At 31.1% G+C, this 71,729-nt stretch overlaps 8 protein-coding genes and 1 non-coding gene across 14 annotated transcripts in view; 3 read left to right on the forward strand and 6 right to left on the reverse strand.

The window, feature by feature from the left end:
• Window positions 1-12,993: 12,993 nt before the first annotated feature.
• On the reverse strand, window positions 12,994-18,707 carry LOC109817671 (Protein kinase superfamily protein). 5 transcript variants are annotated; one of them, XM_029268679.2, is made up of 6 exons: window positions 18,107-18,374; window positions 17,841-17,967; window positions 16,952-17,319; window positions 16,761-16,852; window positions 16,170-16,643; window positions 12,994-14,133 (listed from the first exon to the last, which is right to left on the reverse strand). In XM_029268679.2, the coding sequence occupies exons 3-6, from the start codon at window positions 17,309-17,311 to the stop codon at window positions 13,188-13,190; spliced, it is 1,872 nt and encodes a 623-aa protein (XP_029124512.1). In that variant the 5' UTR covers window positions 17,312-17,319; window positions 17,841-17,967; window positions 18,107-18,374; the 3' UTR covers window positions 12,994-13,187. The 5 variants fall into 5 exon arrangements, with proteins under 5 accessions (XP_029124512.1, XP_029124513.1, XP_020238587.1 ...); XM_029268680.2 differs by having other exon boundaries at window positions 17,829-17,967; XM_020382998.3 differs by lacking the exons at window positions 17,841-17,967; window positions 18,107-18,374 and adding an exon at window positions 18,442-18,707.
• Window positions 18,708-20,187: 1,480 nt separating this feature from the next.
• On the reverse strand, window positions 20,188-21,188 carry PDE334 (ATPase, F0 complex, subunit B/B', bacterial/chloroplast). The gene has a single exon (XM_020383006.3). It carries the CDS (start codon window positions 21,047-21,049, stop codon window positions 20,405-20,407), a length of 645 nt encoding a protein of 214 aa, XP_020238595.1. The 5' UTR covers window positions 21,050-21,188; the 3' UTR covers window positions 20,188-20,404.
• A 181-nt stretch (window positions 21,189-21,369) lies between these two features.
• Window positions 21,370-24,243, reverse strand: LOC109817677 (Ubiquitin-like superfamily protein). Its single transcript, XM_020383005.3, has 5 exons — window positions 23,800-24,243; window positions 23,614-23,713; window positions 23,103-23,202; window positions 22,717-22,805; window positions 21,370-22,190 (listed from the first exon to the last, which is right to left on the reverse strand). The coding sequence occupies exons 1-5, from the start codon at window positions 23,960-23,962 to the stop codon at window positions 21,863-21,865; spliced, it is 780 nt and encodes a 259-aa protein (XP_020238594.1). The 5' UTR covers window positions 23,963-24,243; the 3' UTR covers window positions 21,370-21,862.
• A 1,468-nt stretch (window positions 24,244-25,711) lies between these two features.
• On the reverse strand, window positions 25,712-31,089 carry LOC109817657 (Nucleotide/sugar transporter family protein). The gene is made up of 10 exons (XM_020382975.3): window positions 30,799-31,089; window positions 30,605-30,681; window positions 28,725-28,886; window positions 28,499-28,632; window positions 27,958-28,088; window positions 27,792-27,836; window positions 27,575-27,672; window positions 27,350-27,457; window positions 26,283-26,339; window positions 25,712-26,197 (listed from the first exon to the last, which is right to left on the reverse strand). Exons 1-10 carry the CDS (start codon window positions 30,950-30,952, stop codon window positions 26,123-26,125), a joined length of 1,041 nt encoding a protein of 346 aa, XP_020238564.2. The 5' UTR covers window positions 30,953-31,089; the 3' UTR covers window positions 25,712-26,122.
• A 7,898-nt stretch (window positions 31,090-38,987) lies between these two features.
• IAA29 (indole-3-acetic acid inducible 29) lies at window positions 38,988-41,079 on the forward strand. Its single transcript, XM_020383004.3, has 4 exons — window positions 38,988-39,609; window positions 39,817-40,076; window positions 40,169-40,259; window positions 40,406-41,079. The coding sequence occupies exons 1-4, from the start codon at window positions 39,347-39,349 to the stop codon at window positions 40,464-40,466; spliced, it is 675 nt and encodes a 224-aa protein (XP_020238593.1). The 5' UTR covers window positions 38,988-39,346; the 3' UTR covers window positions 40,467-41,079.
• Window positions 41,080-46,068: 4,989 nt separating this feature from the next.
• On the reverse strand, window positions 46,069-46,141 carry TRNAR-CCG (transfer RNA arginine (anticodon CCG)). The gene has a single exon. It is a non-coding gene; the product is annotated as a tRNA-Arg (tRNA).
• A 2,575-nt stretch (window positions 46,142-48,716) lies between these two features.
• Window positions 48,717-51,502, forward strand: LOC109817664 (ENTH/ANTH/VHS superfamily protein). Its single transcript, XM_083077505.1, has 2 exons — window positions 48,717-48,983; window positions 49,090-51,502. Exon 2 carries the CDS (start codon window positions 49,119-49,121, stop codon window positions 51,102-51,104), a length of 1,986 nt encoding a protein of 661 aa, XP_082933631.1. The 5' UTR covers window positions 48,717-48,983; window positions 49,090-49,118; the 3' UTR covers window positions 51,105-51,502.
• Window positions 51,503-59,265: 7,763 nt separating this feature from the next.
• LOC109817679 (histone acetyltransferase) lies at window positions 59,266-64,635 on the forward strand. 2 transcript variants are annotated; one of them, XM_083077506.1, is made up of 5 exons: window positions 59,266-59,575; window positions 62,587-62,714; window positions 62,908-63,022; window positions 63,153-63,267; window positions 63,862-64,635. In XM_083077506.1, exons 2-5 carry the CDS (start codon window positions 62,614-62,616, stop codon window positions 64,455-64,457), a joined length of 927 nt encoding a protein of 308 aa, XP_082933632.1. In that variant the 5' UTR covers window positions 59,266-59,575; window positions 62,587-62,613; the 3' UTR covers window positions 64,458-64,635. The 2 variants fall into 2 exon arrangements, with proteins under 2 accessions (XP_082933632.1, XP_020238596.1); XM_020383007.3 differs by lacking the exon at window positions 59,266-59,575 and having other exon boundaries at window positions 62,540-62,714.
• Window positions 64,636-69,225: 4,590 nt separating this feature from the next.
• Window positions 69,226-71,729, reverse strand: part of LOC109817681 (uncharacterized) — a 3,621-nt gene continuing 1,117 nt past the window's right edge. Inside the window, exons 3-4 of the mRNA XM_020383011.3 lie at window positions 70,760-71,194; window positions 69,226-70,547 (exon numbers count right to left, since the gene is read on the reverse strand). Of these exons, the coding sequence (XP_020238600.1) occupies window positions 69,648-70,547; window positions 70,760-71,194 (1,335 nt within the window). The 3' untranslated portion in view covers window positions 69,226-69,647. The remainder of the gene's footprint in view (window positions 70,548-70,759; window positions 71,195-71,729) is intronic.

Raw genomic sequence — 71,729 nt, forward strand, 5'->3', positions numbered from 1 at the left:
AACCTTGATAAAATTGCTCATAAGAACTTGTATGTCTCAAAAATGCTCTAAGAAGTTCATCAACAACATCAAAGAAAATTTGAGAATAGTAATTTTTTTATTTTGGTTATTTGTTTGTATTATGATTTAGATTAATTATTATTATAAAGACAAATATTTTTATTATTATTCTTGCTTTATTTGCTACAAGGATGAATGATACCTCCACAAGAAACTACTACGTCGATGATTAACATATACTTAAAATTTTGATTAATCTTTACATGATATTATATGTAATAGAAAATTAATTTTAAAAAATAATATAATTCAATTATTTATCATGTAAAAATTATTTAAGGTTATGAAATAGTTTTTTAATTTCACACATCTACAAATTGAGAAAGTTAAACTTAAACTTGATGAGTCAACATAATGGTTAGGTACATTGCACTCATATATTATAGAGATAGTTTATTTCTACATTCAGTTCATACCATGTTTAAAAATCTCTTAGATCAACAACAATCACAATATCATGAGCGAGATTAATCTATGTCAAGTGAATTAAGAGATACATAAAGAAATATGTATTCAATTCACACCATGTATAAAATTGTCATAGATCAGGAAAAGTTACAATATCACAAACAAGATTAATTTATAGTCAAGTGAATTGATATATATATATATATATATATATTGTGGTAGAAAAAAAAATTAAATTTAAAAATTAATAGAACTTTTTGTAGTATAACAATAATAACAAAATATAAATATAAATCTTTATAAGTTATTTCAACCATCCAAGATTAGACTCATTCTATTAGTTAAAAATTTAATAAAAAAAATACTCGCAAACATCAATATCTATATTCTAGATCATGAAAGAGATACAAAAAATAATTAATATAACAAAAAAAAAATAAAATTTTTAAAGATCTAAATATGTTTAACGAAAATTCAATATTAGTGATATAGAGAAAAAAGGAGGGAAATTGTTAATAATTATGTAATGATATATGTGCTTATATATTATTTATTAGGATAATTATGTAATGATTGTGTTACAGAGGAGATATAAATATAAAGAGATTAGATCTTCTTAGGATCGGAGAGGCCACATAGTGTGAATGCATGATTTTATATGAAGGAGGGGACCTCTCACCTCGTACCATGGCATGGGGCTATCATCACCTTTTCTCCCCTTATCTGGAAAGAAGGGTACAATCCAATATTCCTATTCCTATTCCTATTACACCTAACCTAACCCAAACCAAATCTTTTAATTTTACACTTTATCACTAATCATAACCTGACACATGCTTGATTACTCTTTGTTTAACAATAACAATTATGCACACATCCTATCGTAATCTGAACATTCCTTTAATTATTTTTAGCTGCTCCCTCTTTTGAGGTTTAGTCATTGCATCTCCATTTTTTTAAATCAAAAGAACGTGGATCCGATCCTAAACGGAGATCCTGTACTTCCATCAACAACATATTTTTCTCATTTCATAATACCGTAATCAACCTTTCTACTCTCTACAATCTCCCACCAAATCAACTTTCTCTCCCACATTGTACCAATTTTAATATTTTACCCACAAACATGTTTGTTTGTTTGCTTTTATATTATTCAAATTACTAATAAATACACCTTTACTACATTATATTAAATCTCGAAGGATTAGTTCAGCAGAACAACATAAGATAGCTCTCGCATTTAACATGTTTCAAGATTTAGTCTTTGGTTGATTATTTTGGAATAAGTATAAATGTAAGGGTTCTTTAAAATAAGAGACTTCCTTATCTCAAATATAAAAAAAAATATTATAATAAAAACATTACAAATAAGTAATTTTAAATACATAAATTATTTTAAATTATGAAAAAAGATAATTTATAATTATTAAAAAAATTATTTTAAAAATATTTATATTCAATTTAAAGATAAATAAAAGGTACACTAAAAGGGATAACAAATTAAGAAAATTACTGAAATACAATTTATGATGCAATGATTTATTATTATAATATCAAAAGTTTTGGATTAGGAGAACTTGAATGACATCTCATGCTTACTCATACTTTTCTTGGAATTGTCCAAAAGATTATAAAAATTCAGTAGAACTTGTACCTTTCGAGTTCAAAGCTAATTAGAATAAATAGTTCTAATTGGGCATATGCAGACCATGGTATCAATTACCTATTGACTTAATCAAGATTAAAGATCAATAGCTTGACCTTAAAAATTATAGGTATTTACGGTAAATCATGCTGAAATTTTTGAAAATTATTTGGTACATCCATTTACAAGTATATAACATCCTTCTAAGGTTAAGAAGTAGTGGATTTTACTTTTTAAGTATGCTGGTATGGATGAGTACTAGACTTTTCTAAGTGTTTTTCATATCCAAATAGAACCAAAGTTTGAATTGGAAGATGAGGTCAGCAAAAACAAAACTTTGACAACTACACTCAACACTCTTTTAACATATATAAATAATCCACCAAAAGAGATGAAGCTCATCATTGATGACAACCCTTTCCCATGAATAGAGAAAAAAATGTTTGAAAAAGAAAAAAAAACTCTTAAAGCATTAATAATGACAACAAATGTAGAGAAAGACAAAAGAAAGCCGCACAATAGCAAAGATTAAAATTTTCAAATGAGAAAAAAGTTGCAAAGGAAACAAGCTACTTATAATTGTGTAGCCAAAATTTTGAAAAGAATACTTGGCCAATCTATTTGAGGCTAAAAGCCACCTTTAAAGTCAGCAAAAGATAAATTTTCTTTTAGCTCATTTCTAGATTAGCCTTGACCTAATAATAATATGTCTTAACAAAGTAAATACATTACAAAAGAATTATCAAGATTAATCGTGTTGTATTTATTATCTATCTTTATGATTATTCACAATACGATCCATCTCTAATTCACAAACTTTTATAATTACAAACATTATTAACTTTGAAAGGTATAATACCACTGCTTTTAAGAATTTATTTATGTGACACACATATTGTCCATTTTCACCTAAGTTAATTTAAAATATTTTTTAAAAGTTAATTAAATAAGTATATTAGCCTTTTAGAGTATCACTCAAATTATACAATAAATTATTCATTATTTCAACTTCATCCTACATTTCTTAGTATTAGAATTTTTTTTAACAATACATGACAACTTTTATATATATATATATATATATATATATATATATATATATTTTTTTTTTTTTTCATTTTTATGATTTACAAAGTGATTCAAAATTGGCAATTAAAAATTAATAAAAAAATTACAAGATATAATTTTCGTCGATCAAATATTATTTTATTATAAACTACCAAATCCATCTCATATTTCAAAATATTCTTACAACTATTAAAACTTGAGTACCACAATTTATATGAAGATAAATAACTAAATTATGATTATTATCCAAAATCGTGTTCAATGAACACTATAAATCAGAATCAATTCAATAATAGGAATAACATTCACATATCGTCACATAAGATACCGCCTTGACTCGATGAAAATATATAAATAAGCCTAACAAGGTCAAGCTACCCACAGACTAATTTTAGCATCTTGTAAATAACAACTTATAAGTGTCAAAATCTTTACCCGTGACCCCACTAAAGTTTAAATAAATAAATAAAAAATGATCACAATAGATTCCTAATTCTACCCTAAATATTATTCCTCATCTTAGGCTAATGTTTTGAACATAACGTGCATGTCTTTTATGCCATCTTAATTACATATAATTTTTTTTACAGCTGCCATCTTATATTTATTAGTTAATTCAACTACTAATTTTACCAAACATTTTAATTGAATTCACTAGCTTAACGGATATCAGCTATGAACTACCCATTATGTATCAGAAAATTTTTGCCAAACAAAACCTTAGCATGAAAAAAGTTAACTCCTAATAATGTTCCTTTTTAAAGAGTGGGAATTAATGTTATGATATAATATTAAATTCGTACTGTGATTAGGTAACATTAATTCACGCAACAACAAAGTTGTTTCATGGTAATTATTCTCTTTGCTCTTTCTATCGATTAGCTTTTAAAATTTGTTAATTTTTATAGTTTTGATGCCAAAACTTAAGATATATTTATCGCGATCATTTTATTTGTTAAAAATAAAAGCACCCGATGATATAAATATAATTATGACATATTTAATTTTGAAAAATTCATGAAACAACATAAATTAAGAGAAGATATAAAAATAAAAATGATTTATTTTACTTAATAGCCACATACTTTTTATTCTCAATATATACTCTATAATATTCAAAAGACAAAAATATTTATATTTATTTTTTATTTAATAATTATATTTTCTCTCTTATCTCTTTTTTTATTGTTATGATTACTATTGTTACAATATCAACTTGTTCTAACTCTCATCTTCGCTTTTTGAAGTTTGTAATATTGTGTGTTTACATGTTGTAATTTAATTACATATAATATATGGTTATATGTTGTTATGTTGTTACTTGGTTGTTTTCAAGTTTTGGGGTCCAAAGAACCTTGAAGAATTAAGTTGTTTGTGAGAAAGTCTTAGACAAAGTTAAGTTGGTTCAACTTTAAGAAGAATATATAAGTTTTTTCTTAAGACAATAATCTTATAAGTTCTAATTTTAAGAAAATCTAGAGAGAAATTTCTTTGAAACCCAAATTTTCTTCTTCATCTTTCTAATTGAAACCCTTCTTCAATCTTTCCTACAATTGAATTAAGGCGACAAAGTTGGTGATTCGAAGCTTGCAGAGTTAAGAATCTCTAGTTAAAGTCGTATGAAGTTCTCTTATTCTTTTCTTCTTCTCAATTGATTGATTAAAGGTAAGAGAAGCTTTTGTAATTTGATTTTCTATGTTGAGTGCTTACTATTGTTGTTTGAATTTGTCACTTGTATGACTAAATTAGTGAAAGTTGCAATTCAAAGGTGTTGTTAAAAATGTTGTTTAGATGGTGTTCTTAAGTAACTTGAGTGATTTTTGATTTTTTTAATGCTTGCATATGTTGTTTTGCATTGGTTTGGTGTTGATTATGGTGCATATATGTTGTATGTTTCTTTGCATGTTGTCTTGGCTGGTTGGAACTTTTGGTGATTGTGTTATGTGCAAAATGAGCATCGTACCGGGCACACCTTTGTTGCACAAAAAATGGCTCAGGTAGGGGCATTCTGCCCTGATCACATCATGTGCAAGATTGGTAGTGCCAGATGTGGATCAGTGAGGAGTCCTTTGACTTAGTCACACTAGATGTAGAATGAGTGGCGTCAAATATGATAACTCAAAATTCTCTGACTAGGTGACGCTGAGTCCTAAAGGTGTGGCGCCAAGCGTGATCTAGTTAGTGGATCTCTGCATCGTAGGTCGAGTGACATTGTACATGAGTTAGGTAGAAACCATTTGCCTAAGTGAGGTTCGGCATGGATTTTCCACGCCAAGCGCAAGAGACTCAGAGGTTCTCTGTGACATCCACGTTGGTTGTAGGTGGATCGACACTGGGTGTGGGTGGAACAAAAAACCCTCCTGTTTCGATAGCGCCGGGCGTGATATGTTGAAATGAAATATGATATTCTAAGTTGTTTACATGTTGAAGTATGATGAATTACTTGTGTGAATGATGATATATGGTGATGTTTAAAGTTGTTTATGATGAGTATTGATGAAACTAATTAAGTTGTAAGATGTTGATGTTTTAAGTTGTATGTTGATAGCTGATAAAGTTGTAAAGTTGTATTGATGCTATAATTGATTAAGTTGTTAAGCTTTTAAGAATGTAGTAGAAATATACATCTTTGCTAAGTACATAAAAACTATAGGAGTGTAAAAAATGTTTTAGAAATTAAAATATCTTATTGTATGAATATAAGTTGTGGTGCTTTGAGAACTCAATTGATAATCCTTCAGTAAGTAAGATGACTTATAAATAGATAATTTTTTCAAGTTGTCTCCTCTAGATTTTCTATGGAATTTGTATGTGGACAAGGTCAATACATACATGTAAAAAGTGACCAATCGAGTAAAATACATGGTTAGGAGCTTAGTCCCTAACTAAGTACTAGAAGGTCATAATATTTGGAAGATAGTCGATAGACTAATTTCATAGAGAGCTTAATGTTGTAAGCTAATGTCATGTTTTTGGTTTTAAATTTTTGTACCCATTACTTATATTTGTTGCATAAGTATTTAGATGACTGTTGGATAGTAACCCTAGGTTAGTTATATGCTGTTTAAATCTTTTTGCTACATTTTTAACTATACTATATTAAATTTAGTGACCCATTGGATTGTTACAAAGTACAAATGAAAAGTCTATCATTTATTTTGGTATTTTAATTTATATATTAAGGGGATGAAGTTATATATTATGCTATGAAACTTGGCTTGGGAACTTTGGCATGGTCGATGACCATGACGTCCCCTTCATGGAGACCCCATTCCAACTTGTCGTTTGTCTAAAGAACATATGCCATTGGTATCCCCTTTGAGAAGTCACTTGCCAATGCACTCACCGCTCCACTTAGACCAACTGTGTCATCATCTCTTGTCCTTTGTTTTCAACCCAAAATATAGGAACTCACAATTGTAAATTTGACAAAATCTTTATTCTCTGTATTTAACCATCTTAGGTAATTTTAAGCTCTCATTTGTGTGTCATACACAATTTTATGAAGTGTACCCTATCACTCATCACGCACTTATCATTAAATCGGCTTTTTTTCTAGAAGTCTGTGAACATTAAGCAAAAGTTATATTCAAGAGTTGGTCTAATATAGCCCAGTGTCCATATTTTAGTTTTTATTGCTTAGAGCTGTCGAGTTATTAATTAAAATTTTATATTTTTTTGAGATGAAATGAAATTTTATGATTAAGTAACTCGATTACTTTATTCTCATTAGATAGATAGTTTGTTACGTTTATATTTAAACGCAATTTATTTCAAATAGTCATGTTTATTTTTTAAATACACGTCTTTTGGATTTTCATGTCCAATCAAATATAATTTTTAATTAATAATATGTATTCAACGAGGGTATTATTGTCTTTCTATTAAAATTTGATAATTAAAAATCTAAAATTTCAATTGATATAATGAAACATTTTCAAATCGTCGCTAAAATACTTGTTACTCAATTACTTTTTTAAAAAAAATAAATTAAACATATGCACTTTTTAAAATTTAACTTTTATTAAGTAAATTAATATTCTCTTAATTTAAAACTAATTCTTTAATATATTATGTAACGACCCGCCATGGTCCCTACACTTGGTGGAATCGCACTACTGCTAGCGAATTAAGAGAAATATTAAAACTGGATAACTCATACATACAAATATTATATATATATATATATATATATATGTATATATATAATAAAACTATATTTTTATGTACAAAATATAATACTAAATATGTACAGTCATCCAAATAATATCACCCTAGTGCTGGTCAATCACGACTAGTCAACACTCCAACTGACTCCGACACTGGGATAAATGCCTGATCTCGTCAGCAACAGTCCCACCAACTCCAACCTAACCCTGACCTGCTCCCATGCATAGTATGATCATCGCAGTCCATCCACATGAAAAAAAAGGATAAACTAGAGTTCAATAAATAATTTAAATTTTATTAAGTAAATTAATATTCTCTTAATTTAAAATTAATTCTTTAATATATTATGTAACGACCCGCCACCCTACACTTAATGGAATCGCATTACTACTAGCGAATTAAGAGAAATATTAAAACTGGATAACTTATACATACAAATAATATATATATATATATATATATATATATATATATATATATAATAAAACTATGTTTTTATGTACAAAATATAACACTAAATATGTACAGTCATCCAAATAATATCACCATAGTGTCGGTCAATCACGACTATTCAACACTCCAACTGACACCGACACTGGGACAAACACCTGATCTCGTGAGCAGCAGTCCCACCAACTCCAACCTAACCCTGACCTGCTCCATACATAGTATGATCATCGCAGTCCATCCACATGAAAACAAAAGGATAAGCTAGAGTTCAATAAACAACCACACAAGCATAATAATAATTATCTATGCTACTCAACTATCAAATCATCAAATCATGAAGTCAAACACCATACACTTCATCATAACAATATCATGCAATTAAGCAACACATGAAAGATATCAATGCATATATATCATCTAATACGTCGTCACGCATACACCTAGGAGATCTCCCTAACAGTAGAGCAGTATAAGTGACATCCCAATCCTACCGAAACCACCCCAACTATTTTCACGCCCAATACGCCCGCTCGGTCACAGCTAATCAGGATATAAATCCTTCCTCAGGTTTACTCGGATGATGTCACTTACACACTTGGAAGTCCGGTTCCACCGTTAGGTATAGTACAACTGGATACAAGCTTACCACGACCTTGGCATGCATTACCAAGTCACTTGTGGAGTTCGCTCACCGACTATCCGCAAGGAACCACGTACCTTCCCTAGTACTTGGTTAAGGAAATAACCCTCGACGTCATATCCCACTCCAACACTAGCTAAGGACTTAGAGGAAACTCACCCAAACCAGTGGCCTATCTAAGCACCACTCTCACCCAAAAACAGTGGCCTACCTAAGCACCACTCTCATTTATATCAGTGGCCTATCCAAACACCACTCTCAAGAGACTCTATGTGAGCTCTTCCAGTTCGAAAATATTTCCATCTCCTCAAGTCCTAGGCTAGACACATGCCATAAGGCATCACATGCAATAATGCATCATACATCATACATGGACAATCTACCATCATGATCAATATCATCTTCATATGAACATATACACATGTCATATCATATCTAAACATTCATACTTATCATCACCAAACATACATATGGATCATACACCACCATACATCATATATCATACATACATGATCAATTCTTCAATGCTAAACATGCATAAGCATCATTCCCAAATTAACAACATTAAACATACTCATGCCCGGCACAACCAGCTCGCGCTCGGCCTAATCCCAATATGAGTTCTAAAAATCATCCATGCCTGGCATGAGATTCCCACGCCCGGCGTCCTTGAGATAGAAACTCATAGGAGTCTCCATGCCCGGTGCACCCACCCTATGCTTGGCGCCATCCAGACAGAGACCTCTAGAGGTCTCCACGCCCGACGCACTCATCCTGCGCTTGGCGCCATATTAGTAAAACACCCACCAAGCCACTATCTGATATCACGTCCGACGTGGTTCTTCTCACGTCCGGCGTGAATTCATCCAGAAACTCCTATTTACAATCTTGCCTGGCACGATTAACCTCGCTCTCGGCGTGATTAATAAATGGTAGCTCTGATGAATGCATGCCCGGTGCCCGACGCAAATTCATACAACAACCCTAAAAACTCGAAATTTTGCCTCAAAACTTGAAAATTAGAAGATTTTAGCCACATGCAAATCCATGAAAAAAATACATAGACTTCACACAATTAAAAAACATTCTCAGATTTAACATGCACCCACCCGATGCATCAAAATCACCAAAAACCCTATTTTGCCCAAAACCCCAAAATGAGCAATTCAACCCTTGATCCTTAAACTTCATGCATCAATCGAGTTTCTAAACTCACATGCAACCAAATTCCTACATTCTAGCTTCCCTCACCTGAAAATTGGCTCAGACTCGTCAAGAACAGAGAAGAAGAAGAAATTCTCTCGAAGCTCGACCTGTGGACTTCAATCCTCCAAAAGCAAGCTTCCTAGCTTGAATTCCAAGAGAAGTAGAAGAGATTAATAATCTAGAAAAGAAAAGGAATCAAACAGAGAAATTTGGGAGAGAAATGGACCCAGAGTCCTTCTCTCTAAAACTTCTCTCTAAGTTTTTTTGAGAATGAATTTATGAAGTTCCCTTCTCAGAGAAACCCTTATATACTCTTCTCTTTAGAGTCAACTAAACTCAAAACCAACTTACTACGTTATAACAATGTTTTTTTTAAAATTTTTTAATTTTATGTATATATTACCAACCTTTAAGAATATCCATAAAATACATGAGATTATTTCAATTCCTATCATTTCACATATAAAAACATACTTTCATTATTTAATTACAATCTATTTTTTTAAGGGTGGTAAAACGGATTAGTCTGACCTGTTTTAGGTTTGCCTCTGTTTGCCCACAAAAACAAGTTAGATTGAGTTGATCTATCGAGTGAAAATGAGCTAAATGTCTTGACTTGTCTTTATTAAGGGTGTGATAGTGAATCAACCTGTAAAAATATAATTTTTCTTGCATATTTTATTTTGAATATCTCTTTTAACATATTTATTTTTCAATATCTAAAGAATCTACATAAATTAGTATACCTAAATAATAAAATAAATATTAAATTACAATATATTTGGTTTGATTTGCTACATAACAAATATCAAAATTTGTTACATAATAAAATAAATATGTAATTGTAATAATAATAATTCTTTCAATAAATTTACTGCATAAAAAATCTCAAATTATATAATAAAATAAATCAAATATATAACATATTTATTAAATAACAAATTATAAGTTATTCACGTAATAAATGTCATGTGATTTATTTAAATTTAATATTAAAAATAAAATAATAATAAAAAATTAGAAGAAACGGCATGCCAACTTGCACCAACTAACCATTTTGTCCATCAGAATTCAGAACGACGGATTAGATAGATTAAGATGTCCCGCTAATTTTTAACAAATGAACGAGTCAGTCAAACTTGTTTTGCTATCCTTTTTTTTTTTTTTTTTTTTTTACACAAACACTTTACTTCTACTAGTTAGCAAATATGGGGCTGTGTAATTTGTATATAAAAAGAATAATGTTTATTAACCATTTCTTTTTGTGATAAAAAAAATGGATTCCAAATAACCTTTGAATACAATATTGTTTGATGCAGGAACTCTCAATCATAAGGTTATTTCTTTCGGCGATAGCTTTCATGATAGACTTATGAGGAGCTTGTTTTGTGTACCCAATATAATATAATCCAATAACGCAGGCCGCATCAGACAATGTTCGTTGTTTTTTATTGAACAAACATGTAGAGTTTCTTAGCCTTGTTTGTTCTATTTTATAATCAGAATTACACATACATCTTAATTTGCATAATAAATATTTGAATCAAAGAATTATATAAATTATCAAAATAAGAATTTAATTGTGACCGAAAATAAAGTAGAAAACACATCAAATTATATTTAAATTTTATCCCTTTTTATTTGTGTTGCACGTTATAAAGACAGATATTTTAAAAGATTTGAATGTCAGATTGATTAGAATTGCTTGAAAATTATGTTTATATACTAAGTTATGTGTAATACATTTTACCGAGATAAGCAATGATACATGAATCGAGGATGAACTTCATGGACTTGTCGGAGTGTAAATTTGTTGACAAACTTAAATATTTTTTTCACTCATTTTAGTAGCCATAACATTAAATATCACCCAATACAGAATTTTAAATTTTTATAATTTAAAACCTAATTTCACGACCACCATTTTTAGAATTTCCACTAAATTTTTACTTTTGAGCTTTTAAAATTTTGTATTTCAAAATCCTTATAAACTCTTTAACATTTGAATTGAAAATAATAAACTGAGACTTTTAAATAGATAAATAAAAATCAATGACAAAACTATATTTACTTAATTTAGAAAAAAAAAGGCTTAATGAGTTAAAAAAAAAAACTTAAAAAAGCCAAAACCATATGCAGTTAAAAACTTAAAACTAAAAGGACAAAATAATACAATAAGACCCAACCAAAGTGATACAAGTTGATGCTAGAAAGGTAGCCAACTGGGACACTAAACAACATACATGTGTGTTGTATATTAATTTCTAACAAATATTTGATAACTTTGGAGCATTAGCAGATCTTGCCCTGGCCCATTCTTAATTTGTTTTATATTTCCCATTCTTGGTTTCTACGGTTCTACCTCCATAGCAATATAAAAAAAATAATTTTCGTATGGTGGACAAAAGAATCAAGATTTGAAGCCGATAAAGAGTGTTAGTATCTTAATTAAACAAATATGTGAAGCCACGAATGATCCTATGGATATCTATAAAATCTGCAGGTATGTGCTAATTGGGTACGCAAGAAAGAGTTCAACTTGATTCTTCAAAGCAACTTGTCATTGATAACGAAAGAGACGTCCTAGCTTTCACATTAGTATGGTCCGTGCTACTAATTATGGTGTTTGAGAAAATATTACAAAGGAGGCATTGCTATTGTTAAATTGCGTGCTTAAGTCGGTATTAGAAATGGGAACAAAAGTGGACCTACCTTTATTTCTTTAGGCCCTTCAAACACAAGAAGTGTTGCACTTTAGGGCGGTGCATAGCCCATACAAAAGTCCACCTTCAAGCTTAATTCGACAAGGGCTGCTGTTTATTATTGCTGTCAGTGCATTAAAGAATGGTTTGAAGGGTACGGTTTTACTTATTTCGTGTCCTAAAGGCCCAAAACCCAAATTGCGTGCTGATCGTGGCTACATTAATCAATTAATGACCATAGCTAAATTTATCACTGACCTCAAAAAACAATTTTAATTGTTACCTTAAGAAATAGCTATCCAAGGAACAGATGGCTGGTGTGAGGATACAATACATTCATATTAATACAGGAAACGAGTAGATTAGTGGCCACAACTCAACTCTAGATTCTGGTTCAATAAAACTGCTATATGTACCCCAGCTTTGCATCAAATTAATATTAACATATTTAATCCAGAACTACAACAAACATTATCGAGCACAGGGATCAATCCAGTAAAACAAAGAATGCTCCAAGAAAATGCATAAAATATATTTAGATTCATTGCTTATTTCACTCATTATTTTCATTTTTTTTAATCTCAACAAGTATATTATGAACTTTCTATACTTTTCATTGTGCATGGCATTGAGTGGAAACTGAGTATGAACAAAGCTAGGTAGCTAATTTCGTTTGTAAATATGTACAATTTTTACATTCAGAGTTGGTCCCGTTGGCTTTTATGTATAATTACAATTCCCAAGTGAAATGTTTGCCAATCAACATCATGGCAGAACATAGCTGATGAACTCCTTCACTAGTTAGTGATCCAACAGTATCGAGATAAGATTGGTAAAACTACCGGCCAGTGGGTAAGTTAACACCTTCTCTGAAAAGGATGTTAGCTACTGAAGATGTCCATGTAGGGCTGCTAGCACTCTGGCTATCTGTATAATGACTTTCATTCTCCATTGCATTAACATTCATGTTTCTCCCAACTTTCTTTCCAATTGACATCCCTAGTTTCACAGCAGTGAGAAGGCCAAATGCAATTAGAACAGGTCTAACAGCCCAGTGGTGATCCTCTACATGTTGATACTTCTCTATCATCCTTGGACAATTCTTAAAATTAATCACATCAACCTCTGAGGGATCAGCCAAGAAAGTGCTTGGTTCACCCCCAAAGTTCAACATGCCTGGAAACTTGACAACTAGGCATCCATTTGGTAGGATCCAAGAAATCTTACCAGTAGACCAGGCACCTCCCCTTTTATGTGGCCATTCGAATCGAGGACTCAAAACATTGGCTTTCAGCCTAATAAACTGGCCTACACAGTAAGATTCTGCCATTTCAAGCTCTGAAGAGTTTCCTTTCCAAAGAGTTTGCAGGCCAATAAACCCAACACTCACTCTGCCATCACGATCGACAGAATGAAGAATACCCACAGGCGAGTGCTTCTCATCTTCTTCCTTCAAGCGTACCCAATCCCCAGCTGCCAGACCATTAGTGACACGTTCAAGAGTCGATGCATGAATCCTTACAGGGTCATGAACACCATGGATCCTCACTAAAACAAATCCGTGACCAGCATTACGTTCTAAACCAACAACATTTCCTTCTGGGACGTCCATGTTTTGAGGTTTGCATGAATTGGAAGGCTTTCTAGAGCGCACTGTGTCACCCACCTGAAGATGATCCTTTGAGAGGAACCACTGTGTGTAGTCAGTGCCACTTGATTTTGCTAAAGATTTGTGAGTTCCAAGATATCTCCATCCTCCATCATTGGCTACTGCACTCAGTGAACTGCAAGTTATGCAGAACAATTAAGAATTAAGTAATATTTAATAGCCGGACTTCTCTTCATGAAGATAAATAAAAATTCACTGAAAAGATAACCATGCTTAGTCAAAAACAGTGGCAGGCTTTTCTCAAACATTATTGTTTTAATACTTTCTGTAACAAAAATTATCCCGAGATTATTTGGAAGCACAAGTGTAAAATCTAATTAATTTTCAGCTAATTGCCAGCCCATTAAATGTTCAAAGTTCATAATCAAGCCTTTCAATATTCAAGCTACAATGCATGAACTTGCTAACTAAAGTGAGTGGCAAATGTTAAACAAGGAATCTTTCATTATTCTGTTTTCTATTATATGGGCTGAATATTAGAAATAATATCAACAATTATTATTCTTTCCAAATAATTGTATCATGAATTTAAGAATCAGCCTTAATTAGCAATTAAGGACTATGAATCATCTTGTAATATTTATAGAACATAATATATTGAGATTGGGCAAGGATGTTGTTTATGTTCATGTTGATACTCCTCTCAAGGATGTTGATAATCCATTGTTGTATCATCAATTAGTGGGTAGCCTTAATTATTTGACCATCACACATCCTGATATTTCCTTTGCAATCCAACAAGTTAATCGGTTCATGCACAATCCTTGTCATCTTCACATGGTTGTTGTATGTCGCATCATTAGATACTTGAAAGGTACTTCTCAACGAGGATTATTTTTTCCCGCTAGCACATCTCTTACCTTGCTTGCTTATAGTGATGCTGATTGGGTGGGTTGTCCCAATACTTGGATTGGCTGTGTGGCTTGTTGGCAGAACTTGAAATTCCTCAAACCACTACAACGCCCCTTTATGTTGACAACACTAGTGCCATTGAGATTGCTGCAAATCCGATGTTTCATGAATGCACCAAATATATTGAGGTGGACTGTCACTCCATTCGTGAAGCTCACTCTTGATGATCATATCATCACTCTTCCTCACGTCACTTCGTAGCTCAGCTCGCTAATATTCTTTTACCAAAGTTGTTCCTAGACCTTGTCACCAATTTCTACTTAGCAAATTGATGCTTCTTGTTCAACCGCATCAATTTGAGGGGATGTTAAACAAGGAATCTTTTATTATTCTATTTTTTATTATATGGGTTGAATATTAGAAATAATATCATCAGTTATTATTCTTTCCAAATAACTGTATCATGAATTTAAGAATCAGCCTTAATTAGTAATTAAGGGCTGTGAATCATTTTGTAATATTTATAGAACAAAATATATCAAGATCAAGCAACAAGCAAAAAATCCTTGACAAAAAAATCACCAGTTAGCTACTATATATATATATATAAATAAAAGAAGGGATTCGTTTACTCCACGAGTAAATTTACCTAAACTTAATCTGTCCAATAACTCATGTTCATGCATAGGTCAAGTCTGCAAATTTTTTAAAAATCTGAAAATCATTTGATATTTCGTTTCATTAATTCAAATTGACGGATGATCATAAAATCATTTTATACGTTGATTTGAATTAATGAAACAAAGTATCAAATAGTTTTCAATTTTTTAAAAAATTTGTAAACTTGATAGAATTTTAAATTAAACGACTAGATCGTTGAAATTAAAGTTTTTAATGCGTAGATCAAGTCTGCAAATTTTTAAAAATTTAAAAATTATTTGATACTTCATTTTATTAATCATAAAATTATTTTATTATTTGATGGATAATCATAAAATTATTTTATACATTGATTTGAATTAATGAAATGAAGTATCAAATAGTTTTCAAATTTTTTAAAAATTTGCAGATTTGATCTATGCATTAAGAACTTTAATTTCAACGGTTGGATCGTTAAAATTTGATGTAGAACATAAATAATTGAACGAAGTCTAGGTAGACTTACTCCTGAAGTAAACGAATCTCTCTCTCTCTCTCTCTCTCTCTCTATATATATATATATATATAGACACACACACACACTGAAGAAAAAGCCACCTAATTACATAAACCTCCTGGAAGCATTAAAAACTTACAAACCTTCTAAAGACGGTCAAAATATCTACCATTGAAGGGCGATTTCTCAAATCATATTCAAAACATCCGCTGAGGATATTTTCAACTGAAGAAGGAAGGCCACTAGGAATCTGGGGCTTTTCATGCTTTTCAACAACCGATCTGTATATCTCACTAACAGGACACCCATACCAAGGTTGATTACCAGTCAAAATTTCAACAATAGTGCACCCAAATCCCCATGAATCTGTTTCAAAGGATATAGGGCCTCTGACATCTGGTTGCCATTGTTCTGGAGCCATGTAATTTGGAGTACCAAGCCTGTTGGCCATATCTGAGCTTAGGAATAAGGAACCAAAAAGTAGATTCGGAATACCTACATCTCCCAGTATTGCTTGATCACTATCGTTGAGAAGCACATTAGATGGTTTAAGGTTGAGAACTAGGATCCCTTTCGAGTGAAGTTCATGAATACCTTGAGCCATATTGATACCATACCTGCAGCCCATAACATAACACCCCTTAGTTTAGACCAGTTTTGCTTTTTCCCCTCCACCCTGTGTATAAAGATAAACATGTAAACATATTTAAATGAACACGTCAGAATCACATTACCTCAGAACATCAGGCAACGAAATCCTTCCTTCTCTAAGTCTAGCCATCTTGTCACCAATTGAACCCTCGTAAAAATTCATAATGATGCATATCTGTGAGCATAAACAAATATATTAGCTATACATCAAAGTCTCACAAAGAAAGTTAAAGATCTCCCATATACTGAATAAAATGCATAATCCATGTCTAACCCTTCCATTTAAAATGGAAATTCCAAGTAGCCAGCACACCCTATCCGCTCCTTGGCACTGAAAATATAATTGACAAAATTTCTCTAATGCGGTCTTCATATGTTCCTCTCTGATTGAAGGTAACATCTTGGCAGCAACTTCATGATACTCATCATAATCTTCAGTGGATTGATGATGAGTTGCTAACCAAACATCACCAAAGGGTCCCCGACCAATCCTGTGTCTGAGTTTCAACCTTTCAGGTTCAATCCATGGGTCTGTGCTGCCCGATGAGGCTGTGACAGTTCTAAGGTTCTCAGTATCACTAAGCAAGAGTTCAAAATCAAAAGGAGCTGGTTGAGTAGCAATATCTTGTGCCATTCTTCAATCTGAAGTTGTAACATCCATAAAAAAATTCAGCAAAATGTAGAAAACAGAAACACAATAAAAGAAGAGCAATCTAATAAATCATCATGAATAGATGATCGTCAAGAATTCCCAATTTTTTTTCATCACCAGAGCAAAAACTTAAAAGTTGACTAAAAAACTAATATAATACATACCCAAAATTATCCCTGATAAAAGATAAATTTAGGGTGAGAGAGGTTAATCCATGCAAATATAAAAAGAGACAGGTCCATGAAAAATATATAAAAAAAAACCCACATTAATCCCTAAAAATTTCAAAAGGGTCATGTATCTTCTTTCCCTTTTCAGCAGGAAGAAAACAAGTATGACATGCATGTGTGAATCTAGGATTAAAGATGAAATTTTTATAGTTTTGACAAATATATTTTCCTCCAATTTTTTCAGGAATCAAACTGAGTCATTACTCAATAATATAACTTAGTATTCATTTGGATCATTTCCCTTTGCAGAACCTCAATTTGAATCTTACGGCAACTAATACCCGAGTCAATCCCTCAAAAGCTCTTTTTGAAGGGAACAGAGGGAGCCTCCAAAACACAACTTTAACATAGAATAGAAACGTAATAGTTCAGTCACTGAAACACACCCAAGCATGCCAACACGTGCAACTAAAGAACAACAAACAAAAAACATGTAAATTCCATATGAAAAATACAGAGTTAAAAAATATATATATTAAAAAAACCATAATTAAAAAAATACGAAAATCAGATAGAATAACGAGTAACAAATTCAGTGTGCACGTACTCAGAAGAAGGAACTATCTTTAGCATGAGAACCGAGAAACCAACGGCTTGGTGAGCAGAGAAAATTGCTAGGTTTACACGAATTCAAACAAATTGAGAAGAACAGAGACCTGAACCTGAACGGAACTAAATGGAAAAATAATAATAAAAGGTAGGGGTAGAAATGGCATTTCAAAAATCGTGATGATGTGGCGTGACGATTATTGACGATATTTGATTTGATATGAATAATCAATTAAGCATGTATGATACTATGATTTAATCTATTCACCAAAGAAAAAAAAGAAATTAAGAAAGTATGATTTAATCCTCCCCGCCCCGAGTTTAACGCCATACCTTTTCACGATTTAACGTGACTTCCAGTTCCAAGTCGCGGTTATTGATAAAATAATTGAGGAGGGGAATCAAATAAATAAATGGAGGAAAAAAAATATGACCGGTGAGAAATTTCAGAAAAATTCATCGTAAAACTGATCGCAACCTCAGAAAAAATTTAACATATTTGGAGTAAATAGTTGTCACAGTTTGTATTTTACGATGTAGTTGTAGTTTAAGTGGGTAGGCATGTCTGAGTTGCAAATTGTGTAGCGGTTATAGTCAATTCGATGCTGTATGTTCTGAAGCTGTGTTGTGCTTTTTCATCATAGGTGAATTTATATATATAGAAAATTATTAGGGTGAGTTATATTAGGAATTTATCACGTATCATGTATGTTATTTTTCTCTCTACCTTTTCTTTTTCTTTTCTTTCTTTCTTTCAATGCTTACACTCTTAACTTCATATTATCACCATCTCCACACTCCACTTAATTCTATAATTAAAGACTAAAATATAATTAAATATTTCGTTCAATACTATGGCCTGTGATAACCTAGAGTTGTATCATGGTGATGTGTATGTTAGATTCACAAGATGCAGAAGGCTTGTTGATAATACTTGTCCCAAGATCCATGCGTGATGTTCTTGGACTACAGGATCAGTTTCGGTACTTCATGTTGTAGGAAATATGTTGCCAACCTTCCGGGAGACCTCCCTTCTTGCTTTAGGAATAGCTCTTCCTCCTAGGGTCTGCCCTCCTCTTTTCTTCTTGTTTGGTTCTCTCTTTAGTTCCCTCACCAAAAAATTCTTGGATCTCCTTCATCTTTTATGTGTACATTAGTAGGGCTTGAAAATTTAAGTATGGTTGCTATAACCAAATTAACTTAAAATCATTTATAAGACTTTAAATTTAGCAGATATGTTAGCAAAACACGCTATAACATACTATTAGTATATGGAATTTATTAAAAATTTACAAAACTCTTGAGAGCTTCATTTTTTATTTAAACAGTTTCACTCATAATTTTGTAATTTTAAAACTTTTTTAACTAATAAGAAAAAAGTATATTAGAAGAAGTATGTTTTTAATGCTCCGTTATCAAGAATATTGGTTGCTAGAATTTAAAATAATGTTAATTTTCCTGTCCTTGACTCCTCGCAAAATATTGATTCCATTTATCGGGGGTACAAAATTCACAACCTACTTATTATCTGTTAAAATGGAGCCTATTAGACATTTGGTCTAAATTAAAAAAGAAAAAAAAATTCTCATTTTCTCATTAGTGATATAAAGATATATATATTCGAGTTGATGAAGTCCTATGGCAAGATCAGGTACCATTTATAAGCATTACCATTTGGACATCATTTCCGGCAATGACTTGTTGGCGTAACCTATTGAAATGAATGGTTTTTTGTTTCATTTTTTTTGGCCCGGTAACATGATCATTTCCTGTCCGGAGGACAAATCCGTTTGCACAGCCATCGCTGACGAGAGAACCAGAAAACCAAATGCTATTGACTATGAGTTTATTGACTGCAGTCTACAGCTCTCATGATCCCTTCGGCCACATTGAGCTTCATATCAGCGATGCATTGTTAGAAAACAATCAAATTAACAAAACGGGAGTATTTCCTAGCAAGCCACTTTTAAATTAGTCAAAGGTTCTGCAGAATCTATAGCAGCCTTTCATTTCTCGTCAGATAGCAAATACATCAACACATTCCAAAAACAAAAATATCACTCAGTGTCTCCTCCTCAATACCCGAAAAAGAAATTAACATTTAATGGGAAGAGATGCACATAGATGGGGTGGGGGATTTTTCCTACGTATTCTAATATTTTTTAAATAACGGGGGCCATATTCATACGTGAATCTGGGATTATACATTGAAGAGTATTGCGATTAAACAATTGACACATCCAAAATGGAAAAGTAGAAACAAGCAATCCTTTGGTGAGGGATTGAGAATTACAAATTAAGCACTAGGAAGAACCTTATTAACAATCTCCTGACTTAGAGCAGCAATCTGGGAATCAAGGGACTTGATGGTTTCTTCCTTTTGCTTCTCCAAGCTAGCGAGAGCCTCCTGCAGCTCAGCCTCCACTTTCTTCCTACCCTCGGCAATCTTCTGCTCCACCTCAGCCTGCGTCTCCTTCTTCATCGTGTTCAGAGCCGCCGCTATCTCCGCCCGAGCAGCCGCCATCACTGCATTGGCCTTCTCCTCCAACTGCTTCACCTCCTCAGAGGTGTCCTTCACGCTGCTCAGCTTCTCCCTGATCGCCGCGTCCCTTTCGTCCATGAATTTCCCAAGTGGGGTGAACCAAACCTTGTCCAAGGCAACCATCAGCAGCAGAAACTCCGCCATTATTATGGGCAAGGTCAGGTTGAAATCGAAGAGAGCTGCTTTCTCTATTTCTGCTGCAAGCGAGGGCTGGGCCAAGACCAGTGGTGCCATCCCCATGAGGGACAACAATTGGGGCTTTGAAATTGGGAGTTTCAGCTTCAAGGTTGGGACTTTGGGGAGTGAAATTTGGAGAATGGGAACTCTGGGTGTGGGGGACCGGGAGTTAGTGCAGACTGGTACCAAGGGTTTGGAGGAAGCCATAATCATGTTCGCCATGGTAACCGCTTTGTGATTAGGATGGATGTCTCAGCTCAGTCTGAGGATTGGATTGGAGAGAAGAAGAGGATTTGAGAACAGGGCTATCTAAATTCTTTGCCACACAAATTGAGTGATGAGGTTGTGTGGCAGTGGCTGTCTGGCTAATGGAATCTGGAAGTTGGACACTCACAAACTAGTTGGAAGGTTCCATTTCTGAACGGATCAGGCCTTGGCCCATTTGTTGTCTACACAACTAATACCTACCCCCTTCATTCCCCCTAGGCCCAAATGTTTTAATTTCGGTGCAGTCTATTACAAATAAGACCAAAAATGTGGACTGACTAGTTTAAATATAAAAATAACGTAGCATTATAAATTTTTACAAGCACTCAAGTGTAACAATGTCACAATAAAAATCAAAGCTGCAATCGAATTAAACAAACCTATAATTTTAATGTCTTTCTGCTTTATCACAATTTTGGGTGATAAAAGAGAGGTGGGGGAAAATCGTAACATATTAAACCAACTAAAAAAGCTTTCCATTGCAGGTATATGTTGTGACCCCAAGTGCAGCAACTAAGTAACATAAAGTCTTGCCATGGCTGACAGACTTTGCATGATGAACTCAACTACAGTTCCCAAGGCATCTGTACAGGAATATGAGGAAACTCCAACTGCAATATGGTACGAGTCAGAGTGCTTCGCTCAGCAAACTTATTTTTGTCTCTGTCACTAAAAGAGCCAAGGCACGTACGGTTGAAAAATTCTTTTTATTTACATCGTGTATAAAGAAGAGGTTAAAAACTTAAAATCATTAAAATGAAAACTCTATCAATATTCTCTCCAAGTGGGTCGCCGAGGGTAATGCTGCCTCCAGCAATAGCGTAATAAAATTCTTCTAATTTTTCTAAAACTGCTCACTACACATCTAGCAATCATCGAGCAACAAATCCTGCCCTCAATTCTAGCTCTTCTCATAACTGCCAGCCGGCTATGAGAGAACAATCCTCCCCAAAAGCCAGCTAACCTACTCTTTCCTCCTCGATTTTCTTCTGCATTGCTATGCTGGATCTTCCCATTCTCTATGACTATATCATCCAAACCAATGTCGTCGTCTTTATGTTCTTTCTCTTGATATATATTCTCTTGTGACGATGACCTGCAACTCCATTTATATCATCCAAAGTGTAAGGACTTGTTTGAGAATATTATAGCAACGTGTATGAAATTAAACTAAAGGTAAATCCCCTTCTTTGTGGTTCCATACCCTTTCAAAGAAAATCATTATGTTCTGGTAAAATAATCACGAGTGCTAATTTTCTGGGCAAATTATATATTTAATTTAAGGTCCCTCCAGTTATGGTGTCATACAGGATTTTTAATTTTATTTTGTTTAGAAAACAATACATACTACATACAACTCTGCAACATCTACTTATGTATTATTTTAAGTGAATTTCAAAACATGTAATAGGTGGAGAATTCTTCCATTTGGAAGACACCACCAAGCAATAAAGCCTAATTAAAAATGAGATAAAAATCACAAGGCAGATACGGCTGATTGAGCTGATTTTCTACAATGCCAGTAAAAGGCCAAAGCTCATCTAATGCAACATACATAGAGCCTAGAGGCAAACAGAATGCAAGTAAGCCAGAATATTTGCATGGTTATATCAAAAACTTACCTCCTGTGTTGTTTCAAATTGATAATGCGCTTCTTCCGCTGCTTTCTCTCAAAACTGCAAGTGTCAGATACATGGCGCACGAAATGAAGCTGCAAATACCAAACCAAAAAGAATTATCACGAGTCAAGAATCATGAGACCAACGGACTTCTACCTACAACATTAGAAGAATGAAACTATAACTAAGTAACGAACAAGTAGCTACTTAAATTTCCTTTTCCAATATTAATAAGAACCATATAATTATAATCAACCTTCCTTTTCAACGTCACTGGTTATAAATTAACCACTTATTTGGAAACAAAACGAATTCGTATGTAAATCAACCATTTAGTTGAGTGCAGCACTACAGGGATCAGCTGGCTCTCAAGTAAATGTAACACAAACCTGGTCACCGTCCTTGATGCCATAATCTGTAATATAATCCGTTTCTGAAACTAATTTTTGTCCTTGATAGCATAAGCAAAATTGCCGCCAAACAAGTGGCCTACATAAACAAATGAAGAATAACAGGAAAAAAGGAAAAAACTTAGGCATACAGCAGATTATGATAGATAAGTAAATAGAACTGCAGAGTTAAAAAGAAAATTAAATCACAGCCCTGTTGTACATAGCAAAATACTGTAAATTTTCAGTAACTAGTATAATCAAAACCAAGAAGCTTTCAAAAATCAAATTAGTGAAATTAAATAATGACACAGATAAAACTTAGATACAGCTTATATATTAGTAGTATTGTTTTACAATTAGAATTGAAATTTAACCTCACTAATTCGCGTAATAAAAATATATTTTAAAGGATTACACCTTGATGCAGGCTCGAATCAACACCTTAAAAAATTATATCCAAGTTTTGCCTTATTCAGCAACATATGCAAGATGACTAATTAATACGCACCATAATATTTTTCCCGGTCCCTTCCGAGGCATGTGATAGAAAACAGCCTCCACTGCCTGCTTGAGATCCGCAACAGTTGCTGCATTTGCGACTTCAACACCTGCAAACAAGGAACGTTTCTTCACCACCGCAATAAAAACAGGAAAATAATGCTCGTAAAATTAGGAGAAAGAGAAGGCGAATTACGGAAGTAAGAAGCGTCCAATCTGACGATGTTGAGGTTGAGCGTTTCGAAAGGAACTCCGTCGCCGGAAAAGGTGGCATCTAGGTTGGCCGGCGAAGAGAAGTGCGTGGTCAGAGATGGTGGAGGGATTTGGTGAGAAACAATCAACAACCTTCTCTCCTTCATAACGTAGGGTCGATTGTCATCAATCCGCGGTGTTTGAGGGAACCAGAGAAGGGGATTGTTGAAGCGGAAAGAAACGTATTGAGCAAATGGAGTTAGGGTTTCGCTGCGAAAGGTGTTGGCGGTGAATGGTTGTTGAAGAGCGGGGTTTGCAGACGTTGATGACGGTTACGCTCGGTTCAATTTTTTGTTTACCGTTACACGCGCCACCAACTGTCCCAACGTCTCTACCCTTTCTTCTCTTTTTCCTATCGATCAATATATTTGTGAACGAAACGTTCTTTCTTCACATTTCTAAGTATAAATACATGCCGTGGAAATATTGATTATTTCAAAAATCGGGTTGAATTTTATTTTTTAAAAATAACCAATTAAATAAAAATCAAATTCACCAAGAACTTACAACGCTTTTTAATTGTGTTTTCACGAAAATAATAATAATAATTATGATTATAATTGGTAACTATTGTTTTTAAGTTTTTAGCATGATTATTTATTTTGAAGGATTTAATTTAAATAAATTAATTTGTAAAAGGTTTTATACCGTTATTCAATTATTAATTGGGTCCGTTTGTTTAATTTTTTTTAAAAATGTTTTAAAAAATAAATAAGAGTTGTTTTTTTATAAAAAAAATACTTATTTTAAAAACAATAAGTTTAAAGAAGCATCAAAAAGTAACAAAGTACTTAATTTATTTTTAAAAAAACTTTGATAATTTTTTTTAAAGAAACATACCCTCATATTGTATTATATGATTGTTGATTTTCCTAAAAACTACTTAAAAAGTTACACTCAAAATGATTACTAACCGAGTGATAGTGTCATTTTTTATATATATATTATTGATACATAAAAAATACATTTCTATTTTGAATTTAAATAAAGAGCTTTTACATTAATAGTGTAAGAACGTAGACTTTTCTAAAACTTTAAATATCATATTTAAGGTAATTTTTAATTTATCAACGATGTAAAAAAAATTACATTGACAACGTATTAAAAATAAACTTATTTCTTATTTTTATATAGTGAGAATTCTTATTATAATAAATAAGAACCACAAATATAAACAACAGGATCATATTTAAAATTCAGAGAAAAGAATTATGTATTTTGATTTAAATAAAATTCATTAGTTTATATTAGTTGATTTCATATTTTACAATAACCTGATGTTCTTTTTATAAGTAACTTCGCACACAGTTTATACGTTGGGGTGTTATAACTCTTGCTCCTTGCTCTTTATGACTCTGAATCCAAAATTGGGACAATTTTATACTCTCTTAATCAAAAAGAAATTTGTGGTCGACAGGAACACGGTGTAAGACGCAAATCATCCAACAATAACAGACATTTCAATTACCGGACAAAACTTGGATATAATTACGCAAGTGTTTTTAATGTAGCCCTCAAATCGAAATTATAGTTTCACATTAATAATTTACATAATAATTTTTTTTATTAAACATTAATGCAATCGAGATAAAAATTTAATTCTAATTAAAAAATACTTATAAAACTTCATCCAAACTTTGTCCTCTCTCTATATATATATAATGGTAAGCAAATTTTCGTGATTTGATATGCATGGCAACATAGAACATAAGATGAACTGGTAGATGATCAAACTGCAGTATCATAAGTTCCCTTTGAAAGAATCTTAATACTATAATCGAACCTCAAAACCATTTAGTTTACTCTCTCCCTTTATCATGTTTTCGTACCTCTCAAAAATATAATAAACAGATACATGAAAAGCCCAAAAAGGAGTATCTTGATCCAAAAATCGAACCTCAACACTGTTATTCTCTCCTCTTATCACGTCTTCAACCTCCCAAAAATAAAATGAAAAAATAAATTATACATGTAAACTCAAGAAATTTCCCTCCCCAAGACGGGGAACGGGGGTACAATGGATTCATCAGATACAACGGCCATGGGTGAACTCATTGCTAGATCAGAGGCAGGTTGAACATGATAAAGCCATGATATTATGTACTAACTCAGTAAAATCTCCTAATAAATTAGATTAGCTTGATCACATGTTCGATAGATGGTATGGTCAATTCGGATTCTTTTCCTTAAGGATGAAGTGAAGATTAGATGAAGGAAGCAAATGGTAATCCGAAATCCATAGACATCAACCGAAGAACTTGGGCAAGTTATTTGCCAATGAGCTTATAGTAAGCATATAAACCAGAGCCGGCAAAACCGAGAAATTGTCCTACTACATTCCACTGCAACCAAAACACAACACATTCTATCAACAGGAAAAAATACCCTAAATGAAAAGTGAAAGTCAATTGGGATAAAAGCACTTACAAAATCAAATGGTAGCCCACCAAAAATTATCCAGCCAAAGCCAATAGTAAACAGATCCTAGACATTTATTCAGAACATTTAGAGTCCATGCATAAAAACCGCATACAACCATCAATTATGGCAATGATCAGAAATGAATATTTAAAGGATTGTAGAAACGAGTTTACACTGTAGAAATGGGTTCTATTGTATCTTTGGTGTTAATTTTAAAAAAATAGAACGAAGCATAAAATTGGGTTGAAGTTAAAACCAAGATAACAAAATATTATATTTCATTCTAGCCACACACATCAAACTCTACATTAGTGTCATGTCCCAAATAAAGGTCTCCAATGCCAACCAAATACCATAATTATGCCTCATCAATCAGAAACAACTATTCTGCACTAAAATGCCTAGTTCCATTTTTTTCCTCAATTGTTTATACCTTCAGCTTCAGAGTGCACTTTAGAGAGTGCAGTATACTTATAACCTTTTGATTAGGAAATCTACTGTTATGATTTTAACAATTTTATATCATTATTATGGGCATATTTTTGTCACAATCTCGACCATGGACTTCTAATTAACAATTATACTTACACTTAGTCCTCTATAATGCATTTCCTGATTTTACACGATCCCAATCCATATTTAAAATACTACTCTCAATACAATTAATTTAAAATCGCCTCAGTCCCTACTTCCATGTCTGATCACTGATTAGTTAAGTATACGCCCATCTCTATCCCCACCATCTTAACATGCATCAATGTCCATGAGGAAATTAATAGTTCATTTCTCTTTCAATCTCAACACACGACAATGTGCTTCCCCGAATTCCAAGTTTTAATAGCCAATAGGTGTACCAATGCATCCTTGTTTCTACTCAAATATTGGTCAAGTTTTTACTTAACAGAAAATATTCACTCCACCTAAATAGTCCTTGCAAAGAAGGGTCTGTGCAGTAGCTTACTACTATGATAACCCCGTGAAAGAGAAAGCTTATACATCATCAGTGCCAACATGGAATTAATAGGTTCATCACACATTTAAGGCAAAACAACTAGTGTGGCAAGTGAACAAACCTTTAGGTTACCGCATATTGTCTGCGTCAGAGCTGAATTGAGAGTTGTGTTAAGAAAAATACTGTAATTCAGGAAGAAAGCGAGGATGCAAGAAAAGAGCAAAACAACCTGCACCAGAAAAACACAAAAATTACAACTCATCACAGTATCAAAATTTCTTTTGGAAAGTAACCAAGGATCAAAACAGCTATTTAGTAGAAGGAGAAAAGCTCAAGCATAACATACAAGAAAACCAGGTGAAAGAAGGTATGCAAAATGGAGTGTCATTTTCAAGTCACCCCGAACTAATGTCCAAATAAGCAAAAAAGGTCCACATATGACACCTATAACACAATAGAAAAAGTATTTCAAATCACAAGTACATTAAAAAGAAAATGAACATGCTTCCTTTCACAAGGAAAAAAAAGGTAGATAGGCCATTTGATACAATTTATCGTCTTACCATTACACCACATAAGGCCAAAGCTATTGAGGCCACTAGTTTTGCCTGAAAAAAAAAACATAATGCCAAAAAAAATAAGAAACTAAACGATGACCATTAACCACATGGGAAAAAGGAATAGAGTTTCCCTTGTGTATGTGAGAGAGAGATAGGATACGAATACAACCAACACGAGCTATGGTTGCAAGATATATAGCCGTTGTGATGTTTGACAGGAAAACAATGGCATAGCCATAGGCATCAAAAGAGAAATCCCGCGCTCCCGCAATAAATGCACCGAAGACAATCAAGCTAACACTGATAACAACCTTACAAATTTCAGTTAAATGAACGAATCAGGGACATGTTCCTTCAATGAACAATTAGAAGTTTAACTTCATTCAGTTATATCAGGAAAAGGGAGAAACAATAAACTAGAAAAATAACAGAGGACAAGAATTTTTTTTTCCTTTTTGAACAAAGCCTACTCTACCATGTGCCAAAATTCAATTTTGTTTAGGAGAATGAGGGTAACAAGAATCAATGTCCTGACCACTAGGTCAGAGTGTTTCTAAGTTAAGAACAGATCATGGAACATTTTCCAGTCTACTTAAATTATCCATTGCACATATTCACCAAAATTTCACATGCATTGAGTCATCAAAGATTTATTTAAACACAATATGGATTTGTTCATCACATCATGCAATTAAAAGAAAGTAATCTACCTGGATATGACAGGAGGTGTGTACCTCTGCCCAACCAGCATATATTCTACAAGCATCGTAAATACCACTGTAGTCCTCCTAAGGGTGGTGTACATTGGAACATTTACTCCACGAACAGACTCCATGGTCACTAGCTATTGACAGGGAACACAGGAGTGAATGCTATAATAAAAGAGAATATAAATAGCAATTGAATTTTTTCCTTTAAATAAAAGGGAGGGTGTACCATGTAAAGTAAATATGCCCCTGCTAGGGGAAGAGTGTGCTTCAAAGTCTTGAGTGGCACAAATTTTTTGGAGTTATCTGCCTTAATTACTGATTCGCCTGCTGTGAAAGAAATTACCCCCCAGCGCCTCAATACATAAAGAAAACAACATGAACATACCATCTGCAGTGGTAAGAAGTGTAGAAGCGTTTTTAAAAATGTGAAAAATATCTGATGGAGACTCAGGTCAGTTCAATTGGTATTCAAGTTGCAGCCTTGCAGGGCCAAAGTGGTCAAGCAAGGCATAGACACACACTGTCCTAAGCATTTTATATTCAATATCATTACTTTCTATCTCAAATGAATGAAATCTAACTTTTGCATTATTGCTCTAACTAATTTTGATAATCCCTATTCTCTAATAACTTAGTTTGAAGAACTTCAACTCTTACAGGGATTTTGTTTGATAGCAAGAACACCTAAAGTTTCAGTTGAGAATGATGCACAAGAGCATTAGAGAAGCAAAAATGAGGAAGAGAGAGAGAGAGAGAATCGACAAAAATAATTGAAAATGCAAGTTTACTGTAGCATTGTCAATTTATAGATTAAACCTCCATTTTAATCCACAAAGGATGTATTTAGGACTTGGGTTTTGAGGGGAAGGGAAAGACAGGGAAGAGAGGAGGTCAATTTTTTTTAATAAATATTCTTTAATTTTATAACTTTTTAAAATAAAAAAATAAAATGATAGATTAGTATAAGCTCAGTATCCTAATATTTTGCTTTTTAAAAAAAAAAAGAACATTATATAACTAAATTTAAAAATAAAAAAATGTCCTCCCTTCCCTTTTCCTCCAAAAATCCACTACTAAACATACCCTAAAGATACACAAGTCATCATTTTGGTCCTCAAGATAATTTTGACATCAATTTTGTCCCTTAATCATGGAAAGTGCCATCAAAATGGAAATTTAATCTAATATATAATTTCCCATAGCATTTGATCCTCAATGGTTGAGATATTAAGGACTGACTGGAGTTATAATCAGTCAATCATTCTGTAGTGACCAGATTTGAAGGAAGATATTTATCATTCATAATCTTGCTTTTAAGACTCATCAACAAGGTCTACCTCAGTTGTTTGAACAGGGTACGTGAATATTGTAAAACTCTTGGTACCAATTTTGATTTCCATGGATTAAAAAAAAGAGACTCATCATAAATAACATTGCTAAAACTTTGGTCTTTAACCGAGCCAAATGACATTGTTTAATCTATGTAGTCAACCTCACTTAGTGAGTCAAGGTTTTGTTGTTGTTTGTATTTTCTTATTTTTAACAAGAGTGGAGAACAAAGTTTTTTTGGTTTACAATTTTGAGCAAGTGATGGCTGAAATTCTTAATACAACGAAGTAGTTCCATTCTTAGGCTTGTTCCATTAGAACCACGTGTATAGCATAGTCGTCTCGAGGATGAGACAACCTACTTGAATACTGAATAAAAATTTGGCGAAACCATTCATTGATTACATCAAACGAGGGATGCTAACGAAAGTTATTCTAACGCTCTCTTTCTATTGCTCTTTTTATTATTAGTAAAAAATTATTGAAAATCACAAATTATGAGTCTCCAACTGATTTAGTAATCCAACTCACCAAAATTTGTGATTTTCAACTAATATAGAGAGAATATTAGCCAGAAAGTGTCCTTAGAATTTCTCTACATCAAATATATCATGAGCCTATTCCAGCCATTTGATTATAAGTTATAACCATTGGCAAACAAAGGAGTCCTACACACTTACGTCCCCCAACATTCTAGTGTAGTTCATAATTTCATATTTTGCACTCAAATAATAATAACAATGATGATGATAAATTGATAAAGTAAATGTAGATGAACCTGAAGAAGCGTGATGACTCTTGCGGATGGAAAGTGATAAGACGAAAGAGCGGCTTTATTGAACAGCACCAAGAGAACTACAAAAGAAAAACAGAGATTAACTAACAAGACGAAACAGTGATCTTAGTTTCAGCAATTACTTTAATTGGAGAAAAAAAACGAAGGAAAAAGGGGATAAGAAGAGTGAGTGGAACCTGCACATAACATGTAAGAGATGGCAGCATAAACCCTTTGTCCTCCGAAGGTCTTATTATCGCCCTTCAAAAGCCTCTCTCGGTCTTCCTCATTCGGAGGATCCGATACCGGAAGCATCAGATTCTCCGACGAATACGACGCTTTCATAGACATTCCGCAATTCTCAAACCTCAGCGTCTCAGTTTCGCGATTCGGAGGAACTTGACTCGCTTCTTCAAATCTTTCTGGCGCTGCCAAACCCGCCGGCGTTTCTCTTTTCGATTCAGATTCTTTTTTTTAAATCAGATCCTTAAAGTAACTAACCAGTAAAGTGAAATGAGAAATTATTTTTTTACAACAATATTTTTTATTCTTTTTTTTTACAGTAGGGAGATAAATAAGGAGAGATAGATTAGAGAGAATGAGATAAAATAAATTTTTATATCCTCAATTTTTTTTACATCATTTCCTCAATTTTTCGGAATTCAATTTTTTTTAACTTTTACTCTTTTATTAATTTTTTTCACATAAATTAATTATTAAAATTAAGTATTAATTATTAAATAATGATATATATTAATAAATTCTTAATTGACTTAATTGATATTTACATCAGTACTTAATAATTATTAAATTGAAAGACACGTGAAATTTTACTATTTATATATAGGTATAGGGATAAATAGTCGTTTAAATAATATATTTTATTTTCAAAAAAATATTTGACTACAAGAATATACAATAATTATATATTTGACATCTATTAAATATGAACATTAATTATAAAGTCAATTATAACTTATTAACATATTTCATCGCTTAACAAATATGATGTAATTTTATCATGAATTAATTTATGAGATAAAAAATTAATGAAAGATTAAAAGTTGACAAAAAAAAGTTTTAAAATGACTAAAAATCAAAATTTTAAAAAATTTGATGAATTACAAATTTATTTAACCCTAAAATAAATGATTTAATGAAAAAAAAGTTTAAAAAAAACTAACATTACATATCATGAACCGTATAAATCAATAGTGAGGATCAATTATGATATTTTGCGAATTTTCAATTTAGTATATATATATATATATATATATTATTGATCATTTTACATATAAATGTGTACTTGTATTAATGGTTAAGCCTCTAATATATTTCTTAATTTAGTCTTTATATAAATAGTACATTATATTAATATAAAAAAAACAATACATTCTTAATTTAGTTATTATATATTGTATTTTTTAATTTTATTTCCATTTATAAAAATTAAATTAAAAATATATTACAAATGTGTTAAATGTATAAAGATCAAATCACATGAGAAAGATAACGATAGTTAAAACTAAATCAATAACGTTTCGATATATAAGGAGTAATTTAATAAAATTTTATGCATAGAAATGTAAGTTAAAAAATTATAATCTGAAAAAAATTGAAAATTTATAACATATATATATATATATATATATATATATATATATATGTGCAAAATTATATATTTAATTAATAATATTTTAAAAATTGAATAAAAATAATCTTACAAATTTAGTATGTTAGTGTATGGTAAATAATTATTTTATAAAACTGAATTATATAATAAATAATTGTTTATCGAAATTATATTATGATTAAATTTGTAAATTAAATATTTTAATATATAAATTATATATTAAATTTTTAATCACTTATATCGTGATGTGATATTATTTTTATCTATTAATAATTATTTTAAATATTGATAATTATAGATAAAAAAAATATATTAATTAAATGCTCATCATGCACACATGGTTAATCGCATATATAAATAAAAATGAATTTTATTTTCAGGTTATTAACTACTATTAAGCATTTTAATTAATCAATAACCCTGCGACATAACCTTATGTCAAATTAATCATTTTAAATATTTCAATAATTTTGAGACACAATACTATCAATCATATATTAAACTGAATGTTGAGCGTAAACATTTCTATTTTATGTACGTTGTTTTTATAAAAAAATAATATTAAATTAAATCTAAAAATAAGGATAAAAAATGATACATTAAAATATATTAAAGATTAAGAAATATCTATGAAAATACTCTCACGAGAAAAAGAAGAAAAAAAACTAATGATCTCTTTAAAATATCTATTTTATAAAAATGCTCGATTAAGCGAATAATATTTTTATTTTTCTTTCTATTTATGTCTTATCTTCACACTAAATATATACTTCAATTTTCATTGCGATCATCTTTGTAATCTTTTCTATCTTTACAAAAAAAAAAAAAATCATTTCATGGTGTGGGATGAACTGAACTAGTTTCAACCATCACCACCTTTTATTTTCAAACAGAAAAAATGTTACCAACTTGGTATATCTCATAATATATTTATCCTTTAAATTTTTTTTATATGCTTTTCTTTTCTAATATACAAATTTTATGCAAGACCATAGATTTTACATTTTTTTTAATATAACTATCATAATGTCACATATAATTTCTATTCAAAATCAGGAGATGAACAATAATATTGCATAAATATCTATATGTAGTAAGGTCCTTGAATTGCAATCTCTCACCTCTACAACCACCACAACCTCACCCGTGGAATATGTGACAACTATCACCACTAAGAGTAGTATATAATTATTTTTTTTCTATAATTTATTGAGATGTCCTTTCAAGAATAAAATTGTGATAACTCAATGAGTGTTAAAATGAACAATATCTCGGATACAGTAATCCTAACGAACTCCATGAACTTATGGTCAAAATATTAACACTAGAAGGTGGCCCCATGTCATTCTTGTCCCTTAGTCTTGGTTGGAGGGTTTGTTCTTGTATGTCTAAAAGTACCACATTGCTTAATAATTGAGGTCAAGGAAAGTTTATTAACACCTTCCTCCCTTAATCCATTGAGGTGCATTTTCATTATGATGTTATATGAGGTTGTTGTGCCTACTAGTAAATATTTAATGTTTAGTAACTTGGTGTGTAGATTACTCCTAATTAAACTTGGTCAAGAGTCCCACGTAGTCTCTCGTGTTGACTATGTGGCTTGTGAATCCCAACAAGGATTATGGTTTGATGACATCCTAAGGCAACATCCTCTAAAGGAAAGTGTTTCAGTTTAGGATGTTGGTTGAGTTGCATTGGTTTATGAGGGTTTTTTGTATCCCTCAATTGGTGATTTGGATCGAGATGACCATGGGGTCGTCTTGTGTTCTTGTGTTCTTACGAAAACTCACATGTGATTGTCGAGTGAATGAGATCTCGTGTTCCTATGAATTTATGCACGATTTTTTAGCAAATGAACTTTCGCGTTCTTATGAAAACGTGAGATTTTTTAGCAAACAAGCTCTAACATTCTTGCAAAAACTCAGGTGATTTTACTCTCATGTTCTTATGAGTTCATGCATGATTTCCAAGAAAACAAGCTCTTACATTCTTACAAAAACTCACATGATTTTCGAGCAAATGCATAACAAAAACAAAACCACCAAATCACCAAAAACAATTCAATCAAGCATGTCAACATCATGATCACATACAATAAAAACACCTTTCAAAAACAAAACAAAATACAAAGGGTCCCACCCCTACCCTCTCAACCGTCAGCATCCCTAGGAAACTTGTTTTGTAACACCCATGTCCTTCTTACTAGAAATCAAAGCCCCATCAACAAATGTTACATCAACCCCACAAGTCATAAGCATGTCCTCCCACTCATCAGATGACTTCTCTATGTCATCCTCATAAGAAAGGTTGGCCTCTTTCATGAGCTCATCATCAATAACATCCAAATCAACAATCAACTTATTACAAGGAAAAATCGACAAATGAAATGCCACTTGTTGAATAACCCTTCTGGAAACTGCAAGCATGCTCCTCAATTGTGGCACTCTCTTATGTCGTCACACGAGCCTAACAATCCCTAGTTTGGGCCAATAGCAATGACTACTCGAATGACAAATTCTCCACCTCCTCAACATACTTATCACACTCTTACAACACCACATTCTTTTCAATAGTAAACTTTGTTACACAGGTCGCCAATGCATCCCCGCTCCTCCTCAAACACCATTTTTCATGGTTCAAGAGCTCTCGCTTAGTCTTTGATTGCACACACATCATAGCTAAAGTTGCCCTCTTTGATCGACTATTATCTAACACAAACCGAAGAATATTGATCTTTGTCCTCGAGGCCTCACTCTCCTCATGACTCGAGCCACCATTTTGTGATGGGATGTTGTCAACCCTTGTTCTAGAACCATCGTTCTTCGACATTGTGTGCAGATACCCTACATTAAATAACCAACCAAAATCACTACAAGAAGTACCTTGCACAAACACCAATAAAAACACCACAACAAAGAAACATACCTCACAAGTTTTAAAATGCAAAAAGAAACCCACCGAACAAAGAACACCAACAAAATACAAACAAGAATGAGAACTCCTACCTTATTTAACTTGGAAAACCATTACTGGTCAAACAACCCAAAATTCCTAGGTTATAATGGGAGTACATATACAAATATTGTGCAAGATTATTACCTAAAATCACACAACACTCTTAAATGATTTATATACAGAAAGCTAGGTATCATTTTATCCTAATTTTGATTCTTAACATAAACTTCTCTCTAATTTAAGCATCAAAGTGTCTTTGCAAGTACCGTCATCGTCATGAGTGTTGAATGACAAGTACATCTTCTATTCCATCGGAGTAGTTGCAAATCCTTATAAGAATATTATTCATACTAGTGGGATTAAGACAATTTATACCTCTACATTTTATTTAAGAAAAATGTTTAAGAATTATTAATGTTTGTTAGATCAACTAGTACTACGCTTAGCTCAAATATCAAGGTTTTGAGTTCGAGTCTTATGTTTATAAATATAATTAATTTTTAATATTATATTTTATTATACAAAAAATTAAGGGTAAAATCGTTTAAAAAAATGTGTACACTAAATCAAGTTACTGTCTTTATATATGTTATAAATAAGTAATTTTCATTCACACTTTGTCTACTATTTTTTTTTTCTTTTCTAATAAACAGTTGTTTCTTAATAAAGGTGTTCAAAAAAGTTAAAATTAAATTAAAATATAAGAACTAAACTATTAAAATAGTTCACTCAAATTAAACTGAATTAATAAATAGGTCAAATATAAATATTTTTTTCTTCTGTATTATTATATTAGTGAAAGTATCTTTCAACTTCGTTAAGACTAATCTCTCTCGAAACCTTAACTGCATTAAGGTTATTCTTTTCAACATCATGTTTTATCAAATTCAAGAATCGAATTCGAAACCTTGAAGTTTAGTGACCAATCACAACACCAATTTACAAATGTAAATAATTTAGTTAAACTAAACTAAATTATTTTTTATTTTAAAAGTTTAAACCGAACTATATTTTGTACTTCACATGAAAGAAAAACTTAAATAAGTATATGTTTATATTAAAAGAGGAAAAAAAATACTTTCATTACCTCAACAAATTTTACATTAAATGATTGTAAATTTTTCAAATAATATAAATTATAATTTAAAAAACTACCGTTGGTGCCAAGGTTCTATCCTATGCTCTCTAATTATTAAACAGTCCCTAGTCAGGTAGCCACTGTGCTTGGGTTTGGTCATTGCTGGTTGACAAATAAAATTAAAAAGGTAAGCAATCGCACTAAACAACGTACACATTATACATAACAAGTTCATCAAGTATATTAACATCCAACAATTGCAGCACCAATTATTAAAACAGTTCTCTGACTTCTCGCAGCTTTGTTCTTTTATTCTAACTCAATAATTCAGTTTTCTTCTATCAGTTAGTTTTCAAAAACTAAAATTTCAATATAGTATGGTTCAGTATGTTTATAGAAGTAGTTTAATTTAATTTATTTTTTGTTCAATTCTAGATCAGTTCAGTTCAAACAATTTATTTGGACACTCCTATTTCTTATCATTAAGAAACAACATCTTAAAGAGCTATTACTAGCATTTATTTTTAAGGACTTCTATATGCCCCCCTCAATTTTCATCTGCAATAATAATAATAATAATAATAATAATAATAAGAGAGCTCTAAGTAACGATGCCACATTTTGTAGCAGTTTAGTTGGACAACACGTAAAAGAAAGATGAGAAATGTCTTGACTTTGTTTCCTCTAGAAAGGAAGATGTTCTGAATTATTATGAGAAATTAAACCAGGTAATCATGATTTGCACATAATAATTACGCTCTACATATAAAGAATTTGGTTTTACTTTACCATAGTCAATGTTCTTGACAACTTGAGAATCCCTGTGGATTTTAATTTTTGCTTCGGCTTATTGTGCTTTTACATTATAAATTTGTTAAACATCTGCTACATGACTGTAGTCTGTATATAGGACATGGAAATAACAGGAAGTATTTTATAAACTTAATATACGTAGTCTTATTGGGTGAAGAAGCTTATTTAATATAACATATATTTTCATTATATAATTATTTACGCTTCATAGATTAACGAGATAAAGGAGGACATTAATAACTTACATAATTAAAGTTGTACACATGATTTCAATAATACATTTTTATGAAAATTGTATGTGTAATATTTTATAGGAAGAATTTATGGCAGTTATAAGTTGTAACATAGAATAGGAAAGTTTTGGTATCTGGAAGGTTTCTCTGGAAACTGAAAGCAATAGCAATAGCATTGTCATATCATAGTGCGTTGATGCATATCGCTTCCTTGAAGTGGGCCAAGAGAACAGAACTTTGCCACGCTTTGCTTTGCATATCTTTCCGCCATCAAGATTCGAGAGTGACATCGTATCCATCCCTTTAAATTTTACCTCACATTCAAAGTAAAACATATCAATCCAACCAAGAACAGAAGCCTTTTTAATTTCATTTAATATCCAAAAGTGATCACTTTTACTTTTCTTCAAATAAACTCCACTTACCATAAAATTGACATCATTGATTCAAAAAATCACTCGAGTTTAAGTTTATTAATTATGTTATCCTGAAAAGTAATTGTGAGTATAGACAAGGGTGCCACTTGTCAACACATGCTAAACCAAGTGTCCGATGTGGTACTGAGTTGTAGGGTGTGGGTGCAGTAATCAATGCCAGGTAAAGGGCAAGCAATGAATTAGACGTATCATATTTTTGAGGTCCTACTAGTTGAGTTTGCAACCTTCACCGCACGAGAAGGAGCATAGAACTGGTTCACTGAATAGCATAATTTCCCATTTCCCCTGCACCATCACGTGGCCTTCACAACCTCTGGACCAACACTCCATTTTGCTCTATTGCTAACCCAACACACTCCCATTTTGGACCATATACCTAACCATACTATGTGCATGTTCACTACCTTTGTCCACCACAACCTCTCACTCCTCCATACATGGACTACAATCAATACTCTTAGCCTTAGTGTATCGATTAATTCTTTAATTTTTAAGAGCAGGGTAGTTAGGTAGCTTGGGAGATTAACTAATCAACTAAGATGAGGCGAATATTTTCTAGCTAAGTGCATCAGTGGAAACAGGGAACTTGTGTGAGTTCTAAAATCATGATACGTTTGACGGGCATCAGCCGACACATTGGACATATTAGCAAACAATATCAACAGGTGCATGAACTGTTAGTTTCTTTGTTTTTTTATTTTTGGAAGCTAGCTATTTCATAATCAACTAGCTTAAACAAATGGGGTATTGTTTGCTACATGGTCAAGCGGAGTATTTATGATTACCGGCTCAAGAAGTTTGACACAGGTTCAACATGATTGATCAGAATCAGAACAAGTAACTCTGGTGGCGACATGAAATTTGACACAGGATGTTTGGCTATAAAGAGATTCCATTGAAAAAGGAAAAAGAAAAGTAGATGACCAATCGTATCATAAACAAATACAACTTGTTCCGCTTGATAAATAACATTATATTATTATATCTCTGCATCTGCTTATCTGTCCGTGTCTTATTTATCTCTAAAATATTGTTTTCAAGATTAGATTCTTCCCACAGTTGATGAACCTAATCCGTAGTCTTTTCAGCTTCACCAAATTATGGTGCTAATGAATATGACAGTTCCCTAATACATCATTATACTAAGCAACTAAGTATAAACAAACCTAAGCAATGAAAAAATCTAGAGAGAGAGAGAGAGAATATATGTATAGGTGGGGACACATGGCAGGAAAATTGAGACAACAAAAAGAAAGCGGGTAAAGTGGCTATGGCACGTTGGTGCTCTCATTCCTCAACTAGCTTATAATGCTGCTTCTCTTTTAGCCGACCCAACTTCCATGCTGTCTCTAACTATCCTTGTTCCACAAGACAATAGTCCTTTTCGTTCCTATGCTTCACTCACACATGCACACACACGCACACATATATATATTATGCTTACAAGTTCCAAAGGTCAAATAATCCCAATAACTTTGAGAAAGCTAGCTAGTGATCTATATCTAACTTTGAAACTTGCCATATATACATGTTCTTCTTTGCCTATTGTCCTAGTTAGCTTCCTTAATTACTTCTTGTTCTTATACTACTACATACATGGAGCTTCAGTTAGGTCTTGCTCTCCCCACTCACAACCCCGTTGAGGAGTTCAACCTTAACAAACAGATGGTGAGTTTAGAGTTGTGGAGACCCGGTTGCGGTTATGAAAGCGAAAAGCATGTCAAACACAATAAGCGCAGCTTCGAAGAGTCATTTGAACATTTTTTTAAACCTTTGCCTTTACTAGTGTGGAGTGGACAGCCAAATGAAGAAGATGATCGTAGTAAAAAGACTCAAAGAAACATTCACTCACCAAACAAGTAAGTTGTTTCTCCACTTGTATGTTTTAGCCCTTCTAAAGTTCTAATTAAAACTAGCTAGTATAGTAGTACTAGTAAGTAACATTTTGATCATATATATGATCATAGACAGACAAATAGATAGAGGTAAGTAAAACTAAAAATTCTGTAATGGAAAGACATTAAAAGAACGTTGTCTTACTTAACTTTTATGATGTGTTCATACAGGAAAGGTGATGAAGAAAACCATTTGGTGGGGTGGCCACCAGTTAAATCATGGAGGAGGAAAGAACTCCATCAACAGCGTCCTGAGAGAGGCCAAATCAGGAACAATAGGATTCAAGCTAATGAGAATCAACGTAGAGGATCAAACTCTTTGTATGTCAAAGTTAACATGGAAGGGGTAGCCATAGGAAGGAAAATCAATTTGAGGCTTTTCAATTCTTATCAGACACTTACAAGCACCTTGATCAGCATGTTTGCTAAATGTAAGGGAATACTTCTACATTTTCTTTTTCTTGTGAGGTGTATATAGTGGATATGATTTCTGATTTGGTCTATACATTTTATATTTGTGCAGACCAAAAATTAGAGGAACCTGAAGAAAGTTACACACTCACCTTTCAAAACGATCAAGGGGATTGGCTGCAAGTAGGACATGTTCCATGGCAGTATGTGCTTATTTTATATATACTTTGATTACATACTTTCATTGACTATTTTATGCCACAGAAAAGAAAAGGAGAAAAAAATGAGTTTAGGAATATTATTATAAAATTGTAAGGTATCTAAAGAATAACATTTTCTTGATTTGCAGATCCTTTGTCGGTACGGTGCGGCGTTTGGTGTTACTGAGGAATGGAAGTGAAACTATTTGACAGATTATAGTTTGTGCTCTGATGTTGTTTATGGTGCTCAGTTCAGTAAAGAGTATTTGCTTGAATAGGTTGTAGAGAGCAAAAGCCAAGTATCAAAAGTCGGATTACAAATAACTTGCATCAGCTTTGATTCTTTTTAATAATTTTGTATTGGTTCAATCACAAATAACCTGATCCAACTTTCAAATTTCAACATATGCCAAATAATCATTTCTACTTGCAGAAAATGGCACAGATGTACGGGCCTTAATCGAAATTTGCCCATGATCTTGAAATTGCGAGAAATGGTTTAATGTTAACACTTGTACCTGTTAAGTAATCTGCAAGACAATTTATATATATATAATTAAGTAGTTGGTGGGGGGGGGGGGGGGTTATAAGATGAGGCTGTACATGAAGAAAGCATGAACTGATCACAGTCTTGCTTTCACCTTTGTCATTATTGTAATATTAGAATCTCTGGTTAGTTTATATAAACTTTGTGATATTTACATATCAGAATTTCAGTTGTTCCAACTCCTCTCTGACCAAATTTTGTAATATTAGACTGTTTATGTAGAAGAATGAGGCAGCAAGGGTCAAATTCCTGGTCATTCAGTTAATGATACTCAAATATCATGTGAAATACTAACTTTCCTGAAAAGTCATGCTCTTTGGTAAAAGCTCTTTCTCTATATTGATCGAACTCATGTCCAAACCTTAACTTCCCCTAAAAAGAAGTATGAAATTTTACTTTTTACAGCTTTTGTTTTTGTCTGTTGCTTTTTGTTTGTTCATAAAACTGAGTGATAACATGGTAACCTTAAAATCACCTCAAAATTTGTTGCAATAAATTCTTCTCTGACTTGTCACTCCAGAGCGTGTAACTACTAACTACTATTGAACTGTATACATATCTAACTTTATATCTATCTTTAAAGTTCTCAACCGTTGGTCTAAGACTAATTGTTTCTGGAGGCATAATTTCCTCATGCACGCTTGCCTCATTGAATAGATTCATGCAAGACTCTGCGTGACTGCTTCTTCACTCTTGCATTTTTATGAAATGTAGAATTCCATGAAATTTTTGTTCAAAATAACTAATGTGTCAGAATTCCCAAGTTCATTTACTTATAATTATAAATATGACACGTAATACACCGAGTTATAGGATTATCTGTAATGGCCAAACCTCAATCTTGAAAAACAGTTTTCCCTATTGTTTCAAAACTATTATAGCTTTGGATATTGTTGGTCACTTTAATCCTTTCTTTTTAATTGTACTTTTTTTATTAGTCGTGAAAGTTATACTGGTATGAGAACGAAATTCACTAAAATTCACATATTTAGTAAGACTAACAACATCACATGAATTTCACCTAATAAAAAAGAATATAAGAAAGAAAAGAGTATTAAAGAATGTTTTACTATAATACTCTTTTTTTAGTGTTGAGAATGTGCTGGAATAAGGGGAATACAAGGTATTAAGAGCGTCTCTAAAACTACTTTTTCCACAAAAGAGAATGAGCGTCTGCGTCTCCTATGTGAGAAGATATTGTGAGGTCCAGTAAATGTTAGGTTCTTAAAGAGAACATCGACTTTTTTTTTAAAGACTAAAGTAACAAAAATATGTGTGTGGTCGTGAATTGATAATGCATGAGTTTTTTTTTTTTTTTTTTAAAAGCCATTGGCTAATTCAAAGCAATTGAAAATAACAAAAGAAAAAAAAACTAAAGAGAAATTTGACGAAACAATTTTTGAGTTGTTAATATCAAAACAACACCCAAGAGTCATAGGCTCAAAGATTGGCGATGAACATGAATACAAATGTCTTAAGGAGGCATAAGTCTAAATAAAAGAGAGAGGTTACTTTGAAAGAGTTTGATATACATGAAGTAAAGAGACAACTTCGTTATCATCTAATAATTTGTAAACAAAAGTGCTTAAAGAAAAATTTGGGTTGATTTAAATTTAAGGTAATGATTATGATATCCTACTTCTATTTTTAATTTATAAGATCAAATTTAGATTAATTGTTTATTTATTTATATAAGGCTCATTTCATAATATTTGATGTATTAATTATTTTTAAAATAAAATACTTGTAATTATAACATGTTCTCCTAATTTTATAAAATACTTATAGACTATTATAATTGATTAGGAGAGTAAACAATATTAATTATGATAGAAAAAAATAGTATAAAACATATATTTTAATTGATTAAGAGAGAAGTGAGTATAAATTGAGATAGAAAAAATAATAGCGACAGCTTTAGAAAAAAAATATAAAAATAAAATAAATTTATTATTATCAATCAAATTTACTATTTTTTAATATTAATAAATTAGGTATTTAGATGTTATATGTAGAAATAGAAGTAAATTGCTTTATTCTTTTCCTTCAAACGAGCGATTGAACAAAAAGTCATTGGATCAAGATAGTTGTTGAATCAAACTAATCATCGGATAAAATTATGATTAAGTTTCTAATAGTGAGTTTGAGTAAAAATTGATTAAAAATGAGGTGAATGACCTTTAAACTACACATGAGCACATCCTGAAAATTAATTGATAACCTCTTTGCAAGGTAACATCTTGAGGTACAATTTATGAAAGATGATCTGAATGTCGCTTATGAATATGGCATATATATATATATATATATATATATATATATATATATATATATATATATTATTTTATGTTGTAGGTTTAAATAACAATAATAATGTCTTCAACCAATCTAATGTCCTTGTTGGTGTTTTGTAAGGGCTGATAAACTCTTGAAGTATATTTACATTAAATAAATTCACATATAACACGAAGTACTATCTAATAAATAACATTTTATTCAGAATGATCTACATCTATAAAAATAATAAAAATAATATCAATGTGACAAGGGGATAAAAGAAAAATATTGACCCAACATCAGTACAATTAGAAAACACAAGCTTGAGCATGAATACATTAAAAATATATTACAAAGTACAAACATATGTATAATATTGTATAACATGATGGCGAAATATAAAATATATATATATATATATATATATATATATATATATATATATATATATAAATGCACGCCGAGACTTTGAGAGTATGGATTTGTGACACAATCGTCTAGATAAAGACGCTAAATGCTTGAAATATTTAGATGTTTTAATAATTTCTTACCTCCTTTTCTTATTTCATTGAGATTAAGAAAATAATTAACATAATTAATAATAATAAGTTTATCTTATTTTTATATTTTTTTTAAAACTATGTTTATTATTTGTCTCTCTTAATTAATACCCATTTTTTAACAAATTAAAATACATATTTTATATTATTTTTCTCTTGTAATTAATATTCTTTATTTTCTCAATTGATTTGAATGCATGTCTTTTTAAAAGTTTATAATTTTAATATATTTCATAAAATTAGGAAAATATGATTTAAATATAGATATTTTAGTTTAAAAATAATTAATACATCATATAAGTCTTATATAAATAAATAAATAATTATTTTAAGTTGAATTTTATAAATAAAAAGATGATATTAATATTTTATATTATAAATAAAAAGAATGGTATTAATATTTTATATTATTGAGAGCAATCATCATCCTTGATAACACACTATCTTCTTGGAGACTCACTGAAATATATTTGAGAGCATGTTGGACGTGAGAAACTAAAATTGAATTATATTTTGATGATATAGTATTTTATATTTCTTAAGTGTATTTTGAATATTATAATTAATTTTAATTTGCTTGATTATTTATTATTTAAAATTTCACCTGCAAGTATGTTAAATTGAAATTAAAATGAATAAAATACTTATAAAAAAATGTAAACATTATAAAATTATTGCAATCAACAAATTTTGCATTTCCCATTCTATAACTTTCTTAATAAAAAAAAAATACTTATAAGTTTTTTTCTTTTATACTGTACACAGAGATAAATTAGGATGTGTATTCAAAAGAACATTTATACGTGGGAGGAATTAACGAATATTTAAGTAGTTGAGTGGAGAAGATGGTGGGTCTCATGAGTTAAAAGTTTATCCTGTAAGATAAAAGGATTGTCGTATAATTGAGTAGTATTTACAAAAATAATTTATGTTTCTTTTATATTATATCATCCGTGATTGAAGAAGCAAAGCTCTTTCCGGTAAGTAATACATTATGATAATGCATCACGAGTGAAAATCATTATATTTGAATATGGTAAGATGGGTAATTGTATATATTATTTATTTCACATAAAAATTTAACTACATAAAATATAATTTTAAAAATACCAACTCCTCTTTATTTCTCATATAATTTCACTCTATTAATTAATTACAAATTTTATTATATTTTTTATTAAATTTATTTTTTATCTATTCATTTTCTTTCTTTTCAAATCCTCACCTTCCTCCAAGTATAGCATAAATGTTTGGCTTTTGTTAAAACATCCTGCACAACATACCTCTAAATCGGTGAAGTTTAGTGAAAAAAAAAAAATATTTGGCTTTTTGTTAAAAGTTTACTGTGAAGTCCAAAATTATTATTAAAATATTTATATTTTTATATTTGATTTATTTAAATAAAATGATTTATTAAATTAATTTTTGATATCAAATTTTGTAAACATGACAAAATGAAATAAAACGGTGACAAAAGTATTGTATAGATGTACAAGTTAAAATGACAATACAATAAGTAAGAGTTTAGAGATTGGGATCAACTCTCCTTACCTCAAAAAAATTTTTAACAAATTTTTCTAAGGAAAACAAAATTTTGCACAAATTTTTCTAAGGAGAACAAGCTTGAGGTAAGTTAAAAGAGAAAGAGAAGAAAAAAATCAAACAAAAATGAAGTAGGAAACTTAAATACCAAGTGATTTGTCTTGAATTTTGGTAAAACAAGAAAAAAAAAGCTATAGAAAAGAAGAAGAAATGGAGAAGATGAAGAACAAGGGTTTTCTCCTTCTTTGGTAGCTACATGACAAAAGTTAGAATATAAAAAAATGTTTTCATCTTTATTTTGTTTTCTAAATATATGTTAACTTAAAAGATAAGAAAGGATCATGTTGCTCTTATTTTTCTATTTTTGTTTTCTCTTTATTACTTTTTTTATTTCAATTTTATTTTTTCCCTTTCCGTATTGGAATCACTCAGCCTATTAAAATAAATAAGGAAGGAAGAAAAGTTAAATTGATACTTAGCTTGTAGTCAAAATAAATATAAAATATCTTTACTAAATTAATTGTCAAATTCTTTTGGTGGTAGAAATTAAATTTTGAATTTTTAAAAAATATTATTTCAAATCAAAATTAATCTTTTTTATAATAAAATATTTAACTTCATGTCCTAAAATAAAGAATTTACAACTTAAAATAATTAAATTTATAAATATTCAAAAAATAATTTTAATCATATATGTAAACACAAAAAAAATTAATTGGTGAAGTTTCTGCACAACATACCTGTAATTTGGTGAAGTTTAGTGGAAAAGCAAAATTTTTATTGAAAATTGGTTGAATATTTTCCTACTTTTTTACTTTCTGTTGACTTATAGAATGAAAAATTGAAAACTGGTTTCAAATTATTGCTATTAAAATATAACATCAGTCGATCACGGTGGGACTCGAACCCACAATCTCCCGCTCCGGAGGCGAGCGCCTTATCCATTAGGCCACGCGACCAATGGTTGATATTAGGGGAATTTCTTCTAATTTATATGCTCTATTAATAAACTAAAACGAGGCACAATGTCAACATCAATTGGAAAAGGAAATTTACAGATACAGGAATAGGTCGTGGTTCATTGGCCGGCGACCTAACTTGGCCACTAAATTAGATTAAGACTTGAAATTTTGTTTAATCAAAAAGGTCAAAAGCTTTAAACTATTGAGTTATTTTCAACTTAATGGACAAGGGCTAAAGTAACTACATATAAGATATTTTTTAAAAGCTCATTGAAATAAATAAATCTTCATTAAAGACTTTATAATAAAAATATACTTTAAGTTATTTCTCGCATAAGGTCAAACTTTTAAAAGATTAACTCAAACTTTAAAAATGTTTTTATTTTTATTTTAATTAACTATATAATATATGCTTGTCTTTAAAAAAATATATTCTATTTTGTATAATTTATCATTTTAAAATATTTATTTGTATAAATAAATATATAAATATTTAAAGTTTATTCTAGATAAGCCATCAAAATCAGAGTATTCAAGAGAATTTTTTACATAAATAATATTTTTTTTAAAAAAAATTATAAAAGTAATATTTGTGCAACATTATTTACCCAACTAGAATCAATCATTGTTCATGCTCAAAATTCGGTTTCCCGGGAACCGAATTCTGAGCTTCAATATATATATATATATATATATATATATATATATATATATTTTTTTTTTTTTTTTACAACTCAGAATTCGGTTCCCGGGGAACCGAATTCTAAGTTGTTTTAAATTTTTTTTTTTTTTTTTGCGTTTGTGGCCCATTTTGGGCGAATGCTGGAAGTGGAACGGGCAGTTCCGGAACCAGAACGGCCCGTTCTGCTTAAACACTTAGAGTGCTTTTTTTAAAATTAGAACGGGCCGTTCCAATTTTAAAAAAAGTACTCTAAGTGTTTAAGCAGAACGGGCCGTTCTGCTTTCGGAACGGCCCGTTCCACTTCCAAAACTTGCACACACTTGACCACAAACGCAAAAAAAAAAAAAAATATTGAAGCTCAGAATTCGATTTCCCGGGAACTGAATTCTGAGCATGAACAGTGATTGATTCTAGTTGGGTAAATAATGTTACACATATGTTATTTGGTAAATTTTTTTTAAAAAAAGTTTATTTACTTAAAAAATTCGTATTCAAGAGTGTAATCTATTTTCTTAAGTTAGGGTTTGTAATTTTATAATAAACTTATTCTGATACCTTTTTTTGGAAGTAATTTGCATTAGAAAGTCCGCCAATTCCTAATCTTTTGGTATCCTCTCTTAACTCAAACTTTTAATATGTTGGGCCAAAAATCTCGACGGAAGCCTTTGAATAATAAAAACATCTCGAAATTTATCTGAATGATACATAACAAGAATAAATAAAAACCATATTTTCCAACTAAAAGGTATTTGAATGTTGTGAGGCCTGGAAGGTTCGGTTGATTGTTTCCACTTTGTATACGCAGCACACATGGATCGTGGACTAGGAGGGGCACGAAGTCATGGTTGAAAACGAACCCAAATTGAAGTCTACGTTGTTAATAAATCTTGTTGAATCGATTTTAATTTTTAAGTGAGAGGACCAAAGAAATGATTTAAAGGGTCAAAAAAACATTCAAAGCATGCGTTGGATTGGTGATTCTACAGCTAATTACTAATTCAAGGTCAGCTGTGATCTAGATTCAATTCTCACTTCTCACAAATTGTTTATCCGTTCGTCACAGCTATAAAATTATTCCTTCCTCTCGTTTTTGAGCTGGCAATACCATGCAAACTGTGCTACCTGTATTCGTTAAAATATTAATTATGATTATTAATTATTTCGTTCATTTGATTAAAATATTAACAAATAATGGTAAATTTTTTTAACGGTTAAATTAAAAAATTTGGGTGGGGCCAACGTATATTTAAAATTATTTTTTAAAAAAGAATTCGTGAAAAAACTCTACATTTTTTTAATATAAATTATTATTATTTATTTGATTTGATTTATAGACGCAATGTCCTCTTTAGATTTTTGTGTGTAATCACTTGACCCTTTGAAAAGTCATTTGCATTAAAATAAAATCAGAGATAATATTTATCCCCTTTCTTCTTATGGATGAGTCTATGTATATGAGGGCATTATTAATTGAAGGAAACAATCTTAGAAATGAATTGATATATTATAAATTGTTTGTCATATTAGAGGTTAATGGATATATTTGATGTATTTATTTGGCAAAAATCTAGTCCTTGCTTATTACTTTTTAATTTGTGATGTGATGAATTATTATTATTATTATTATTATTATTTTAATCTATAGCATTGAAGCAGCAATAAGAAGTAAAAAAGAAAATGGAAAAGGGAAGCAGAGGCCACATTCAAAGGCATTTGAGATTTGAACCTCCCAGTCCCACCGACGCCATTCAAAATGAAATCAGAGAACGCAGCATCCAGCTCCACGTGTAAACATCGCAACAGCAACGATGAGAAACAGGGAGGAGAAAAAGCGTAAGCCGTACGCGTGGCATTGGCATAGGCATAGAATTGAATAAAGCCGCGACACACCCAATCCCAGCCCAGCATTCAGACAGAACAGAAGAGTTCCGGTGAGCGGTAGGTGTTAGTATTACACCTCAACAACTTTTTCCATTCCATTATACTCTCAATTTCTCTCTCGTCGCCATTCCCACAGATCTGAAACGCACATCACACCCATCCACGGGGTTCGCGCCTTTTCACTCTTCCTTACCCTATTGGTTAATCCTCCCAACACCCCGCACCTATAATCTAGCACCAATCCCACCCTCCATAACCGTTTTCGCGCGGATCTAGGTAAGTAATTACGATTTATCATTTACCACCCTTCAATTTGAATTTCAAGCGTTTTTATTTATTTATAGATTAATCGAGCGAGGGTTTTGGTTTTGGTTTTGGTTAGTGTGGGAGTGAATAAGGTTGGGGTTTGCGATGGCTCCGACGACGATCCGGAAGGCGATTGGAGTGGTGAAGGACCAGACGAGCATAGGGATAGCCAAGGTGGCCAGCAACATGGCGCCGGAGATGGAGGTGGCCATCGTGAAGGCCACCAGCCACGACGACGACCCCGCCAGCGACAAGTACGTGAGGGAGATCTTGAATCTCATGTCTCACTCGCGCGGCTACGTCCACGCCTGCGTCACCGCGGTCTCCAAGCGTCTCGGCAAGACGCGCGACTGGATCGTGGCGCTCAAGGCGCTCATGCTCGTGCACAGGCTCATGAACGAGGGTCCCCCGCTCTTCCAGGAGGAGATCCTCTACGCCACCCGCAGGGGAACCAGGCTCCTCAATATGTCGGATTTCAGAGACGAGGCTCACTCCAGCTCCTGGGATCACTCCGCTTTTGTTAGGACTTATGCTATGTATCTCGATCAGAGGCTTGAGATGATGCTCTTTGATAGAAAAAGTGCTGCTGCTGGAACTGCTGCTGCTGGTGCTGCTGCTGGTGGTAGTGTTGGTGGTGCTAGCGGTGGTGATGACAGGTTTGGTGGAGGGGATGATAGGTTTGGGGGAAGGGACAATTTCCGGTCGCCGCCGTACGAGTATGGGGGTGGAGAGTTTAGAGATGGATATGGGAATGGGATGAGGAGGACTAGGTCGTATGGGGACATGAGTGAATCGGTGGGGAGAGGGGAGGAGAAGAGGGTTGTGAGTGTGACTCCGTTGAGGGAAATGACGCCGGAGAGGATTTTCGGCAAGATGGGTCATTTGCAGAGGTTGTTGGATCGGTTTTTGGCTTGTAGGCCAACTGGGTTGGCTAAGAATAGTAGGATGGTTTTGATTGCGTTGTATCCTGTGGTCAAGGAGAGTTTTCAGTTGTATGCTGATATATGTGAGGTTTTGGCTGTGTTGCTTGACAAGTTCTTTGATATGGAGTATCCTGATTGTGTGAAGGCCTTTGATGCTTATGCTAGTGCTGCTAAGCAGATTGATGAGCTGGTAGCTTTTTACAATTGGTGTAAGGATACCGGTGTGGCGAGGTCCTCAGAGTATCCTGAGGTTCAGAGGATTACCAGTAAGTTGCTCGAGACTTTGGAGGAGTTTGTGAGGGATAGGGCCAAGAGGCCGAAGAGTCCAGAGAGGCAAGAGGAGGCTCCACCGGTGGAGAAGGTGGAGGAGGAGCCAGTGCCAGATATGAATGAGATCAAGGCACTGCCTCCGCCAGAGAATTATACCCCGCCTCCTCCACCTGAACCTGAGCCTAAGCCGCAACCACAGGTTACAGAGGACTTGGTGAATCTGAGAGATGATGCAGTCAGTGCGGATGACCAGGGGAATAGATTGGCTTTGGCACTCTTTGCTGGTGCACCTGGTAATAATACAAATGGATCGTGGGAAGCCTTCCCGTCAAATGGACAGCCAGAAGTGACTTCAGCCTGGCAAACCCCGGCTGCGGAGCCTGGGAAAGCTGATTGGGAATTGGCATTGGTAGAAACTGCGAGCAACTTGTCAAAGCAGAAGGCAGCTTTAGGTGGTGGGTTTGATCCGCTATTGTTGACTGGTATGTATGATCAAGGAATGGTGAGGCAACATGTCAGCACTACCCAACTGAGTGGAGGGAGTGCAAGCAGTGTGGCATTGCCGGGACCAGGGAAGACTACAACCCCTGTTTTGGCTCTCCCTGCCCCAGATGGATCTGTGCAGCCGGTTAATCAGGACCCGTTTGCTGCATCATTGAGCATTCCACCACCATCCTATGTGCAAATGGCAGATATGGAGAAGAAGCAGCATTTGCTTGTGCAGGAGCAGCAGGTGTGGCATCAGTATGCAAGGGATGGGATGCAAGGCCAATCTAGCTTGGCCAGACTGAATGGCACTGGATACTATGCTGGAGGTCCTATGCCCACGATGCCTTATGGAATGCCCCCGGTCAATGGAATGGGACCTCCAACAGGGTATTATCACACTCCTTACTGATACCCCTTTACCTTTTTTTTGTCACATATCTATAGGTTGCTTCGTTTATTTTTTACTATGACATAGTGTTTTCCTTTGTTTCAAATGATGTTCTCTTATTCTTGAGATCTGCACATTAGTACTACGGGGATGCTATGGAGACTGAGTTGAAGAGACAAATTCTTGTTGGGTTTTGATGCTGGGACCTGGGAGATGTGTTACTCAGTTGTGATGTCTCTCTGTATTTTGTAATAGTAGCAATTTCTTCTCCATTTTGTATTTCAAGTGATTCTTGCTCCTTAAAAACAAACGATTAACTACTGTAAATTTTATTAAATGCTGGTGCTGATGATCTCGATTGGTTATACCAAATGATATTTCCATCTAATGGGAACAGCCTTGATTTCCTATTCTTAAAATTTACCACAGGTCCTCAGGAAATATGGTTCCTTTAGGGTGGAGTTAGCTAGCTATATCAGTAAATTTCCGGGTTTGACATTAAGGAGTAAGTTTTCAATCTGGTCGGTTTTCGTTTTCTTCTTACCTTTGGTCATCGAATTTAACTATATCATCATTAATCTTCTCTAGGGGCCATAATTAGATGTCAGGTAACATCTCGAGTTGTGCAGTGCCATTCATTTTATCTGATTAGGTCTTTTTCAGCATTAACATGTATTGTTGTACCATACTCTTTAGTTCATATCGTTCACGCCTACTAATCAACTTGAACTTCATAGCTATTAGTTTTTATCTTTTGGTGAAAATTGTCTTAGTAGAGAATGAAGACAGGTAAACCGTCTGTCATTGTAAGCTATAGGTGATACATGTGTTTTGCATACAGTAATATAGTAGTTTCTCTTTCACTTCAAGCTTTTTTAGGTTTGAGAAACGTAGAGATTGAGTTTGTTAGTTCGTGCAGTTGTGGCCTTCAGTAGCGTTCTTTTTTACCTTCGCTATGTACAGTTTGTCTGCCTTCAAACTCATACATATAGTTGCGAGATTGTTACTGTAATATAATCATTCAATTATCTGTTGCTGTATTGTTGAATAATTGTCTTTTAAATAATATGAATCATGTGACATTCCCTGCTTATGGAGAAACTGAGCTTCTTAAGCATGTTAGTAGATAATTAAGTTTATAATTAAGATTTTTAAGCACGAGGTTTGATTTGTTGTCGTGCGGATGAAAAAGTTATTGATCCGGGTTACAAACAATGAAACCAATGTGGTGACATTAAATATATAATGGGGTTTCTATTTTCAAGTTTTTCTGACATTTTTATCTGATAAATGAGGAATTATTATATTGAGTACATTAATTTTTAAACTGTTTTCCCTTAATTGAAATTTTCTTTTTATACGCATGAATTTTCGGGTTGAATTCAATGCTATATATTTCAGAGAATTATTGAAAAAAAATTTATTAAGATTTCCTCAAAATATTTTAAACTTTGGAGACTTGAATGAAATTTTGATAAAATTATAGGGACTAACAGAATAATTTAGTCTATTTATTATTATATTATCTTTAAAATACGCATAATTATATATATTATTATATAGAATTAACATATGTATATTTATTAGACGAACTTTAATTCTTGCAATCATTTCATCTAAACCTCTTATTATCCGAGTCTGATTCTTCATCTCATCTGTTCAAGACGATGAAGCCAAGAAAATATATCTTTGCACGATACACATAACATTCTCATGTGTTTATCGTTTTCGTTAAGTTATGGATATACCCCCAATTAATTGCGATTATTCTAAACACGAAGTGATGGTGATACCAGCTGCCAAACACTAATAGATTAAGATATTCATGTCCCACTAATGAAGAAACCAAAGGGAATTTCTGCGTCGATTTGATAACTTGGCATTTCAATGGAAAGATCATACTTGTCATGCACAAACTGTGCAAAGCACTGGTTCTCAATGTTTCATCAAAACTCAAAGCTTTGGCATCATGACCCCACCATTTTCTTTACACCGATGGCCCCAAAAGTTTAAAACGAGACCTTGACCACGTTCGATGCTCTCCTGCCCGTGCTTTTCTTTTCCATGGCTAACTTTTGGTTTCTTTTCTGAAAAAGAATAATGACATTTTAGTAACTTTATATTCACATGTCGTCATGTCATTAAATTGTATTTACATTTTTTTTAACTTTTTTTAAATGACTATTTTCTTTTTGTACATATCACATTATATTTTCAACTATATTCTTTGTTTTTCGTTAAAAAAAATAATGGAGAAGATATGCTACTTCTTTTTAAGGCCTGAACATGTTATAATATAATATAAGGCTTTCGTCTTTACTAAGTACTCAATACACTAATTTAGTTGGCCTTGCTTTCTTCTTTATATAATAGTGAAGCTACTCACTACAACTTTAACAATGCATCTTCATTCTTCAACATAGTTAAGTATCCTTGGATTTTTTATAGCTCAAGTAGGTCAAAATGGAGTCACCTTCACAAGTTTATGTACAACACTATTTGCACGCCTCTTAAAATTAATATCATAAGTTAGATTGTGGGATAAAATAATTCTACAATCCTCTACTAAAACTCTTAATTAAGATTTATTAATAGTTGATGTTCTTATTTTATCTATCACTATTTTGTTATCCAATTAAAAAATCACATTATTCTTAATTGATAAATTTTTTTACGCCTCACCTTCTTGAACATCTATACAAGATTGACTTTCTAGAGCCGTAAAATCAAATATTAAATTACGCACTTAAATTATCTTTAACAGTTCAATAGGGGATAATTAAAATAATAGTTTTCTAATTAGATAAGAGTTGCTTCTTAAAAAAAAAAAACTTTTTAAAACAACAATTTAGAAAAATACATAAAAAAAAAGAGTATAAAAACGTTGTTTACTTTATTAAAAAGGACGTTTTTAAAAATAAATAAACAAACGGGTCATCATAGGAGTATAAAAAAAAATTGTGCAAAATGCAATTGTCTTCGTCACATCATTTTTTTGTATAAATATTTTTTAACACGTGTTTAAAATGCATTTTTTATTCCCTGTATTTTAAATTTACTTTCTTATTTAAGACATGAAAATATGCTATATTTTTGTTTATTTTAATGCTCGTGAGTCATGAATACTTTAATGGTTGCAAGCAAGTTATGAATAAGCCTTAGTTGCATTTTTTCACTTTTAACTTGTGTTTAAATTTATCTGTGATTGTATTTTTTTTATCCATCAGACGTGGTACTAGAGAGTTTATAATAATAACTCATGCCCAACTTTAATAGTTAAAAGATTAAATTAAGATTGTAGGCAACTCAATAATATTAGTTTAAAAATTCATTTGATCTTTTTAAGTTCACAATAAGAATATACAAAACTAACCATTCGAGTTTGATATGTGGAGTGATTTGTACCGGTCTACGTATAATGGACAATAAATGGTTAGGAATTTGGGCCGTGCCACAGGCTGCAGATCAACCCACTGGGCCGAAAAAGAGGTAAGGAAATGTAGCCACGAGTTTTTTCTTAAAGAGGCTAAAAATAAAATAAAGTATTAAAAACTTGTAATCAAAAGTATTGAATTCATTTTATATATGAGAAAGATTGTTTAAATAAAAACTCTTTTATCATAGTACTTAATTTATCTATTACCGTGACCACAGTATTCCCAAATTGTAATGACTAAAATGATAAGTGTCTTGAGTATAAGTAGTACATACTTACATTTGGACTAATTTAATAAAAGTACAACGAAACTTTGTAATGATATCTCATGATCTCATACTTAATTGAATCAAATATTAATAGTGAAAATAAAATAATTACCTGAGGTTTATATGTTTATAGTTCTTGAAAAACACTGTGATAATATATACAATAAATTTTTTTATCAACAACTAAAATATTATACAAGTGTATAAGTATATATAATAATTTAAAACTATAATATATAAGTCTAAATTGTCGGTCAAGCAATCCTACCTATACAAAAGTAGCCTCTAGCTACATCGTCATCCCACAACATGGCTATCCACATGCTTGACTCCTCAAACCTATCATTATTTTGCTTTCATGTAAATATGATCATCGCAACCCAACTACTAAAAAACATGTAAGGATAAGTTAGAGTAAAAGAGGATAAAACATAGCACAAATATAGAAATGAAAACATTTATACTACTCGTCAACATGTAAAACCATACACATGTCACCTCATGATTTACAACCTAGCCACACACCAAACATCTTAACATGACATTCAACAACCTTACAAAAGTAAGCAACTTATAACATATGATATACTATATTTCACCACACCCATGATACTCAACCATAAAATCAACAAGCATATGAACACCAACAAATCACACCACATTATATGCACACACCTCAATTAATGCATTATCACGTATTCACCTGCGAAAATCTCATACAACAAAGGTGAACAGTCTAAGTGGTTTGACCTTATCAAACCATCTGATCTTTTTACACTTGTTAGCTCATCAACCAAATAGGATACCAATCTCTATAACATGATTTCTCAAAGGTCTTCATTTAAACTAAAAAAGTCTAGTACCACTGTTAGGTATAACATTGCTTGGTTATGAGGGCACAAAGACCTTGATATGCTTAAACCAAGTTACCTATGGAATTAGTATGCTAACTATCCTGACAATACCACACATCTCTCCCATAATCAATTAAGGATTTTAGCCCTTAACTTTATATCCTACTCTAACATTAACTAAGGGTTTAGAGAAAACTCAACAATCCATTCCTATAGATAATGTCTATTCAACGAGGGTTTTTCAACAACTAGACTCATAGAATATCACACCAATATTCACACTATAGGGTATTCAACTTTCAAAAACATTATCTCCTCTAATCCTAAGTCAATCAACATACCTAAATGGCTATAACATTATCAGGATCACACCTCAATAGTTATAAACATCTATACATATTATCCTATATATATATATATATATATATATATATATATATATATATATATATAACATCCATCAACACACAACATGTAGTAAGTTTCTCTAACCTATTTATGACCACCATTTCATTAATTAAACAACAAGAGTTTTCAAAGTAAATAACATTAGGCATCGCCTACCTTATGCCCAATGCCATTGAGGCAAGGAGTTATCTGTCTCATCCATGCCCGACACCACTCAACCTGCCCCTTACGTGAAAAAGGTAGGGAGCCCTTGGGCCCTCACATTTGACGTGACAAAACCCACACCCAACCATTATAGATAGAGACAAGTCTCTCTCCTTACATTTGACGTCACTCATTTGACGCCCAATCTTAATTTAGATAGAGTCAATTCTTTCATCTCACGCCTGACGCCATTCAAATCATGTTTGTGTGACTAAGTTAAAGCCTTTTCTCTTTCTTCATACCTAATGCCACCAATCTTGTGCTCAATGTGAGCAAGACAAAGACTCCCTTGATTTAAGTCATGCCCGACGCTATGAAGGCGTCCTTAGCATGATGCTGAGTTTTATACTTACAAACTCTCAAATTTGGCTCAAACCACCTAAAGTCGAAATATATTAACATGCATTGCAATATAGCATTCAAGTACATCATCAACATCCTTTTTGATACCAAAATAGTAACATGCAACAACAATTAAGATCATTCAACAAATATTCACCTTCATAGCTCAAAACACCAAAACTCAACCCTTCCACCAGTCATTCCAAGTTTAACCGATATAACCATGTTTTGGTGACAATCAAACAACATATAGTTTATACGATCCAATCTAAGCAAGGTTCTAGCTTCCTTTACCTCAACTCAAAATAAAAAGAGAGGGAAAAATGAAGAAGGAATGAGTTTCTCTAACAACTTCACATGAATCTTTGGAAGCTCCAATTCTATTTTCTACAACTTTGAATCACTAACACAACAACTCAAGATTTTTGGGAGTTCAAAGATTCGTTGCAAAAATTAGAAGGAAGAAAAATCACCTATTCGTTTATGAAGCAATTCAAAGAATAGTCACTAACTCTAAAGTTCTTTAGGGAAACGAGTTTATAAAGTTCAATTTTTAAAAGATACCTAATATACCTTTTTCTTAAGATCAAATTATACCTCTTCTAAGAGAAACTCCATAAACACCTAAAAACTCTCCCAGAATTCATTAATTCTTACAATCTCTCAACAACACACCTCATAACACCACAATACTTAATTTTTTGATAAAAACACAACAATTAACAACAACTTACAATATTACAAATTTTGTATATGATTAGCTTTCAATATATATAAGTAGTTTTCTATAGTATTTGATTGATGATAATGAATTTTTTTATTCAGCTTTACTTTTATGTATTATTTTTGAAATTGTATTCTGTATGAATTTATCTTCTACTTATATATATTTTACATAATTATTATTTAATACAAGTCTCTCTCTAAGACTTGGAAATCAGGACAACCGTCTAGAGCCCATTACAGAAAGGGCCCAAATAATTACACCTCTGATTTTCAAAAAGAAAAAATAATTAACTTTTAACTTTTTTTTTTCCTAGTTCAATCTTTACTTGATAACCACATATTTCAAGTTTGTATCAAATAAAAAATTAAAGGAGTTTTACATATTTCTAAATATGTATCAACAAATATTTTTTTTAATGAAAATACATGGAAACTAGAAAAAAAAATTACACTAAAACTTTCTTTTACCGCATTGAGATTCTTTCTTGATTCTAATACCTACTATCATGTAATAATTTTAGAGAAAATATTTTGTCATTAATAAAATATAGTATAAGATTTTATTGAAGAAGAAAATGTAATGCAACTTATTAAGTCTTGTTCATATTGTGTAAAAAAAATATTATTTTCTATTGAAATTACATGATGATTTTTAATATAATATTTAAATTTTAAAATACTTCTAAATAAAGGATTCTTATATATTTATCGTTCCAAGCTTATAAAATGTCAAGACCAGCTTGATATCATATTAAACATTATAGTTGAAATATTTATATCTTATTTAAATTATCATCTATTAATCAATATAATTAAATATATTTTTAATCATTTTTTATAAAAGTAAAAAAAAAAATCATAAATTTTATCCTATGCCATTGCCAATCTTAATTGTGTTTGAATGGGGAGCCATAATTGTATATATCTTTTATTGCCTATATGAAGAGAAAAAAAAGTATTTTCTATTTTTAATCATATATATAAAAAGTTGAGACGTTTCTGTATTCGTTTAATATAATAGATTAAATTATTATTTTAATAATTTTTATCCCGTTTTCTCTTTAATTAAAGAAATTAATTTTATGATATATCGATAATTATTTTCTCAAAAAATCATCATATTTCATTTTACTTATTTTATTTATGCTCATAAATACGATTTTCTAACCAAATAACATAGTCCGATGTTCATTTAGCAAGGGAACAGGGATTTAGTTATTTTAAAATTACAATACTGGTCTCTCTTTTTTTATTCTGCCTAAGGGTGTTATTATGCTACTGTAACAAATTTGAGGAATGTTTTAAATTAATTATTAATGTTGCAAATATTATAATTATAAATCTTCTCTTTGCTCTTGGTTTGGTATAGTAATAATTTTCAGATATCCTTTTTTTAAACATCTCGTCAATATTTTATATAACTTTTTTATCGCGTATTATTTATTATATTTATATTTATTAATGTTGCAAAATCTTGATGCTTAAAGTTGTGCTTGAATTTCCGTTGTGTTCCGTTTGTTGAAGTGGTAAAATTCACGTGCATAGAAACGTGATAAACGACCTTTTCCGAACACACCGTAACTCATTCCGTTATTGCACTTGCAGTCACAGCCACAGGGACATGGCATTACCGTTACTTTCTGCCCACAATATAACGCCGTGAACGGATGGCCGTTGTAGGAGCGTTTATTTGTGAGGATATATGAGCCGTCCGATGGATTGTTGAGTGAAGCATTTTGACAGTTATATCCTATCGCATGCCACTTCGACACGTGGCTACCGTACAAATATTATTACTCTCTATACACTCTCACAGGACGACACGTAAGTCCTTTTTTCCAGCTTTTAGGTAGTGTTTGTTTCGGGGGAAGTACTGTTTACGAGCAACGAAAGGCGAGAAAAGTATGTGTTTGTTTCCCGTGATTTGGAACGAAGGAAAGGCAAAGAAAAGGGAGGAGAAGCACTGTTGCTCTCCTCGCACAAAACCGAAGAAAGGAGCTGAAAGATACGTAGGATTTGTGAAAACCCGAAAATGCTCCTCCCATGCATGTGCCATGCAGCATAGGATAATCGATTATGGTTGACAGAATTTCGACGCTGGTGGTTGGTGTTGCTCACTGATTCTCCACGTTCTCCACGGGCTGGTGACTCATTCTCGACGTTACGTGGCTGGTGGTGGCTGCTGGTGCGTGGCTAGTGGTGGCTGGTGGGTGTTGGTGGTGAGTGATTGTGGAAGGAGCTCCTCCATTGAAGGTAAGTTTGATCTCATTTGTATATACGAAGGAGCATAATCGATTATGGTTGGCCACATAATCGAGGCATAATCGATTATGCAGGGTATTTTCGCTGCCAGTGGAACCCGGAAGGGCTCGTTCCCAAAATGCATTTTATGAGAAATATGCGAAATCAGAACGGGCCGTTCCACTTTTGGAACGGGCCGTTCCAGGTATGTCAATGAGACATGGCAAATGAGTCCAGAACGGCCGTTCCGAATTCGAAACGGGCCGTTCTGGGGTCATTAATTTGTTATTAATGATGGTTATTTAATACCGTTTATATATATATATATATATATATATATATTTATAAAATATTAATATTTAATATATAATACCTTAAATTAAATATAATTATTTAATATTTAATATTTAATATATATATATATATATAAATTAAATAATAATATTAAATATTAATATTTTTATGTTCTCACTTTGATATATATTAAAGTTCGGTTATATCACCCATCTACTTTGTAATGTTAAAAATTTGTTAATTTTTTAATTGGTAAAAATTAACTTGTACAATTAACAAATGTATCTTCATTTCATTCTAATTTATGTTAATGATTTATCAATTTTTTTAATTTATTAATTAACTTTCAAAAATTTTATTGTACATTTTTTTTATACTAATAAAATTTTTATTTAAATATTGACATCAAAAAGTGCAAATATAAAAAAAATTAAGTAATACATGTTTATAAAATTAAAATAATAACACTTTCATAAACATTAATAAAATAATGTTACAAAATATAATTATCATAATATATTTTGTTATTATTATTTATTATTATAAATATTATTATTTTCATTTTTATTAATATTATTATTATTTATTATAATTAGTATCATTATTATTTATTATGATTCTTATTATTTTTCTAATATTTATTATTATTCTTATCATTTTTTATATTAAATTATACCTATTAATATAATTTTATTATAATTATTATTAATTACAATAAATAATATTATACTCATTTTTAATCCAAAGGTAAAAGTGTAAATTATATATTCATCTATTAAATTTTTATTTTTTTATCTATCATTAAATTTAAAGCAAATATTTAAATTAATTTATTTTTAAATTAATATTTTATAAATTTTTTTAGTTAAAATTTATATATTTATCTTTTAATTATAATAATTATAAACTTTTTTTAACCTAAGGGCAAAATAGTAATCTTTCACAATTATCAATTAAAAAATTTATTTTTATCTATCACATCAATCAATTCATTCACAAACTTTCTCTACACTTTCCACTCACTTTCCCTTAATCCAAACAACCTCACTTTCCACTCACTTTCCCTTCAAATCTCTCCTTTTCCACTCTCCCTTTTCCATCTTCAAATCCAAACAAAGCCTTAAGATCCTCATGATAATCTACATTCATTTTTAGATATTCATTCCATAACCAATAGCTTCTCATCTTCTAAAAAATTAATTTCAGATATTACACTTATGTTTGAGAGAGATGAAAGTGAGACAAAAAAAAAAAAATAGAAAATGGAAATATTTTTATTTTAAAAAAATGAAAGAGAAGCAGAGAGAATAAAAAAGCTCGTTTATAAAGATAAGAGTTAAAAAATTATAATTTCCTTTTAATTAAAAAGAAAATCTCTTATTTTATATTTTAATTACATGTAATGTTAATATATATAAATTAATAAATTGAATTAATTTTGTGTTGTCTAAATTACTATGTTAACCTAGTAATTGGATGAGAAAAAGTTAAAGTAGTTAAAAACATTATTCTCATTGCGATTATTATTTTTGTAATCTTTTTTATCTTTTAAAAAAATTCTTGTTTTGTCTCATATATTATCAAATATAAACTTTTTTTATTTTAATATATGATTTTATCAAAATTTTAAATCGATATAAATCAAGGTAAACTTGTCTCAATCTTAACTTATTCTAATTAACTAAAATATATATTTTTAAATTTTCGTAAATTAGATAAAAGTGTCTTATATAGAAATAAAGAAAGTATACGCTATTTATAAATCAATACCTTATCTAAAACTTATTATCTTTTGAAAATTATATAAAAAATAAGTGTTATATATAAATATAAAGAATAGTTAAAATTGTTTTCCCATCCTCTTCTATTGTGTGTTGTGTGGTTCTAATTAAAGGATGTGAGTCATTTAACCATTGTTTGGAACAGGTGAAAAGAATATAACTGATCTGCAAAGAAAAGTCCATTTTTAAAACGTTTCCATCCTTTGTTTAATGTTATAGTACCCATGAAAAGAAGCATTTGTGCAAGTCCCATATAAATTTTTTTTTCTCAAATTAGAAAGAAAGGGAAGGAAAACAGCTTAAAAAACCCTTGTTTATATCATACCTTATTTCTTTATTTAGGATATGGATGTTACTTTAAACATTTTTTTCTCTTTCATTTCACTTTTTATGCAACAAACAAGTAATAGAAAAACTCTTTTATTTTATTTTCTTCCATACTTAAAACCTAAAAGAAATGATTAAGACATAGCATTCCCCTTGGTTCACGGTTGCTACAGTGTGGGTAGCCGACAGTGATGAAAGGTCAATAGGTATGACTTTAGAGATAGAGGAAGACAAAAGCCAAAGGAGATAAAGACTCTTGGGGCTAGGGGAAGCAGGCATCTGGATTAGTGGGGTACACAAATTCTTCACTTTTCCAAAATAACCATTACTACTAATTTTTTTTAACCAAACCATAATCATAATAACCACCCTTTTCATCTACTTTGTTAATAATAATAATAAGAATGTGAATAGTTATTGGTACTATTATTTTTCTATTATTGTCATGAGTGAATTGAAAGATGTACCTGAGGGTGAGGGGAAAAGAGGTAAATTAGATTTGATGGTATCCTACTGTGTAGTGGAGAAGTAATTAAGAAAAAACAAAAAGTAGACTAAAAGTTAAGTTATTACCCCTTCTTAGCTTAGCCTTACCCACATTTGTCTCTCTTCATGAAACAGAGCACTCTGTTTCTCTTTCTCTCCGCCATGCCTCGTCCAGGTCCCAAGCCTTACGATTGTGTCAAAAGAGCTTGGCACAGTGAAATACACCAACCCATCAGAGGAACTCTCATTCAAGAAATTTTCAGGTCAACCCTCTTTTCTCTCTCACCAACACACACAATCTTTTCTTACATTAATTTTTGCCTTTTATTAGTCTCTTAGAAAAGTAAGTCAAAGTTATAACTTAATTTTACAAAATCCCCTTTCAAATATGTGAATCACTATACACACTATCATAAACATATTTGATATCACTAATCTATGTAAAATCTCTGACAGAGTCGTCAACGAGATTCATGGGTCTTCTACTAAGAAGAACAAGGAGTACCAAGAGAAGCTACCCGTTGTCGTGCTCAGGGCAGAGGAAATTATTTACTCTAAAGCCAATTCCGAGGTAACCTTCTTCATTTTGCTTTGTTGTTTATATTGTGAAATAAAATGGAAAATGGAAATGATTTGAGGGTTATTTTTTTAGTGTTGAATAAATAATAATAGTAGTTACAATTCTTTTCCTTTTTGGGTAGGCCGAATACATGGACCTTTCAACACTTTTGGAAAGAACAAATGATGCTATTGATACAATAATTCGACGTGATGAGCATACAGAAACTGGAGAGTATTTGCGCCCTTGCATCGAAGGTATTGTAACTTCTTGTTTAGTCTCTTTCCTTGACCAAAAAAGGAGTAGCAACTAGGAAAAAAAAAAACCAAATTTTGTTCATTCTCATTAACAACTTTTTTATAGACATGTAAGGACAATATATTTGATAAGTTTTTTTAGGTGAATTATACGGTGAGGGGGAGGGATTTCTCATCATTATGAGGTTACTTTTAAAGGTAAGATAAATTATTAAAATAAATAAAAACTTAAAAATTATAAATTATATATATCATAATCATCTATTTATTTTAATAATATTTCTTTGGATTAAAAATAACTTGAACTTATTTATTTCTCATCTTAGAAAAGTTTTTTTTTAATAGAACTTTAGAAAAAAAATTATCTTTCAAAATTACATTAACAATATCAGAGTTTGAATCTAAAACTATCTATTATACTTTAACTCTCTACTACTAATTTGATGGTAGTGATTTAGAATCTTATAAAAGTTATGAAGTTAAGTATAATAATTTGTGGTTTTTTTTAATGTGAAAGAAAACAAATGTAAGTTCTAATATAACGGTTTGTGATTGAATGTCACATTGATCCTTTATACATTTGGTATGGCTCAGCTGCTTTGAGTTTGGGTTGTTCCCTTACAAAAACTTCAAGGAGTCAACGCAACAATCAAAGATGTTATTTAAGTCGCAACAATGAAGGGGTTCCCAATCTTTCTCATGTCACGAATATAGAGGCTCATAACACAAAGTCACAATATGTGTGTGAGAATGTACCTTCAGGTAGTAAAAAGCAGTGCGTGGAACATGAAGGGCAGCCAAAAGTTTATCCTCTGTACCATGGGAACAACATCCAACTTGAGAAGCCCCAACATGCGTTTCAAGTATCACATGTTTCTGTTTCTCACAATGGTGGACCTACCCTTATGGGTGGTGCTAACAATTTCCTAACATATAACTTACAAGGATCCCAATCATTCTTTTTTAGTGGCGGTTTTGACAACTCATGCACCAACAAATGTGATCTTTCGTTGAGGTTAGGACCCCTTTCTGTACCTTCCCATAGTATTGAAAATGGTCAGATTCAGGTAACTGAAGTGAGAAACAAGTTAAATGTTGGAGCCTCCCAGAAGGGTAAAAAGTTGGAGCTTAGAGGACAATTCCGTGAGAGTGCAACCAACAATAGTACGATAAAAGAATGCAGATTTTAGAAGTTTGTTTGCAGCCTTAGGTAGTGTGTATGTACTAACTTTGAGAAAGTGTGGTCTCTAGACTTTGTGCTTTGCTATGTTTCTTGAAATGGTTAGGCCTATGCATTTGTGTAATCTAGATGTTCATCTCAACTTTGTTTCTGTAAATAACAACTTCCATCGAAATTATAACTGTGAATTAGTGTGTTGGTTTTGCATAAATTATGCACGTTTTTGTAGTAAGTTTGATTTTGCATAAATTATGCACCATTTCTAGCGAAAGTGTGTCAAATAAAGGGGAATGACGAAATTGATTTTGCACAAACCATAATTCACTTTAAATTGTGGGTTCTCTAGCTTAGTAAAATGTGTCATTTCCAACTTAGGTAACTTGAGAATTTGCTATTTTGTGATCATGAATGCAGAATGTTATTTGAGGTTGAATAGTGACCTCCCAAGGAATTTTGGACTATATGAAGGTATCTTTAATTGAATGATGTCGACGTTGATATTTAACAAAATAGAGTTATCTTAATTTTGCTTGGTTGGTTCTCGTAGCTGTGTTGGTGATTGATTAGTTATTATTATTGATTTAATAATCAAAATATAATAATTTTAAATTGGGGCATCACAAAACTTTGTTAAAATTTCAATTGGTCGCATCTCGAACGAGTCATGACATTAAATGTGGGACAAGTTGAGAAAGGGAAAGGTAAAGAACGTAATGCTTCCCTTAAAATCTCTTTGTAGGACTAAACTAGTGAGCAATATTTACGGGCTCAATAGAATTTTGTAACGTAAATTAATAAGGCTATGTGCTTAAATACCGGTCGCATGATATAATTAAATCAATTAAATAAAGTTTTGGGAAGTTTGGAATTGGATGTTGTTGGACTTCGGGTTCATTAACTTTTTAATGTTTTTTTTTAACTTATGCGAGTTCATTTCATCATCTTGAGTTTTATAAATTATGCATATTTTAATTCAAATAAAATTCTAAAAATATGTTTTCTTTCTTCTCTTTTTTTCTTTTCTGTTTGAGAGTTAAGATATATACTTTTTATTATTTTAAAATTTCAAAATTAGTTAACCCTCAATCAAATAATTGTGTCAATGTATAGTAGTTAATATCAATTATATTATATAATGTTAAAATTAATATTGAGTAACTGATAATTTAATATTGTTTTGAATTGATAGTTATATATATTAATGATTACATTGATTTGTAATTATGAGACTAAATTTATTAAATTACCTGTCATAAAAAAATAATAGTATGTAATATTATTAATTTATCCCTAAAAAATATTATTAATTTATAATAATAGATTAACAAACTTTTGGCTAAAACTAAAAAAATTAGCTTTAGATGTAAAAATAATTGTAGACAATATTAAATATTTTAAATAATATATAACTCATTCAGGTAATGATAATATTATTTTTTATTTTGGTAAAATATTAACTCTAATTATCCTATATTTATAATGTAATGATTGAGTGGTACACTATGTTGTTGTCATCTCATATTTCTAAAGATTTTAACTTCTTCCACGTCAACATTTTTTTTTATGCGGCATGTTTTTCTCATTTCACAATTTCTTACATTTTTTTTTATTATATAGAGATTAATACTTTTCAATTAAAACAAATAATGTAAATTTTGAGTCACAGGCTATGATATTGTCATCTCATACTTTTAGAGATTTTAGGTTCTTCCACATCAATATTTTTATTTATGTGACATGTTTTTCTTATTTCACAATTTGCTACGTTTTTTTATTATTATATAGAGGTTAATACTTTTCAACTAAAACAAAGGAAATGAATGTGTTTTATTCATTATTAATCACTCATTAAATTTTTTTGTCATTTTATGAATACTCTCTCTTTAACTAATTACTTCCTATATTTTGTTAGTATCTTTTTCTTCTTATCTAATCATCCCCTATTTGAGCCATACATTTTTTTTTCTTTTTATTCATCATTTCTTCTTCTTCTTCTCTCTCTTCTTTACTCTTTAATAATTTCATTTGCTACGAGATTATGTCTAACATTACATCAAGGTTAGTTGTTGGAGTACATAATGAAACTAAATAGATTGACAAATAACAAATATTTCAATTTATCACATTGTGAAGATGATATTGTAATTGAATATTTCTAATGATAGTTGAATAAATATAAAAAAAATATATATAACTTTTTTTATATATTATAAACTTATGTGAATTCATATCATATTGTTGAGTTTTATAAATTATACCTATTTTAATTCAAATAAAATTCTACAAAGATGTTTCAATTATTGTGTTTTGATTCAATTTTGTTAGTTATAGTTTTTAGGCTTTTAAAAAGACAATAAAATATAATAAAACTTGATATACTTAATTTGATTTTAGAGAAAATATCTTAAAATACCCTTTCCAAAATATTATACACAACTCTATTAAATAATCTTTATTTTAATAATTTCTTTAAAAAATAGAATTTAAAAACTAAAACTTAAATTATTCAAATATTATACCAACTTTATTAATCAAAATTCTTCAATTTTAAAACTAAATTTAATTGTTAAGGTATTTCAATCTATAAGTTTAAACAAATATAATAATCTAAAATAATTCAATTTCACATGTCTAAAATAAAAATTAAAAAATTATAATATTTCAATTTCACACATCTATAAATAAAAAAATAAAAAAATTTCATTTTATTTAAACTTAACGCATATTATATATTTTGGTAAAAAAAAATTAAATTATTATATTATAACGAGTATTATTTTATTTGACGAGGAGTATATTTTGATGCACATTTATCATTGAAATTTTACCTTCAATTGGTTTATTCATCCGTTATTCCAAGATAACACAAATTAACCTCTTCTCGGTTTTTAATACCACCATCCACAAATTAACACATCATGATGATTGTTAACTGGGAGTTGCTACCTCAAAGATTGAGGGATTTAATACATTTTTCTATGCAAACTCATAAAAAATTTTAAAAAAAATTAATTTAATTATAAAATAAATAATCCAAATTATACATATAAAATAAAAAATAAGATAAAATTATAGGATTTCAATAATATTATAAAATATTAAAAAAGAAAAAAATTAATAAATAGTAGAAATAAAAAATTATTAAAATTATAATATAGAAATTCAAAAATTTAAGATAAAAAAACAAAAAATATACTTAAAAATTATTAAAATTAAACTATTTAAATATATAATAATATTATTACAAATAAATTAGAATATATAAAATAAAAATAAAATGACTAAATAATTTAAAAATTAAAAGAATAAAATATCATAAATATTATTTAAATAAATTATTAAAAATATAAAATATAAAAAATTGTACCGGTACCCTCTCAAATAAAATGGGTACCATAGAATTTCTCTTGTTAACTTCAATATAATTGGTGAGGCCAAGTTGAAAGAAGTGAGTAGAAGGGTTGATATTTTTAAGATGTTTATGTTTTATTTTTGAGTTGTTATATTTTTAATATATAGTTATTATTATTATTATTATTATTATATATATATATATATTATCATTCATATTTGTAAAAAAAAAATTCTCTTTTTTCATATATCACCTACATACAATATTTTTAATAACTTTTTGTAATATCTCTATCAACATCACATATTAGTTATTGTTTTTTTCTTTATTTTTTTTTCAATTTCTTATTTTATCTTTTTTTTTTCTCGCGTCACTTGTATTTTGTATATATTTTTATTCCATTTGAGGGTTAAGATATATACTTTTTATTATTTTGAATTTTCAAAATTTATTAACCTTCAATCAAATAATTATAGTTAATGTTACAATTAATATTCAATAACTGATAGTTTAAAAATTGTTTTAAATCAGTAGTTATACATATTAATGATGGCATTGATTTGTCATTAAGAGACTAAATTTATTAAATTACTTGTCATAAAAAAAATAGTAGCATGTAATATTATTAATTTGTTCTTAAAAAATATTATTAATTTACAATAATAGATCAACAAACTTTTGCCCAAAATTAAAAAAAAAAAAAAGTTTTACATGTAAAAATAGTTGTACACAACATTAAATATTTGATATAATATATAACTCATATATGTGATGATAAAACCATTTTTTTTATTTTGGTAAAATGCTGAAATAAATTATTTTATAATTTAGTTATAGGATACACACTCTAATAAATTATTTTACAATTAATTTGTATATATTTTTGTTAAAAGAGATAACCTCTAAATTCAATTTTATCAAATAAAAATAATTTATATTTTATAAAATAAAATAAAAACACTTTTAAAGAAAAAAATAGAAACAACAATAAGTCTACTAATATGTATTCAAGTAAGATTTTGTCAAAAATTTATATTCTCTTTAAAAAAAATTATCACGTAAAGATCATAAAGTTTATTAAAATTACGTTACATAAAAGAATCACATTTAAAATTAATAAATTAATTAAAAAAATAATATATTTTAATATGTTTTTTAAATATCACTTATTTAAATAAATATTTATTTATTTAGCCGTACATCGTGCGAATTGATATCTAGTGTTAAATAATAGTTGAAGAAGAATAAGACGATCTTGTGTATCGTTAAAATTAAAAAATCGGGAACAAGAATTCTAGCTTCAGCTCCCGTAACCTCGCATCTTGCTACACAAAAGAAATATGCTATCAAAGCAACATCATCATCGCAGGGATGGCATCTTTTTGTGGATGAAAATTAAGAATGAGAAGAAATTGGGATGAAATGATTTTGATTTTTTACCTTGAAAGAATTTATTAAAAAAAATATAATTATGGATAAGAACAACTGGACAAGCATCACTTTTTTATATATACTAACAGCCCCTTTCAATTTTTTTTTGTTCAAACCCACCCTACAAAATAAGGACCACTCCCAAAAGGATGCTTATATAATGTTCTTGATCTCCAATTTCAGTAAAATCATGGCATGGTTTTTGAAGGTTTAGAAGCTGTCACCAAATAGCAACACAACTGCCAAAATTGAATTTCTTAAGAATTAACATTTTCCAGTTGTAAGAATTGGTCATCAACAACCAACAAAAAACATTCTTGGCGCTAATTTGACGTGGAGGTGCATATCTTCTCTAGCTAAAATTGCGACCACACACATAATTCGACATTGTGGTAATTGGCAGCGTAATTAGGCTTCTCAAGACTCACTTGTTAAGAGAGACCACAAAGAAGAATCAGTTGAAGTGGACGATGATAATGAAGAGCTATAATGGAAATCAATCTGCAATTGTCGATGAAGATAAGGACTTGAAACACTCCATTTCTTCTCCTCCTTCTCTAGTTGCCAAAGTGGTATAGCAACTAGAAATCGTTTGATGAACTCTTTACAACACTCTTTTCCACGACAAATTATCTCACGACTTGCACCCTTTGGAGGGACCTCATTTGCCTTGTCTTTTTTCCCATACATCACACTCGAATCATCAAACTTCAGTATGAATGCTTTTTGACACCCTTCAGAAAGTCTCTCCCCCAAAGAGTCAATGATGTAGTAAGCGTTTTCTTCTACCTTCAAGACAAAGAAATGATCGTTCCAACTCACTATGTAAATCATTGGCTCCTGATCACACACTTTGCTCTTTATCTCATCCCAAATTCCATCAAAAGACATGGCTCCTTTCAAGCATTGGAACTTCTCAGGAGAGAAAAATCCTGTGTATGATTTCTGAGGCAGAACAACCAGAGGTCTCACATTGGCTTCTATGATTGTCTCTAGATCAAAATGTTTATCTGGGAAGAGCTGAGAGTAGTAATCATTGTTGCACAACCTTCTCCATTCAGATGAACCTTGTGTGATGAGCCTATCAAATTGCGCTCTTGTTGGCATATCATGGTTGAAATGGAGCCAGTGAGCTATGAGCGCAACTAAAACCGTGCATGCACTCTCACCAGAAGCTTGTTCACTCCTTTGGTCAAAGGAAGCGAAAAACACATTGGTTTTGAGCTTTGCTTGCCTATCTCTACTTGAAATCTCCCTGTATTCCCAACTTCGTGCACCATCTTTATGGTTTAATTGCGGAGAAAGTTTATCTGATTTCTGCAATAAGTTAACAACAACATCTGTTATAAGTCTAGTTAATCTACCAAAAAAAGGGAGTAAGCACCCATGAAAGGCACCGTCATATTCATCTATAATTCAAGACCAATTTGTATGTCTACTCACCAAGAATGTGACCTATAATTGTTTTGCTTATTGCAATAATAATAAAACTCTTTGAAGTAACTAAAGGATAAGGTGAAGTAACATACCATGAAAGGACTAGGATAGGAAGCTATGTTTTCTTGTTTGTTAGTGGTTGTCCTAATGTTCCATCCATTGAGGCTTCTATTTCGTGGCAACTGGGACGAACTCAAACGAGTCTTTGTCTCTGAGCTTGTAAGCCTCTCAGACCTATCTGTTAGTGTTAAGCGTGCATTGTGGATTCCACCACTCTTGCTACTACCACTGCTTGTGGAGGACTTGTTCGAGTCATCCGAGTCAAACACGGGAGAGCTATCCGACTCATAAGGACTCGTTTCTTCCGCTTCATCAAACTTGCCATTGTTTTTCTTCCCCAAGCTTGTCAAATACAATACTTTCTCTATAATTCCACGTTTCTTTTGTGATTTGACACGATTTTCAAAGGGTGTTGCTGACGTTGAGTCACCATTTGAATCTCTTAGCTTCAATAACTTTAAAGAGACCTATCGAAAAATGTTACACAGTGAGAAAGTGTTTTTATGTTAACAAAAAAATATATATATACACATTTGTATTTTTTTTTTTTTGCCAAAAAAAATTACATTTGCTTGAAAAAATATACAATACTATGTTATTAATAATAAATTCCAAAAAAAAAGGACTTCACACTTCTTTTCAACATTTTATTTCTTTTTATATGAATTGGTATATTAATCTAATTAATGCAGAGTAGATGCGTAAAATTTATTTGGTGGGCCGGACTAAGAATGAAGTGATTTTATATTGTAATTCAATCATAAATTATTTTACACAATAACTTTATTAGTTTTAAAATAATTATCTAAAAAAATCATCTTAACCAAATTTCTGATCAATTCACGGTGTAATATTTTTTAGTTTAATAATGTGTATGATAGATGGATTAGAGTAAAGACAATATATTTTCAAACAAACTTAAATTTCAATTTAATAAAGTCCAAGTCCCTTCGACTTATTTTCTCACCTACACATTTCCTAAAAGTAATATTTAGAAGACAA

Source organism: Cajanus cajan, chromosome 6 (genome assembly GCF_000230855.2).
Source record: "Cajanus cajan strain Asha chromosome 6, NIPB_CcT2T_4, whole genome shotgun sequence".
NCBI classification, from domain to species: domain Eukaryota; kingdom Viridiplantae; phylum Streptophyta; class Magnoliopsida; order Fabales; family Fabaceae; genus Cajanus; species Cajanus cajan.

What these genes read in the sequence shown, in the direction of transcription:
- LOC109817671 (XM_020382998.3), bottom strand. Translation starts at nt 17,311, where the DNA reads ATGGCACAAGATATTGCTACTCAACCAGCTCCTTTTGATTTTGAACTC. An exon ending in TTTCCATTTTAAATGGAAGG is followed by an intron (nt 16,853 to 16,951) that starts GTTAGACATGGA and finishes TTATGCTCACAG; the next exon opens with ATATGCATCATTATGAATTT. An exon ending in ATTTTGACCGTCTTTAGAAG is followed by an intron (nt 14,134 to 16,169) that starts GTTTGTAAGTTT and finishes CATAACTTGCAG; the next exon opens with TTCACTGAGTGCAGTAGCCA.
- PDE334 (XM_020383006.3), bottom strand. Translation starts at nt 21,049, where the DNA reads ATGGCGAACATGATTATGGCTTCCTCCAAACCCTTGGTACCAGTCTGC.
- LOC109817677 (XM_020383005.3), bottom strand. Translation starts at nt 23,962, where the DNA reads ATGAAGGAGAGAAGGTTGTTGATTGTTTCTCACCAAATCCCTCCACCA. An exon ending in GCATCAAGGACGGTGACCAG is followed by an intron (nt 22,806 to 23,102) that starts GTTTGTGTTACA and finishes TGGTATTTGCAG; the next exon opens with CTTCATTTCGTGCGCCATGT. An exon ending in AATTTGAAACAACACAGGAG is followed by an intron (nt 22,191 to 22,716) that starts GTAAGTTTTTGA and finishes ATGGAGTTGCAG; the next exon opens with GTCATCGTCACAAGAGAATA.
- LOC109817657 (XM_020382975.3), bottom strand. Translation starts at nt 30,952, where the DNA reads ATGTCTATGAAAGCGTCGTATTCGTCGGAGAATCTGATGCTTCCGGTA. An exon ending in TGCAACCATAGCTCGTGTTG is followed by an intron (nt 27,837 to 27,957) that starts GTTGTATTCGTA and finishes TTTTTTTTTCAG; the next exon opens with GCAAAACTAGTGGCCTCAAT. An exon ending in CAATATGCGGTAACCTAAAG is followed by an intron (nt 26,340 to 27,349) that starts GTTTGTTCACTT and finishes ATAAATGTCTAG; the next exon opens with GATCTGTTTACTATTGGCTT.
- IAA29 (XM_020383004.3), top strand. Translation starts at nt 39,347, where the DNA reads ATGGAGCTTCAGTTAGGTCTTGCTCTCCCCACTCACAACCCCGTTGAG. An exon ending in GATCAGCATGTTTGCTAAAT is followed by an intron (nt 40,077 to 40,168) that starts GTAAGGGAATAC and finishes ATATTTGTGCAG; the next exon opens with ACCAAAAATTAGAGGAACCT. An exon ending in GTAGGACATGTTCCATGGCA is followed by an intron (nt 40,260 to 40,405) that starts GTATGTGCTTAT and finishes CTTGATTTGCAG; the next exon opens with ATCCTTTGTCGGTACGGTGC.
- LOC109817664 (XM_083077505.1), top strand. Translation starts at nt 49,119, where the DNA reads ATGGCTCCGACGACGATCCGGAAGGCGATTGGAGTGGTGAAGGACCAG.
- LOC109817679 (XM_020383007.3), top strand. Translation starts at nt 62,578, where the DNA reads ATGAAACAGAGCACTCTGTTTCTCTTTCTCTCCGCCATGCCTCGTCCA. An exon ending in CTCATTCAAGAAATTTTCAG is followed by an intron (nt 62,715 to 62,907) that starts GTCAACCCTCTT and finishes AATCTCTGACAG; the next exon opens with AGTCGTCAACGAGATTCATG. An exon ending in TTTGCGCCCTTGCATCGAAG is followed by an intron (nt 63,268 to 63,861) that starts GTATTGTAACTT and finishes GGTATGGCTCAG; the next exon opens with CTGCTTTGAGTTTGGGTTGT.